Raw genomic sequence first — 72,089 nt, forward strand, 5'->3', positions numbered from 1 at the left:
ATTATTATTAAATTGTTTAACTAAGGTTTATACAGGCTAGTTTCCATGACAGAGTTCAAAATAAATCTTTTCATTACTACTGGAGCTGCCAGTTTGCTAGGTTTCAGTGGCCGAATTCACTCACTCGTTTTCATTCACTCCCTCAAGTGGGGTGATGTAGTAGGCAATAGTGAATGAGGGTATAAGGGGCGATTTTGAAACACAGCTTATAATAATTATAAGCAAAACACGCAGCAGCAGTAGCTTCGTCCTGCCAGTGAGTGGCGCTGTGACAAACATCCTCCTCTGGCACTGTCTCCTCTCACACACTCACATCCGCAACAAATATGGCAGACGAGTTGGATGTTGTTGACATCGAGGGAGATGAATGTGATGAAAGAGTCGGGTAGGAGTTTATTCTGTCTTACCCCGCCGTCTGGGCAATGTTATGGAGTCTGGGCGTTGATATATTTGTGTTCATGGATGAGCAGAATTGAGACTTATGATTGAAAAGCGACAGACAGGGTGAATGTGAGCTCCTCAAACGTTAGTTATATGTGAACACAGTTACTCTAACATTATTTTAACATGAGCAAGGAAACGAGTTTAATGTAGGCGTTGAGCTTTAATTGTCTGCTACCAAGATAGCACATACTATTGGCTCAGTATGTAACTTACTTGCATGATCTATTCAACGTTAGCTGGAATGGCACATCAGTGTGTTTGACACATCTAACAGGAATGAATGAGAATCAATACAATGTCAATGTTTTACAGGTTTCAATAAAAAAGAGATTATTAAAGAAAATTATTGAAACTCTTCCCTCAGTTTGTAAAAGCAAACACATATCACTTGTACAGTAATACACTTATAATGGAAGTCTGTTGGGGCAAGACTTTGCATTTAATAAACGTTAAACTTCAGTTTCAATTATATCACCACAACACAACACGTCTATATTATACTTGTTAACATACAACTAAGTTACTGTGATAAAATTATCTCTAAGAAAAGTTATATACAGTTTTTTAACTTTTAACTAATTTTGCGCATGCCAGAAACGGACTGTAAAAATCCACTTCAGGAATTACATATGTAAACATAGTTTAACCTCAAATATCACACATTTTTGCATAGAAAAAGAACGAATAGAATATAAGCCTTTAAACCCTCTGTAATGCCGTACTCCATAGAAGGCTTTTTTAAGTTTTTTAAAACACAGGACCAGTCCAGATTGGAGTTATGAGAGACAGGTATGTCATCAATTATGGGAGGGTAGGTACGTCATCGGGGTCATCAGGTGGGCACCCTTTTTCTCTGATGTTTCGTTGATGAGCTCACGACATCTTCAGGCGGCTCAATGATGATACCTGGCGTCCCAGGAACACCTCCATCAGCTCCAGACTCCATTTGGCCCTGAGGTTGATGTTGATCTTGCGTGATAGACTAAGCTTTCCACCTCTTTCCAAGCTGGAGGGTGAATATCCATTTGATGTTCTGGAGAATTGATTGGTGGGATGTCTGCTGGAACTGAGATTTGTTTGTGCCGTCTTGGGTCAGAGTGTATCGTCTTCAAGTGATCCTCCAGATATTTCTTTGTTACTTTCAGAGTTCCACTTTTCTCCCTTGTGAAGAGACTTGTCAGAAATTTGAAGGGATCATTAAAGAACTGAGTTCTTGTTTGTTCTTTGAAATAATTACTGTTTACACATTCTTAACAGCATTAACATCTTTTATTATTTGTGTGCTCTCTTTACAGTGACCTGAGCAGTGCTGAGGTTCTCCAGGATCAATACTTGCAGTCTGCATGGAAGACGAACAGCAGTGTACTGGTAAAGTAACCCCAAATGGAAAACTTTTTTGGCCCTATTTACACCTGGTATTAAGAAGTGTTTTCGTCAATCCGATCACAAGTGGATGACTCTAAAAATGGGTGTAAACGGGTCTAAAACGTTTTGAGCTTGTTAGATTTCGACCACTTCCAGAGGTAGTCGAAAACGCATCTGACCGGATTGCTTCCGTAGTGTAAACTCTCATGTGGTCGAATGTGTTGGAACAGCCACAACAAGAGACCGCCTACTCTCCGCCTACCTCCCCTATGAGTAAACGTTATGGGAAGCGCACTAGCCACACTAGACCCAAGTTTTGGTTTAAAGATGAAAAACGTACCAAGCGTTCTAACACGCTCTCACAGTGTTCGCGTGGTCGTGCGTCTGTCAGAGCAGAAACTAAAGCTGATGCTCTTTGTATGTTTTTCCGTAGTTTCCGGGCACGACCATATGTAAATTGCGCAAGCTTGTTTCGTTCATATGATCGAAAGATCTGAAAAAGCACATACATGTATTGTTGCAAAGTGGACAAAAGAACACCAGGTGTAAACAGGAATGTGTCTCTCATGTCTACTTGTGATCCGATCAACCAAAACACATCTTAATACCAGGTGTAAACAGGGCCTATGTGAAGAGAATCTGAAAATGGAAATGATGTGTTGTTGTTTTTGTGTGTGTTCAGCCGTGGACGCTGGACAGTTCCATCAGCGATGAGAACAGAGAGGCCATCGAGAGCATGTTGCTGGAGGAACAGTATCCTTCACACTTCTGAACATCACAACGATTCATTCTCATTTTCCTCATGTTTGGTTGTCATCATTTATTAAAAGCATGTGGTTGTTTTCTTAATAAAGAAAGGTATTATTTTGCCAGTAAGAAAGCACCAAAGGTAGCATGGACCAATGAGAAGACTAAAGTCAAAAAGTGAGCTCCCCTCTTTCATCTGTTTCATGAATATGTAAACACCCACTCTACCATTCAAAGGTTTGGGGTCAGTAAGACTTTTATTTATCAAGGATGCATTCAATTTAATTAAATTTAAAGACCTTTAAATTGTTATAAATATTTCTATGTCAAATAAATGCTGCTCTTTTAAACTTTGTATTCATCAGAGACTCCATGTTAGAGTATTATAATGATTTCTGTTTACAAAATATTCATATTTTAAATAAATGCGTTTTTAAACTTTTTATTTACTTTATATTCATCGAAAAATCCGGAAAAAGTATCACAGGTTAAAGAAAAATATTAAGCAGCACAACTGTTTCCAACACTGATAATAAATCATTATATTAGAATGATTTCTGAAGGATCATGTGACAATGAAGACTGGAGTAATGATGCTGAAAATTCAGCTTTGCGTCACAGAAATAAAATATATTTTAAAGTATATTACAGTTAAACCATTATTTTAAGTTGTAATAATATTTCACAATATTACTGTTTTTTTTCTGTATTTTTGATCAAATAAATGCAGGCTTGATGAGCATAAGGGACTTCTTTGAATGTTTTTGCAAGAAGTCTCTTATGCTATATTCATTCATTCATTCAGAATGTCTTTGTAGGTCATTGGTGAAAAGTTCTGGAGCACAAACTCGTTGGGCTGAAGAGGAGAAAGATCTCTTTGAGAAAGGACTGGTAAGTTTTCTGAACATATATGCTGTAATAAAATACAGAAAAGACAGAAGAAACAATGCTCTCTTATAAAAGGAAATAAATTGTATCGTTTTTATCGTTTCTAGGCTCAATTTGGCCAGAGATGGACCAAGATCGCCAAACTGATCGGCACTAGAACGGTTCTACAGGTGAAGAGCTATGCTAGACAGTACTTCAAAAATAAGGTATGACTTTAGCTTAATTCCACATTGGTTCAGATGGGTTTAGGGCTATTAAATGAATTCATATATATAGGATTAGTCCTATATATAAAGACAACAAACGTGATATTTTTTGTAAAATGATAAATGTCTTTACTGTCAGTTTTAATCAAATTAATGCATCCTTGCTGAAAATTCTTGCTTTTTTTTAATTGATTGAATAAAATGAGGCTAAAGATCAAGTCAAGTCATCTTCATTTATATAGCGCTTTTAACAATGGAGATTGTTTCAAAGCAGCTTTAGAGAGATAAACATACAATTTACAGATAAACATACAATTTACAAGATGTTCTTTTATCAGTGGTACTAGTAGTAATTTTATCCTTTGTGTTTCACCTCCAGCCTAAAACAGACACACCTGCCGAAGTGCCCTCCTCTAATGTGACTTCAGACACCACGTTGGTCCCCTCGATCCAGCCTCACGTCTCAGCCCTGACCAATGCTGTACGGATCGAGCGACTTTCTGATGATGAGGACGTTGACATCACCGATGACTTCAGTGATGATGGGTTTCAGTCTGAATTGAAGCCAGAGCCCTCAGGCTCCTTAGATTGTGACCACCAAGGAGAACTCAGTCCAATGACACCCCCATCAGACGTACTTTTAAACCCTCTCTCTGAATCAGGATCCAACGCTGCAGATGGAGACATTGATCCAGATACAAATGGAAACGCTGACATCCCTCATATTGCGATTGGTCCAGATCCGGAGGAGGAAAGTGTGGCCCTCATCTCTAAATCAGGCAGCCCAGGCAAACACAGCCTGTCTGGGGAGGAGAGCACTGAAGGAGCAGGTACCTTGGCATCACTAGCTTTCATTTAATCTAACCATAGCAATCCATCAGCATTTTCACAATTATGGGGAATGTATTCTTTTACTCCAGATAATATTGAATCAGGTCCTGAGGAGGAGGTGGAGGAAGACCAGGAGGAGGAGGAGCTCAGAGCTCCTGAACAGGAGGTCATATTGGACTTAAACACAATCACAGAAGAGGAGAGGCAAGCCATCCCAGAATTCTTTGAGGGGCGTCCATCAAAAACCCCAGAGAGATATCTAAAAATCCGCAATTTCATCCTGGACCAGTGGTGAGACTTTATTCTGTATGCTTCTGAGGAACTTTTTCTTGTGTATATCGTTGTCCTGCTAAACTTACTGAATATAATATTTGAGTTTTTGTAAGACAATGAAACAGTAAAAATGTAACATAATTCAGGGAACCGGTTGTTTTTTATAAAAAAGAAATTGGGGTTGGTAAGATTTTTTAAAATGCTTTAAAGAAGTCTCTTATGCAAGGCTGCATTTGTTTGTTTGAAATAGAACTATTATGAAATACTATTACAATAAAAAAAAAAAAGTTATTTTAAAGAGGACATTTTCAAATTTTCAATTTTCAAATTTTAAGTTTAATGTTGCTGTTTGAGCTATGGCTGTAACGATACACCAAACCCACGATTCGATTCGTATCACGATTTTTGACCCACGATTCGATTCGTATCGCGATTCTATCACGGGGGCGGGGCTTGAGGGGGCGGGGCTTGTGGTGAAAAAAAGAGATTTTGAGAGAAAAAAAAAATACCGGTATTTTTATTAAATAACATTAGGAAAAACCTGTATAATCTAAACACCAAAGAACAATAATAACTATGCAAATTATTAAACTATACTAGGCAGTGTAGGCTGCTGCTTTTGGGTTGTGTTCTGTACTCCAACTAAATTGATTTCGGGATGGTGCCGTAGGATATGCATCTGCATGTTGGACGTGTTGCCGGTCAATTGAGGATTAATTTAATGCACTTTCTGAGAACTTATATTTCAAGTTTTGGCTGCAAATTTCACGTCTATAATGCTGAAATTGCCAAATTTTAAATAATTTATCCTCAACTAGTTTTGTGGTGTAGGTCTACGTATTTTATAATGTTAACTTCAAATAATACTAATAGTAATTTAAAGATGTGGTAGTTCTCAGGGCCTGAATTTCGTTTTGGAAAATGGGGGGGAAATCCTCCCTTAGATGATTCTCATGGGGGGGATTTTTTTTGTTTGAGGGGGAGAAAGGGGGGGCATTTTTTCCAAACAAAATTATTACATTTATCTTGCCTAAATGTTTGCGCTCATTGCATTTTTGCAATGAGGTAATATTGTTGTCAAGAATTTACACATCACAAGGAAGCTTGATTTAAATTGTTTAATTAAATTGAAAAAGGTAGCACAAATAAATACAATAGAATAAAGATACAAATAAAGACAATTAAAGAGAAAAGTTTTTGAATAGGTCTAACACACTAGTATTCATATACAGATACTGAATAAAGTAATCAAATGGAAAATAACACTGGGTAGTATTTTAGTCCTGAATAAATTAAATACATAGGCTATTAATCCTGATTCCTTTAACTTAAAGCCATCTTTTGTTGTTTTGACAACAAAATTAATGACAGACACATATGGCTTCCGTCACTTTAAGAGCTAGTGCACGGATCCTGTGTTCATTATTCTGGCATGCGTTTTATGCTTATTAAAGACAAAAGCGACTATATTTAGAGTATAGCCTACTCACAAAGACCGAAATTGACAATTTTGCGTGTTAAAGCAATATAATCCGCGAAAAATAGTTACTGGCCAGCTGTTTTTGAGGCGGATTTTCTATGAATGTGCGCATAGAAAATAATCTCAGAGAGCGCGCGAGCACTGATTAGTTTAAAATCGCTTGAATGTTTAAACTGGTAAGACTTAAAAAGACTTCAGTCACGATGCACTGCTGGCCCGATTGTGCAAGTGAATATTCCGTCATGTCCCGACCTTACAGTCTATGGTCCCGACTCCTAAACGCGAGTGTGTATTATCGCCGCAGCGCTTGATGCTTGCCTTACACAACACATTATGAGAAGAGATAGAAGACGCGCGGCACCGCTGAACACTCACGCTGTTTGTGAAATTGCGTCTGGAAGATAGTTGTTAAAAGAATGATTTGCGGGAATGATTAGAATTATGCGCAATACCCGCGCCGAAATTCGAGCCCTGGTTCAGGACAGGAAGGATAACTCTGGGAGTTGGAAGGGGTTTGATCGCGATTCTGCCTTCCCACATCGCGATACAGGATCGTGGACCTGAGTATCGCGATTTCGATTTTATATCGCGTATCGTTACAGCCCTAGTTTGAGCATGAAAAAGGTTTGCAAAGTTGCAAAGCACAAAGTCACTCGAAAGGGAGTCATTCTCGATATCAGTAAAGCACTTTTTCTGAACTCCCTGAAATGCCTCCATTGTAGTCTTCAGTTTTCTTCTGGAAACAAACTATATTCCTCATTTAAATAATTCCCGCCCAAGGCATACGCTAAATAAAGGGGTGAGGCCTGGTTGAGTTGCATTAGTAGCGTCAGAGCCCGTCTACGGAGAGCCTGGCCACTCCGTATTAAAGGGATACTCCACCAGTTTTTCTTATTAAACTATGTTATTCCCTTAACTAAGACGAGTTGATACATACCTCTCTCGTCTCAGTGCGTGCACTATATCGCTCTGTATTGCCGCAAAACTATGTTAGCACTTAGCTTAGCCCATGCATTAAATATGGGCCAAGCAGAGAAGCGACCAAACACTTCCACGTTTTCCCTATGTAAACACAGTTACTCGAGTAGTGTAACTTGACCTGGGCTGGTGACACAAAATAAACCGTTGCGCTTTTCTAAGCGTTTAAAATTGATGACTATATTGTATGGCGGAATACCATAACAAGTGCTTTTGAGCACTTCGACTTGGCGCAATAATATCTTCACTCGTGAAAAGTCCTCTTACCGGTTCCCGCTTCCTCTCCCCCTCCCTCTGACATTTCCGTCAATACAACGTGACATGCGCCGGTAGTAGTAGTTCGAGCGGAGTTGACGAAGTAACAGGTTGTTGGAAGCTAGTTTGTGTACAATAATGGTTAAAGCGTGCATCGTAAAGGGTTGTGAAAATAAGGAGAATGTACATAGTGCTGTCATTTTTCACCGAATTCCAACACACCACATACAGCGGAGAGCTTGGTTAGCTGCTTTGAACAAGAATCCCAAAACACCATTGATGACTCTGAAGAAGTGGCGTGTTTGCTCCGAACATTTCACAAAGAAGGACTATACCTGCACAGGAACACGCCTAAAGGATGAGGCTACACCAACAATATTCAGATCACTTACAGAAAGCCCGTGGTCTTTCGCCAGCTCCGGTCTGTTCTGGATCATATCTTTCTTGCCTCTCACGGTCCACAAGAGCTAATTCCTCCTCCGTGTACTTGGGTTCAAACAGATATGGCTCTGGGTCTTCTAAAAGAAGTCATAATCATCTACAAAGTCGGCCATTGCAAATGATCTGCAGTTTGCTAATAGCACAGGTAGTAAAAGTCACGTTGGTAGTATTGACGGAAATGTCAGCAGCTGGATGCTATTGGAGGGAGGGGGAGAGGAAGCGGGAGCCGGTAATCTTTTCACGAGTGAAGATATTATTGCGCCAAGTCGAAGTGCTCAAAAGCACTTGTTATGGTATTCCGCCATACAATATAGTCATCAATTTTAAACGCTTAGAAAAGCGCAACGGTTTATTTTGTGTCACCAGCCCAGGTCAAGTTACACTACTCGAGTAACTGTGTTTACATAGGGAAAACGTGGAAGTGTTTGGTCGCTTCTCTGCTTGGCCCATATTTAATGCATGGGCTAAGCTAAGTGCTAACATAGTTTTGCGGCAATACAGAGCGATATAGTGCACGCACTGAGACGAGAGAGGTATGTATCAACTCGTCTTAGTTAAGGGAATAACATAGTTTAATAAGAAAAACTGGTGGAGTATCCCTTTAAGTCCTATTGTATTAAATTTTGGTTGTAGTTCCACCAGAGTTCCACTGGGTGCGATCGCCCATGAGTGCAAAATGAATGGAAGTCTATGGAGCTAGACGGCTAAATTTGTCTCTTTCACCCGATTGCCGTTGAGAAATCTCCGATTTGATTGTAGGTTTTGCGAGTTCAACATGGGTTATAGGTTGAAAGTTGAATGAACGAGTACTTATGTCCTTGCGATTTCTTACAGGTTGAGTTGTTGTTGCCCATAACACGCTAGCATTCTGCTAATGGACGCTGATTGGTCAGTGAAGGACTGATTACGACCAGAGACACCGCTTGATGGCATCGTGGCATCCGAAGCGGGACTAATGTTAAGAACTTTCGTTTTACAAAAACTCTTCTAGCACGTGTATTTACCTGTGTCAGCTGTCTCGAGAGAAAAGAAAGTGCAGTGCGCGAAAGCACCAAAGTAACTGAAGGATTGCCGTTAAGCAGTATCTCTGGTCGTACGATGTGTATGACGTCATTGACATTTTAAAAGACTTTTTAAAGCAAATAAGTGACTCTAAAAAATCTATCACCCAACAATGTGTAATTTCTTTACATCTCGTTTCGAATACAACATTCAAATTACTAGACAAAAAATGATATCCTGAGAAAAGTGGATTTTGAGGGGTATAGCTCCATAGACCTCCATTCATTCTGCACTCGTCCTGTGAGCGCCCTCATATGGAACCAGAGTGGAACTGCAACCAGTTCAGAAGCCGGAAGTTTACTGAGAGTGGGAGTTCTCCCCATATTAGACATTCTCTGCCGTTACTGACAGACTGGCAAGAGAGGTGCTGCAACAATGTCAAATATGTGAAACATAATGTGTGTTTTTTTCAACATTCAAGCATCAAAACCTATTCTAGTAGACTCCAAAACAAACTCAAGAAATAGGTCCTCTTTAGTATGTTTTGTAAATTTCATTATTTCTAAAATGTAGTTTATTCCTGTGATGCAAAGCTGAATTTTCAGCATTATTACTCCAGTCTGGAAAATGAACTTCTCTGATGTCTGTGCAGGGAGAGAAGTAAACCCAAGTACCTAAACAAGACATCAGTGCGTCCTGGCTTGAAGAATTGTGGGGATGTCAACTGCATCGGTCGGATACACACTTATCTGGAGCTCATTGGAGCTATTAACTTCAACTGCGGTAATGCTTATTGCTCAGTCAGTTTGCTCTTTTCTTTTTTTCTATGTCCTGCTTTCTTGAGTACATTTTCCCTCCCTAAACTCTCTTTCTTTCTTCCTCTGTAGATCAGGCGATATATAACCGTCCGCGGCTGGTTGACCGGTCTCGGCTAAAGGAAAGCAAAGACAGTCTGGAGGCGTATCATCTTGCCCAGAGACTGCAGTCTATGGTGAGAGCGAGTTACAGCTCAGTGTTACTGTTCTCATCATTATCCTTCTAATAAAGGGGTTCTGAACTCTGGCACTCGAGATCCACTTTACTGCAGAGTTTAGCTCCAGCCCTGATCAAACTCGCCTACCTTTAACTTTATAGAAATCCTGAAGACATTGATTAGTTTGTTCAGATGTGTTGGATTGAGGTTGGAGTTAAGAACCTCTGCTCTAATATATTTTGGTGTGTTATATTTTTTATTAAATTTTTTGCAGCGCACGAGGAAGCGTCGCATTCGGGACGTGTGGGGGAATTGGTGTGATGCTAAAGATCTGGAGGGTCAGACGTATGAGGTAAAAGAAATCAAAATCTGCAGTTCTTTTTAGATTTGAAATATACTCTGTAGAGAAGTGCTCCAAGATTCTGTTTATGGCCTGATATGATCAGGATCTATTTTTAAGATTGACATTGACAAAGGTTATTGTTTTATATGTTGTTTAAAGTGGCTTATAAAACATTGTTCTCAATTTTTTTTATTTAAAAAAAAAAACCCAAAACAATTACATTTAATACATTTTAGCAACTTTTTTTGGTAATTATTCATTTATTTATTTATTTATATGATTTGTTTTTGTTTTTTTTTAAGAAAATAATTTTTTATTTGTCCATCCTCATTATTGAGCCCTGATTATGTGTGTGTTTTTTGTCATCCAGCATCTGAGCGCAGAGGAGCTGGCCATCAGAAGAGAGGAGATGAAGAAGAAAGGACCAAAACCATCTAAACTACCCAAACAAAGAGGGTAAGCACACACTCCCTTACAAAACTGAATAGCTAATAGTTGGTTTAGTGATCTTGTTTTATGGGCTTTTTTACTATACAAGCTTTAGTGGGTTGGCATGACAAAACACCAAATTATACACTCACCTAAAGGATTATTAACAACACCTGTTCAATTTCTCATTAATGCAATTATCTAATCAACCAATCACATGGCAGTTGCTTCAATGCATTTAGGGATGTGGTCCTGGTCAAGACAATCTCCTGAACTCCAAACTGAATGTCAGAATGGGAAAGAAAGGTGATTTAAGCAATTTTGAGCGTGGCATGGTTGTTGGTGCCAGACGGGCCGGTCTGAGTATTTCACAATCTGCTCAGTTACTGGGATTTTCACGCACAACCATTTCTAGGGTTTACAAAGAATGGTGTGAAAATGGAAAAACATCCAGTATGCGGCAGTCCTGTGGGCGAAAATGCCTTATTGATGCTAGAGGTCAGAGGAGAATGGGCCGACTGATTCAAGCTGATAGAGGAGCAACTTTGACTGAAATAACCACTCGTTACAACCGAGGTATGCAGCAAAGCATTTGTGAAGCCACAACACGCACAACCTTGAGGCGGATGGGCTACAACAGCAGAAGACCCCACCGGGTACCACTCATCTCCACTACAAATAGGAAAAAGAGGCTACAATTTGCAAGAGCTCACCAAAATTGGACAGTTGAAGACTGGAAAAATGTTGCCTGGTCTGATGAGTCTCGATTTCTGTTGAGACATTCAGATGGTAGAGTCAGAATTTGGTGTAAACAGAATGAGGACATGGATCCACCATGCCTTGTTACCACTGTGCAGGCTGCTGGTGGTGGTGTAATGGTGTGGGGGATGTTTTCTTGGCACACTTTAGGCCCCTTAGTGCCAATTGGGCATCGTTTAAATGCCACGGCCTACCTGAGCATTGTTTCTGACCATGTCCATCCCTTTATGGCCACCATGTACCCATCCTCTGATGGCTACTTCCAGCAGGATAATGCACCATGTCACAAAGCTCGAATCATTTCAAATTGGTTTCTTGAACATGACAATGAGTTCACTGTACTAAAATGGCCCCCACAGTCACCAGATCTCAACCCAATAGAGCATCTTTGGGATGTGGTGGAACGGGAGCTTCGTGCCCTGGATGTGCATCCCACAAATCTCCATCAACTGCAAGATGCTATCCTATCAATATGGGCCAACATTTCTAAAGAATGCTTTCAGCACCTTGTTGAATCAATGCCACGTAGAATTAAGGCAGTTCTGAAGGCGAAAGGGGGTCAAACACAGTATTAGTATGGTGTTCCTAATAATCCTTTAGGTGAGTGTATAATGTCAATTCAACTCCACAGCCAAATGTACAATGAAAGAGCAAACAATAGTCAAACAAGCATATCAAATCTACTCTCCAACAATCCATGAATTACTCTCAAGTCTTTTGTTCTCAACTCCATGAATAATCAGATAAAGAGTAAACATTACATCTGGATTTTTTCCTTGCCTTTGTCCTCTGCAGCTCTTTTGATCCATTCCAGCTCATTCCCTGCAAAGCTTTTGGAGAGGAAAAACAGGTAATCATTACATTTGATCATATCTCTGTTCAGTCTTTTCATGCATAAAAACCAGGGTTATGATGGTAAACTAAAACTCAAAAAGGAAATGAATGTTAACTGAAATAAAACACAACATTATTTTTTTTAAAGGGATACTTCACCTCTGGAAAGATGAATGTGTATTTAAAATGGGTCATTTATGTAGAAGAAATGTGAAATTATTTTTGAATTTGGAGCTTTCTAGACTGAGAAAAGCCAGAAAATGTATTTTTGGCTTATGTGGATGAAAGACAACAACTCCCAGAATGCACTTGCTTCGCTGCCCTAGGAAGCCACGCCTACCGGTAACAGAGCGCAGTAGTTAAACAACAAGTCTAGGCTACTAGTGAGTCTCCGTGATGAGTCTGCCCGGGATTTCGAGATCGCCCAAAATGTCCGGGATTCGGCTTTTGCGTTCTACAGTCGCCATTCATCATGTTTACTGTGGCGAGCAGGACGAGGCTAGGGCCGCGGGAGAACAGCGCGAGGCCGGTGGCGTGATTACCAATGAGCGACACCTGTGAGACGCGTCGGTCTCGTATCTCTCACGGAGGAGCGGGAATTTTCTTAGCAATGTTAAAACGCACATCAACCGATCACTTGTTTAGCGTTCATGTAAACACTACATTCAGATTCACCAATCGGAATGAATTCAGTTAGATTGAAACAAAAGGTGTGCATGTAAACAATGAATGGCGACTGCAGAAAGCAAAAGCTGAATCCCGGACATCGACGGCCGGACATGTCAGGGAAAAAGAGGATGGTAACCCCTACTACTCAGCTTTCTCCACAGAACAAGAGCCTGCTAGCTTAGCTTCCAAAAAAAGATGTCTGACACTATGTGTACATTCTGTGAGTGAGATCCCACCCTCTATGGGCGGGTTGAGAACATGCGGGACAGCCCCTACTACTGGCTGTAGTCTTTAGCCTCTGGCCAAAAAATCCTCCGATGACGCAAAATGACGATTTTTGCGTCATCGGAGGATTTTTTCCAGACAAAAAATAAATAAATCTCTCGTCTCAGGGGGATATGAGGGTGGAAAGCACAGTAATTGTCACACAAATGTCTGTTGTGTCTTGCTGACTCAGGAACCATACAGAGTGATAGTTTGTGCCGAGGCTCTTGTTGTCATGGACATAGTAAGTTGGTTTCCAGATTTGATTAATCTCAGCTTTTTTTCTTTTTTTGCTCTCTTATTCATTCCTCAGTGTTGTATTATGTTGTACTAATAATCAAATCCTTACCCAGCATGCTCATGTGTCTATGGGAGAGGTGATTGGCCTTCTAGGAGGAACATATGAAGAGGAAGAGAAGGTGTTAAAGGTCAGTGAATTCATGGACTCATAATCAACTGTTTATTTCAATCAGTTACATTTACATTTATTCATTTAGCAGATGCTTTTATCCAGAGCGACTTACAAATGAGGAATACAACAAGTGATTCATCTTAAGTTTAAGTACGCTGTAATAAATGCATGATGTTTGTGTAGATCTGTGCAGCAGAACCATGTAACAGCCTGAGCACAGGTCTGCAGTGTGAGATGGACCCCGTCTCTCAGACTCAGGCCTCTGAGCTGCTCGGGGTCAAAGGTCACAGTGTGGTGGGTTGGTACCACTCTCATCCAGCCTTTGACCCCAACCCCTCCCTCAGAGACATTGACACTCAGGCCAAATACCAGGTAACAGATCTATGTGTTGCATTGTAGCATGACTAGGATGGTGTCTTTGTTTACATGTCACATTCTGGCTGTTTGTTTTTATTTCAGAGTTATTTCTCTCGAGGAGGCGCTCCATTTATCGGGGTGATTGTCAGCCCGTATAACCCCAGTAACCCCTCGCCCCTGTCTCAGACCACCTGTCTGCTGGTAGAGGAGGAGAGCGGACCCTTTGGATCTCTGAGTATGTCTCAGCGCATTCACTTACAAATCATTCACAGCAGCTTTAATACTTAAAGGAGTAGTTCACTTTTTAAAAAACTTTTGCTGATAATTTACTCACCCCCATGTCATCCAAGATGTCCATGTCTTTCTTTCTTCAGTCGAAAAGAAATTAAGGTTTTTGATGAAAACATTCTAGGATTTTTCTCCATATAATGGACTTCATTGGGACCCAAACGGTCCAAGGTCCAAATGACAGTTTCAGTGCAGCTTCAAATGGCTTTAAACGATACCAGACGATGAATAAGGGTCTTATCTTGCGAAACGATCGGCCATTTAAAAAATAAATAAAAAAGTTTAAGTTGTATAAGCACAAATGCTCGCCTTGCTCTGTTCTGTGATGCACGTTTGTGACTCTCCTGTTCGAACTCGTTCATCAAAATGAACAAATCTTTTTTCTCGAAAAAAGATTTGTTAATTTTGAACGAGTCTTTTTTCGAGTCATTTCGTTCATTCAACGAACGAAATGACTCAAAAAAAGATTTGTTCATTTTGAAAAAAAATTTCACAAGGCGAGCATTTGTGCTTATAAAACTTAAATTTATTTTTGAAATGACCGATCGTTTCGCAAGATAAGACCCTTATTCATCGTCTGGTATCGTTTAAAGCCATTTGAAGCTGCACTGAAACTGTCATTTGGACCTTGGACCGTTTGGGTCCCAATGAAGTCCATTATATGGAGAAAAATCCTAGAATGTTTTCATCAAAAACCTTAATTTCTTTTCGACTGAAGAAAGAAAGACATGGACATCTTGAATGACATGGGGGTGAGTAAATTATCAGCAAAAGTTTTTTAAAAAGTGAACTACTCCTTTAATATACTACTGTAGGTTATCAGTGTTCTGTAAATGTTTCATGGTCTTTCTGGTAAGCACTAGAGTCATGGCTGCTGTTAAAGAATAAAATAACCATGGTGTAAAGAATAAAATAAGCCCAGCAACAGCTCCAGCTGAATTTGAATCAGTCTGTGGTGTGTGAGTCAGCATTTGTTGTGCGAGTAATCGTGTTGTTTGTATTTTAGGGTTTCCATACCGGTTTAACATCCAGTACTCATCTGAGCTTCCTGATTGGTCTGAAGTGATGAGAAGAGCAGAATGGGTTGTGTTCAAGTACAGGCTGTGTCATGGGTGAGCTGCGTGTTTTATGAGGGAAACCTTGTCTTTGGCTGGAAGAGGGACGCAAGAATACATGAAAATATGAAATAAAGTTATAAATTAAAATAAAAAATGTTTATTAACTAGCTTCAAAAAATGTTTAGTATTCAGAGTATTTTAATGTATGTATTAGTATGTTTCCAACATTGTATATTAGTATTAGTAGTATTTGGCATTATTTCCAGCATTAGTAAAGCTTGCTACAATTTTGGGATATATCAAAAATATATACGTACATACTTTTTCTTTTATTAATACTTAATTTTTCCCCCAAAAAAGTTTTATTAATAAATATATATTCATATACATATCTCATTCTTCTTTCAGGAGTGTACCAATGGGCAGGCTTTTCCGCAGAGATTCTTCTCTGACTTGCCTGGAAAAGGTAATATGTCTCATATCTATCTCATATCTATAAGTGCATATTACACATGAAAATTGCAAGAGATTTTTGGACAAAATTGCTAACCTGATATCTTGACTACTGGCACACAAGGTCATATTTACAAGTTCCCTCGCTGCTGTCAGAAGCACTTCTGAGTACACTAGATGATGTCATGAACTACTGTACATGCAAATATTCTGCAAACATTTAATACTAATATTAATGGTTCACAGTGCATATTTAAATGAATTGTTTTGACATGCCAGTTGAATGAGTTTTGCTAAATAATAATTATAATATTTTTGTCCGTCCACAGATGCTGAGATCAATCCAGAAGACTTTGGAGCAGGTCTCAGAGGTTGACACGGAGACTTTCCTGGTACAGATAGAAACCTTGTTTCATACACATTTTCTCCCTGAGCCTGGCTCTTCCTCCTCTCATCTTCATGAAGCAGTAACACAGCCTCAGTTACTGTCATTCATCTCCTCTGAGCCATTCAACAGCAGCCATGCTACGAATGAGACGTGTGTTACTGATTCTGACAGCCAAGATGAATTGTACACTACAGGACCTGTCAACCATGTAAAAAGCTGTGATGAAGAAGGACAGAAACTGTGTAAATAACTATAAACCTAAGAGTGTGAATGGAAGAAGTTACCATAGAGAAACCTGCTACTGCAGAGGACAAAAGTGTCATTCACTTACATTGTATGTAACATTGCATTCTTGTAGATTTTTGTACTATAAAGTGTTATTTAGTTTTCATAAAAATGAGTTTAACCACACAGCTGTATTTAACATTTTTAATTAAAGTTTGATGAAATTTTGTAATTCAGTTTGATCACAATGTGCAAGAAAGTGTTTGCAGCACTTAAATAAAATTGTATTATGAAAAAGAGATTAATTGGAGTAACAATTTTAAAGAACGTTTTGACTGTCAAAAGGCCAATTTTTCTGGTTCATTTCAGCATTTTATAATATAAATTTAGATTTTAATCATGTAAGAGTAGTAAATGCTGTAAAAGTATTTTTCATTGTTAGTTCATGTTAACTAATGTAGTAAACTAATATTAACTGATGGAATCTTATTGTTAAGTGTAACATAAATTGCATGCATAACTCCTATACAATACATCGTTTTTAGTATTGGTACAAGACCCTGACTTGTAAAGATCTGAACAGAGTCGGACACAAAAGTGCTACTGAAATATAGCCAAATATAGATGTTTATTTATTGTTTATTTAGCCACCAGAAGACGATGGAAGGATTAATGAACCGTCATGTTAATTACTGTGACCTGTGATAGACGGGCGGAACCATGGCGAAGTGTTGCTGTTTGCGGGGGGAGTGTTTTAACTGTCGCAGTCAGACTCGGTGAAGTAAGAGGAGGTGAAGAGTTCAGAGGGCTTCTAAAAACAGATACGCGTTTTAAATAATTAATGCGTATGATTAAGCAGGTGTAGCAATACAAGTCTAGAAATACTGAACGTTTTAGCGGTCTACTTAGTTTAATACCGCTCAAACAACGCACCATGTGGACTTAACTGGACTTTTCTGCTTCCTATACAGTGTAATTGAAATTACGTTTGTGAATTTAACATGCATAATGAGCCCATAAACTGTCTCATTTGACCCGTATAATAATTAAGTAAACAATAGTAAAGATGAATATTCAGTGCATTTTATAATAATATTGGAGCAGATTTATATTCGCCTTGTCAAGCTCGACAATAATGTTGTCAATAAACCTGCTCCGGTTACACTCAGTGATAAGATGTTGTGGACAGAGAGACTTTCACTGCCGTCCATCACTCTTTGCCTCTGCTCGGACTCATCTGATGAGGACAAACTCATCTTCCTATCTGAAAGCAAGAGGATCTGTCACTGTTTCTCCTTCGTGTCTCTGTCTGAGGTCAAGATTGAGACTGAACAGCAGTATAACAGCGTTCAGACCTCCAGTTCATCGAGTGATCGTTCAGTCGACTCGTGAGTTTCACAGCTCAGGCAGACTGAGAGCTGTACCTGCACCCCTGGTATGGCTGGTACTGAAGCCTCTGCAGAAGATCATCGCCATCATACTAGGCAGGTGAGTGAGACTCTTAAATCCTTATGTAGTACTGTAAAAAGAAAAAAGAAAAAAAAGGAGTCCCTGATTAGGTCTTAAAAAACCTAAACCTATACTATAATTTTTGTCCAGAAAGCTTATACCATATATATATATATATATATATATTTACTTTTTTATATTAGTTTCTTTAAATTACTAGGTTTTATAAATAAATAATCTAATTTAAGCACATTCTTCACATTCTTTCAACTTAAATACAAAATGCTTAACTTAACCCTGTTAAATTAGCTCAACATACCTCACATTGGCTCTGCCGTCCTCTTGTGAAAAAAAAAAATATATATATAACATGATATTTCATATTTCATGATTTTCATGACTCTTGCCACTAGATGACTTTATAGCAAATGAACTGTTCCCCTGGGTTCGAAAGTCAGTTAGCACTACTTCCGTTTAGCATTAAAGTTTTAGCATTTTTACTTTTAATTTTGATAATTTCCTTTTTAGGGTTTTCTGTTTATTGAAGGGCCAGATATTGTAATAATTCTAGTTACTGTAGTAAGTAAGCAGATTTTTTTTAAAATTATATTTATTTTGAAAAGGCTGATTTTAATTCAGAAAATTGGTGTTATACTTTTACTTTTGCATTTTTGTGTGTTTGTGTGTGTGTGTGTGAGAGAGAGAGATACAAACATTGGCCAAGTTATATTACCCCCCATTAACTTTAATGGGAATTTTTATTTTTATTTTTTAAATGAGTTTCGGGTCAAAAAGACCTGAGGAGAGGATGAGGTACTTCATATAAACAACAACATATTATTTACCTCCTCGTTTACTAGAAATTGGCGAATCAGTGCACAGCTCCAGATAGAAATGCACCAATACTGTATTGTGGCAGATAGTGATACTCAGTACTTATTGCTAAGTTATGATATTATAACTGATGTGATGGCCAAAATGATAAATCTGTACTGTTTTTATATTATTATTATTTTAAAATGTAGGCCAATAACTGATATTATGACCAATAGTACTTAAATATTTTTAATTAATCTATAACATTTTTGGCAAATAACTACATCTAAATGTATTCCGTGTTGATGGATATTTTTGCAGATTATTATTTTATTATTATTTATGTCTGATTTTATTAATGTTATGGCCAGTAACTGATATAGTGGCTATTATTATAAATCCATACTGTTTTTACGCCTAATTATTGGCTGATGCTGCTGATATAATAAATAATAATTTTTTTTTTTTTTGTTACTAAATCTATTTTTAAACTGTATCGCACTAAATTAGCTATACTTGTACAGTGAAATAGTGTTTAATACATTATAATGTATAATAGTAGTAGAAGCATTTACACTCCAATTCGAATGTTAGTCCCTTCTGATCAACCAGGCTGCATTTATTTGATCAAAAATGCAGTAAAACAGTAATATTGTTTAATTAACTGTTTAATTAAAATAACTGTTTTCTATTGTATTATTTAAAATATAATTTATTCCTGTGATCAAATCTGAATTTTCAGCATCATTACTCCAGTCTTCAGTGTAACATGATCATTCAGAAATCGCTCTAATATGATGATTTGTTGCTCAAGAAACATTTCTGATTATTATCAATGTTGAAAGCAGTTGTGCTGCTTGATATTTTTGTGGAAGCCACAATGATACATTTTATTTTCAGGATTCTTTGATGACTAGAGTTTAAAAGAAATGCATTTGTAAGAAATATAAATCTTTTATAACAATGTTAAACTCTTTACTGTCACTTTTGATCCTTTTAATGCATCCTTGCTGAATAAAAGTATTAATTTATTTAAAACAATCTTTTGAACAGTTGTGAACATCACATACAGTGCCCATTCATACTTGTCTTTACTGTGGTTAGTATATGGGGAGTGTATGGCAGGTCATTGACACCAAAGTTCTTGGTTTTCAAGATAATATTTAATAAGAACTCTGATTTAGATTTCGGGTGTCTCTCTCGGCCTCTAGGAGCATCAGAAAATGGTGGATGGCCCTGCCGGACAATAAAAAGCAGCTGTTTCGTGAATGGACATGGCGTCGACGCTGGCACTTGTTGGGAGCTGTGTCGGGACTGCTGTTCTTCATCTCTCTCCTGTTTCTCACCCACCTGGATGAATCTCCTATTACAGGCAGGACCCGACTGCTGTTGTTCAGCAAGGAGGCCTTCATGGAACTGGCTCAGTCCACTGCGGAAGCGGTACGCCTGCTCAAGTCAGCACAACTTGTGTAGTCAGTTTACGTTTTGTATTCAATGCAGTTACTATGAATTTATGATCAACAGTAATACTTCCAGAGCAATATGTAAGTCTTATAATAGTGTTTGCAAATGCTTGGAGTTGGTCCAAAAATGTTTGATTTTATTATGCTATGGGATATTATGAAAATTAAACTTAGAATATCTCAAGTCATTTAATTTTATTGCTCCTCTTTCTCCTTTATTCTGTCTCTCAGTATATGGAGGAGTTTAAGGATTCTCTGATTGCTCCATCGGACCCCAGGCACCAGGCTGTGGAGCTACTGGTTCAGACTCTGGTAAAGAGGAACAAGGATATTGCTGAGATGTCCGCTGTCCCCTGGACCGTCCATGTGGTTGACGGCCCACCCATCAATGCATTTGTTTTGCCAGTGAGTCTGATAACATAATAACCAAATAGTTTGTCTAATAAATAAATCAACTCTATTCAATTTAAAGGGGTCAATGTTTTTTTGTTTTTTTTTCACTTATAACTTTTTCTTCTGCCAAAGCAACTCTGACTGCACCTAAAAACATCCATCTCAGAGTTTGCATATACTGTATGTGTCTGTCTATATAGGAACACACACGTATACATAATATATATATAAATGTAATATATACACATTTATATAAACTAAAACTTTTATGTTAGATGTGATTAAGGCACGATTAATTGATTTGACAGCACTAATAAATACACAAATAAATATATAAATTCGGTAGCACTTTATTTTACAGTCCTGTTCCCCATGTACATACTATGTACCTATTATAGTAATTGCAATAACTGGGTAATAACTAGGTACTAACTCTATGCTCATCACATAGAATTCACTCTTATTATGCAGCACGTTTGAGCTTCAGCAAGAACCAATGAGGTTCATTCTCGTGTTACGCAGCACGTTTGAGCTTCAGCAAGAACCAATGAGGTTCATTCTCGTGTTACGCAGCACGTTTGAGCTTCTGCAAGAACCAATGAGGTTCATTCTCGTGTTACGCAGCACGTTTGTGCTTCTGCAAGAACCAATGAGGTTCATTCTTGTTACGCAGCACGTTTGAGCTTCTGCAAGAACCAATGAGGTTCATTCTTGTGTTACGCAGCACATTTGAGCTTCTGCAAGAACCAATGAGGTTCATTCTTGTGTTACGCAGCACATTTGAGCTTCTGCAAGAACCAATGAGGTTCATTCTTGTTACGCAGCACGTTTGAGCTTCTGCAAGAACCAATGAGGTTCATTCTTGTGTTACGCAGCACATTTGAGCTTCTGCAAGAACCAATGAGGTTCATTCTTGTTACGCAGCACGTTTGTGCTTCTGCAAGAACCAATGAGGTTCATTCTTGTGTTACGCAGCACATTTGTGCTTCTGCAAGAACCAATGAGGTTCATTCTTGTTACGCAGCACGTTTGTGCTTCTGCAAGAACCAATGAGGTTCATTCTCGTGTTACGCAGCACGTTTGTGCTTCTGCAAGAACCAATGAGGTTCATTCTTGTGTTACGCAGCACGTTTGTGCTTCTGCAAGAACCAATGAGGTTCATTCTTGTGTTTCTCAGCACGTTTGAGCTTCTGCAAGAACCAATGAGGTTCATTCTCGTGTTACGCAGCACGTTTGTGCTTCTGCAAGAACCAATGAGGTTCATTCTCTTGTTACGCAGCACGTTTGAGCTTCTGCAAGAACCAATGAGGTTCATTCTCGTGTTACGCAGCACATTTGAGCTTCTGCAAGAACCAATGAGGTTCATTCTCGTGTTACGCAGCACGTTTGTGCTTCTGCAAGAACCAATGAGGTTCATTCTTGTGTTTCACAGCACATTTGAGCTTCTGCAAGAACCAATGAGGTTCATTCTTGTGTTACGCAGCACGTTTGAGCTTCTGCAAGAACCAATGAGGTTCATTCTCGTGTTACGCAGCACGTTTGTGCTTCTGCAAGAACCAATGAGGTTCATTCTTGTGTTTCACAGTACATTTGAGCTTCTGCAAGAACCAATGAGGTTCATTCTCGTGTTACGCAGCACGTTTGTGCTTCTGCAAGAACCAATGAGGTTCATTCTTGTGTTACGCAGTACATTTGAGCTTCTGCAAGAACCAATGTGGTTCATTCTTGTGTTATGCAGCACGTTTGAGCTTCTGCAAGAACCAATGAGGTTCATTCTTGTGTTACGCAGCACATTTGAGCTTCTGCAAGAACCAATGAGGTTCATTCTTGTGTTACGCAGCACGTTTGAGCTTCTGCAAGAACCAATGAGGTTCATTCTTGTGTTACGCAGCACATTTGAGCTTCTGCAAGAACCAATGAGGTTCATTCTCGTGTTACGCAGCACGTTTGAGCTTCTGCAAGAACCAATGAGGTTCATTCTTGTGTTACGCAGCACATTTGAGCTTCTGCAAGAACCAATGAGGTTCATTCTCGTGTTACGCAGCACGTTTGAGCTTCTGCAAGAACCAATGAGGTTCATTCTTGTGTTACGCAGCACATTTGAGCTTCTGCAAGAACCAATGAGGTTCATTCTTGTGTTACGCAGCACATTTGAGCTTCTGCAAGAACCAATGTGGTTCATTCTTGTGTTATGCAGCACGTTTGAGCTTCTGCAAGAACCAATGAGGTTCATTCTCGTGTTACGCAGCACGTTTGAGCTTCTGCAAGAACCAATGAGGTTCATTCTCGTGTTACGCAGCACGTTTGAGCTTCTGCAAGAACCAATGAGGTTCATTCTTGTGTTACGCAGCACATTTGAGCTTCTGCAAGAACCAATGAGGTTCATTCTTGTGTTACGCAGCACGTTTGAGCTTCTGCAAGAACCAATGAGGTTCATTCTTGTGTTACACAGCACATTTGAGCTTCTGCAAGAACCAATGAGGTTCATTCTCGTGTTACGCAGCACATTTGAGCTTCTGCAAGAACCAATGAGGTTCATTCTCGTTTTACGCAGCACGTTTGTGCTTCTGCAAGAACCAATGAGGTTCATTCTCGTGTTACGCAGCACGTTTGTGCTTCAGCAAGAACCAATGAGGTTCATTCTCGTGTTACGCAGCACGTTTGTGCTTCTGCAAGAACCAATGAGGTTCATTCTCGTGTTACGCAGCACGTTTGTGCTTCTGCAAGAACCAATGAGGTTCATTCTCGTGTTACGCAGCACGTTTGTGCTTCTGCAAGAACCAATGAGGTTCATTCTCGTGTTACGCAGCACATTTGAGCTTCTGCAAGAACCAATGAGGTTCATTCTCGTGTTACGCAGCACATTTGAGCTTCAGCAAGAACCAATGAGGTTCATTCTTGTGTTACGCAGCACATTTGAGCTTCTGCAAGAACCAATGAGGTTCATTCTCGTGTTACGCAGCACATTTGAGCTTCTGCAAGAACCAATGAGGTTCATTCTTGTGTTACGCAGCACGTTTGAGCTTCTGCAAGAACCAATGAGGTTCATTCTCGTGTTACGCAGCACATTTGAGCTTCTGCAAGAACCAATGAGGTTCATTCTCATGTTACGCAGCACATTTGAGCTTCTGCAAGAACCAATGAGGTTTATTCTTGTTACACAGCACATTTGAGCTTCTGCAAGAACCAATGAGGTTCATTCTTGTTACGCAGCACGTTCGAGCTTCTGCAAGAACCAATGAGGTTCATTCTCGTGTTATGCAGCACGTTTGAGCTTCTGCAAAAACCAATGAGGTTCATTCTCATGTTACGCAGCACATTTGAGCTTCTGCAAGAACCAATGAGGTTCATTCTTGTTACGCAGCACGTTTGAGCTTCAGCAAGAACCAATGAGGTTCATTCTCATGTTACGCAGCATGTTTGAGCTTCAGCAAGAACCAATGAGGTTCATTCTTGTGTTACACAGCACATTTGAGCTTCTGCAAGAACCATTGAGGTTCATTCTCATGTTACGCAGCACGTTTGAGCTTCAGCAAGAATCAATGATGTTCATTCTCGTGTTACGTAGCACGTTTGAGCTTCAGCAAGAACCAATGAGGTTCATTCTCATGTTACGCAGCACATTTGAGCTTCTGCAAGAACCAATGAGGTTCATTCTCATGTTACGCAGCACATTTGAGCTTCTGCAAGAACCAATGAGGTTCATTCTTGTTACGCAGCACGTTTGAGCTTCTGCAAGAACCAATGAGGTTCATTCTCGTGTTATGCGGTACGTTTGAGCTTCAGCAAGAACCAATGAGGTTCATTCTCGTGTTATGCGGTACGTTTGAGCTTCAGCAAGAACCAATGAGGTTCATTCTTGTGTTACACAGCACGTTTGAGCTTCTGCAAGAACCAATGAGGTTCATTCTCATGTTACGCAGCACATTTGAGCTTCTGCAAGAACCAATGAGGTTAATTCTCGTTACGCAGCACGTTTGAGCTTCTGCAAGAACCAATGAGGTTCATTCTCGTTACGCAGCACGTTTGAGCTTCAGCAAGAACCAATGAGGTTCATTCTTGTTACGCAGCACGTTTGAGCTTCTGCAAGAACCAATGAGGTTCATTCTTGTTACGCAGCACGTTTGAGCTTCTGCAAGAACCAATGAGGTTCATTCTTGTTACGCAGCACGTTTGAGCTTCTGCAAGAACCAATGAGGTTCATTCTTGTTACGCAGCACGTTTGAGCTTCTGCAAGAACCAATGAGGTTCATTCTTGTTACGCAGCACGTTTGAGCTTCAGCAAGAACCAATGAGGTTCATTCTTGTGTTACGCAGCACATTTGAGCTTCTGCAAGAACCAATGAGGTTCATTCTCGTGTTACGCAGCACATTTGAGCTTCTGCAAGAACCAATGAGGTTCATTCTCGTGTTACGCAGCACGTTTGAGCTTCAGCAAGAACCAATGAGGTTCATTCTCGTGTTACGCAGCACGTTTGAGCTTCTGCAAGAACCAATGAGGTTCATTCTCGTTACGCAGCACGTTTGAGCTTCTGCAAGAACCAGTGAGGTTCATTCTCGTGTTACACAGCACATTTGAGCTTCTGCAAGAACCAATGAGGTTCATTCTTTTTACGGAGCACGTTTGAGCTTCAGCAAGAACCAATGAGGTTCATTCTTGTGTTACGCAGCACGTTTGAGCTTCTGCAAGAACCAATGAGGTTCATTCTCGTGTTACGCAGCACGTTTGAGCTTCTGCAAGAACCAATGAGGTTCATTCTCGTGTTACGCAGCACATTTGAGCTTCTGCAAGAACCAATGAGGTTCATTCTTGTTACGCAGAACGTTTGAGCTTTAGCAAGAACCAATGAGGTTCATTCTCGTGTTACGCAGCACGTTTGGGCTTCAGCAAGAACCAATGAGGTTCATTCTCGTGTTACGCAGCACATTTGAGCTTCTGCAAGAACCAATGAGGTTCATTCTTGTTACGCAGCACGTTCGAGCTTCTGAAAGAAACATTGAGGTTCATTCTCATGTTACGCAGCACGTTTGAGCTTCAGCAAGAACCAATGAGGTTCATTCTTGTTACGCAGCACATTTGAGCTTCTGCAAGAACCAATGAGGTTCATTCTTGTGTTATGCGGTACGTTTGAGCTTCAGCAAGAACCAATGAGGTTCATTCTTGTTACGCAGCACGTTTGAGTTTCTGCAAGAACCAATGAGGTTCATTCTTGTGTTACACAGCACGTATGAGCTTCTGCAAGAACCAATGAGGTTCATTCTCGTGTTACTCAGCACGTTTGAGCTTCTGCAAGAACCAATGAGATTCATTCTCGTTACGCAGCACGTTTGAGCTTCTGCAAGAACCAATGAGGTTCATTCTCGTGTTACGCAGCACGTTTGAGCTTCAGCAAGAACCAATGAGGTTCATTCTTGTGTTACTCAGCACTTTTGAGCTTCTGCAAGAACCAATGACGTTCATTCTTGTTACGAAGCACGTTTGAGCTTCTGCAAGAACCAATGAGGTTCATTCTTTTGTTACGCAGCACGTTTGAGCTTCAGCAAGAACCAGTGAGGTTCATTCTCATGTTACGCAGCACATTTGAGCTTCAGCAAGAACCATTGAGGTTCATTCTCATGTTACGCAGCACGTTTGAGCTTCAGCAAGAACCATTGAGGTTCATTCTCATGTTACGCAGCACGTTTGAGCTTCAGCAAGAACCATTGAGGTTCATTCTCATGTTACGCAGCACGTTTGAGCTTCAGCAAGAATCAATGATGTTCATTCTCGTGTTACGTAGCACGTTTGAGCTTCAGCAAGAACCAATGAGGTTCATTCTCATGTTACGCAGCACATTTGAGCTTCTGCAAGAACCAATGAGGTTCATTCTCATGTTACGCAGCACATTTGAGCTTCTGCAAGAACCAATGAGGTTCATTCTTTTGTTACGCAGCATGTTTGAGCTTCAGCAAGAACCAATGAGGTTCATTCTCATGTTACGCAGCACATTTGAGCTTCTGCAAGAACCAATGAGGTTCATTCTTGTTACGCAGCACGTTCGAGCTTCTGCAAGAACCAATGAGGTTCATTCTCGTGTTACGCAGCACGTTTGAGCTTCTGCAAGAACCAATGAGGTTCATTCTCGTGTTATGCGGTACGTTTGAGCTTCAGCAAGAACCAATGAGGTTCATTCTTGTTACGCAGCACGTTTGAGCTTCAGCAAGAACCAATGAGGTTCATTCTTGTGTTACACAGCACGTTTGAGCTTCTGCAAGAACCAATGAGGTTCATTCTCATGTTACGCAGCACATTTGAGCTTCTGCAAGAACCAATGAGGTTCATTCTCGTTACGCAGCACGTTTGAGCTTCTGCAAGAACCAATGAGGTTCATTCTCGTTACGCAGCACGTTTGAGCTTCAGCAAGAACCAATGAGGTTCATTCTTGTTACGCAGCACGTTTGAGCTTCTGCAAGAACCAATGAGGTTCATTCTTGTTACGCAGCACGTTTGAGCTTCTGCAAGAACCAATGAGGTTCATTCTTGTTACGCAGCACGTTTGAGCTTCAGCAAGAACCAATGAGGTTCATTCTTGTTACGCAGCACGTTTGAGCTTCTGCAAGAACCAATGAGGTTCATTCTTGTTACGCAGCACGTTTGAGCTTCTGCAAGAACCAATGAGGTTCATTCTTGTTACGCAGCACGTTTGAGCTTCTGCAAGAACCAATGAGGTTCATTCTTGTTACGCAGCACGTTTGAGCTTCTGCAAGAACCAATGAGGTTCATTCTTGTTACGCAGCACGTTTGAGCTTCAGCAAGAACCAATGAGGTTCATTCTCGTGTTACGCAGCACGTTTGAGCTTCAGCAAGAACCAATGAGGTTCATTCTTGTTACACAGCACATTTGAGCTTCTGCAAGAACCAATGAGGTTCATTCTTGTTACGCAGCACGTTTGAGCTTCAGCAAGAACCAATGAGGTTCATTCTTGTGTTACGCAGCACATTTGAGCTTCAGCAAGAACCAATGAGGTTCATTCTCGTGTTACGCAGCACATTTGAGCTTCTGCAAGAACCAATGAGGTTCATTCTCGTGTTACGCAGCACGTTTGAGCTTCAGCAAGAACCAATGAGGTTCATTCTCGTGTTACGCAGCACGTTTGAGCTTCTGCAAGAACCAATGAGGTTCATTCTCGTTACGCAGCACATTTGAGCTTCTGCAAGAACCAATGAGATTCATTCTCGTGTTACGCAGCACGTTTGAGCTTCAGCAAGAACCAATGAGGTTCATTCTCGTGTTACGCAGCACGTTTGAGCTTCTGCAAGAACCAGTGAGGTTCATTCTCGTGTTACACAGCACATTTGAGCTTCTGCAAGAACCAATGAGGTTCATTCTTTTTACGCAGCACGTTTGAGCTTCAGCAAGAACCAATGAGGTTCATTCTTGTGTTACGCAGCACGTTTGAGCTTCTGCAAGAACCAATGAGGTTCATTCTCGTGTTACGCAGCACGTTTGAGCTTCTGCAAGAACCAATGAGGTTCATTCTTGTGTTACGCAGCACGTTTGAGCTTCTGCAAGAACCAATGAGGTTCATTCTCGTGTTACGCAGCACATTTGAGCTTCTGCAAGAACCAATGAGGTTCATTCTTGTTACGCAGAACGTTTGAGCTTCAGCAAGAACCAATGAGGTTCATTCTCGTGTTACGCAGCACGTTTGGGCTTCAGCAAGAACCAATGAGGTTCATTCTCGTGTTAAACGTTCATTCTCGTGTTACGCAGCACATTTGAGCTTCTGCAAGAACCAATGAGGTTCATTCTTGTTACGCAGCACGTTCGAGCTTCTGCAAGAACCATTGAGGTTCATTCTCATGTTACGCAGCACGTTTGAGCTTCAGCAAGAACCAATGAGGTTCATTCTTGTTATGCAGCACATTTGAGCTTCTGCAAGAACCAATGAGGTTCATTCTTGTGTTATGCGGTACGTTTGAGCTTCAGCAAGAACCAATGAGGTTCATTCTTGTTACGCAGCACGTTTGAGTTTCTGCAAGAACCAATGAGGTTCATTCTTGTGTTACACAGCACGTTTGAGCTTCTGCAAGAACCAATGAGGTTCATTCTCGTGTTACTCAGCACGTTTGAGCTTCTGCAAGAACCAATGAGATTCATTCTCGTTACGCAGCACGTTTGAGCTTCTGCAAGAACCAATGAGGTTCGTTCTCGTTACGCAGCACATTTGAGCTTGTGCAAGAACCAATGAGGTTCATTCTCGTTACGCAGCACGTTTGAGCTTCTGCAAGAACCAATGAGGTTCACTCTTGTGTTACACAGCACGTTTGAGCTTCAGCAAGAACCAATGAGGTTCTTTCTTGTGTTACGCAGCACGTTTGAGCTTCAGCAAGAACCAATTAGGTTCATTCTTGTGTTACGCAGCACGAACCAATGAGGTTCATTCTTGTGTTACGCAGCACGTTTGAGCTTCAGCAAGAACCAATGAGGTTCATTCTCGTGTTACGCAGCACGTTTGAGCTTCAGCAAGAATCAATGAGGTTCATTCTCATGTTACGCAGCACGTTTGAGCTTCAGCAAGAACCAATGAGGTTCATTCTCGTGTTACGCAGCACGTTTGAGCTTCAGCAAGAATCAATGAGGTTCATTCTCATGTTACGCAGCACGTTTGAGCTTCTGCAAGAACCAATGAGGTTCATTCTTTTGTTACGCAGCACGTTTGAGCTTCAGCAAGAACCAATGAGGTTCATTCTTGTTACGCAGCACGTTTGAGCTTCAGCAAGAACCAATGAGGTTCATTCTCATGTTACGCAGCACATTTGAGTTTCAGCAAGAACCAATGAGGTTCATTCTCGTGTTACGCAGCACGTTTGAGCTTCAGCAAGAACCAATGAGGTTCATTCTCATGTTACGCAGCACGTTTGAGCTTCTGCAAGAACCAATGAGGTTCTTTCTTGTGTTACACAGCACATTTGAGGTTCTGCAAGAACCAATGAGGTTCATTCTTGTTACGCAGCACGTTCGAGCTTCTGCAATAACCAATGAGGTTCATTCTCGTGTTACGCAGCATGTTTGAGCTTCAGCAAGAACCAATGAGGTTCATTCTCATGTTACGCAGCACATTTGAGCTTCAGCAAGAATCAATGAGGTTTATTATCGTGTTACGTAGCACGTTTGAGCTTCTGCAAGAACCAATGAGGTTCATTCTTGTTACGCAGCACGTTTGAGCTTCAGCAAGAACCAATGAGGTTCATTCTCGTGTTACGCAGCACGTTTGAGCTTCAGCAAGAACCAATGAGGTTCATTCTTGTGTTACTCAGCACGTTTGAGCTTCTGCAAGAACCAATGAGGTTCATTCTTGTTACGAAGCACGTTTGATTTTCTGCAAGAACCAATGAGGTTCATTCTCGTGTTACGCAGCACGTTTGAGCTTCTGCAAGAACCAATGAGGTTCATTCTCGTGTTATGCGGTACGTTTGAGCTTCAGCAAGAACCAATGAGGTTCATTCTTGTTACGCCGCACGTTTGAGCTTCAGCAAGAACCAATGAGGTTCATTCTTGTGTTACAGAGCACGTTTGAGCTTCTGCAAGAACCAATGAGGTTCATTCTCATGTTACGCAGCACATTTGAGCTTCTGCAAGAACCAATGAGGTTCATTCTCGTGTTACGCAGCACGTTTGAGCTTCAGCAAGAACCAATGAGGTTCATTCTCGTTACGCAGTACGTTTGAGCTTCTGCAAGAACCAATGAGGTTCATTCTTGTTACGCAGCACATTTGAGCTTCTGCAAGAACCAATGAGGTTCATTCTCGTTACGCAGCACGTTTGAGCTTCTGCAAGAACCAGTGAGGTTCATTCTCGTTACGCAGTACGTTTGAGCTTCAGCAAGAACCAATGAGGTTCATTCTTGTTACGCAGCACATTTGAGCTTCTGCAAGAACCAATGAGGTTCATTCTCGTGTTACGCAGCACGTTTGAGCTTCAGCAAGAACCAATGAGGTTCATTCTCGTGTTACGCAGCACGTTTGAGCTTCTGCAAGAACCAATGAGGTTCATTCTTGTGTTACGCAGCACATTTGAGCTTCTGCAAGAACCAATGAGGTTCATTCTCGTGTTACGCAGCACGTTTGAGCTTCTGCAAAAACCAATGAGGTTCATTCTTGTGTTACGCAGCACATTTGAGCTTCTGCAAGAACCAATGAGGTTCATTCTTGTGTTACGCAGCACGTTTGAGCTTCAGCAAGAACCAATGAGGTTCATTCTCGTGTTACGCAGCACGTTTGAGCTTCTGCAAGAACCAATGAGGTTCATTCTCGTTTTGCAGCACGTTTGAGCTTCAGAAAGAACCAATTAGGTTCATTCTCGTGTTACGCAGCATGTTTGAGCTTCAGCAAGAACCAATGAGGTTCATTCTTGTTACACAGCACATTTGAGCTTCTGCAAGAACCAATGAGGTTCATTCTTGTTACGCAGCACGTTTGAGCTTCTGCAAGAACCAATGAGGTTCATTCTTGTTACGCAGCACGTTTGAGCTTCAGCAAGAACCAATGAGGTTCATTCTTGTGTTACACAGCACATTTGAGCTTCTGCAAGAACCAATGAGGTTCATTCTTGTGTTACGCAGCACATTTGAGCTTATGCAAGAACCAATGAGGTTCATTCTTGTGTTACGCAGCACATTTGAGCTTCAGCAAGAACCAATGAGGTTCATTCTCGTGTTACGCAGCACGTTTGAGCTTCAGCAAGAACCATTGAAGTTCATTCTCGTGTTACGCAGCACGTTTGAGCTTCTGCAAGAACCAATGAGGTTCATTCTCGTTACGCAGCGCGTTTGAGCTTCTGCAAGAACCAGTGAGGTTCATTCTCGTGTTACGCAGCACGTTTGAGCTTCAGCAAGAACTAATGAGGTTCATTCTTGTGTTACACAGCACATTTGAGCTTCTGCAAGAACCAATGAGGCTCATTCTTGTTAAGCAGCACGTTTGAGTTTCTGCAAGGACCAATGAGGTTCATTCTTGTGTTACACAGCACGTTTGAGCTTCTGCAAGAACCAATGAGGTTCATTCTCGTGTTACTCAGCACGTTTGAGCTTCTGCAAGAACCAATGAGATTCATTCTCGTTACGCAGCACGTTTGAGCTTCTGCAAGAACCAATGAGGTTCGTTCTCGTTACGCAGCACGTTTGAGCTTCAGCAAGAACCCATGAGGTTCATTCTCGTGTTAAACGTTCATTCTCGTGTTACGCAGCACATTTGAGCTTCTGCAAGAACCAATGAGGTTCATTCTTGTTACGCAGCACGTTCGAGCTTCTGCAAGAACCATTGAGGTTCATTCTCATGTTACGCCGCACGTTTGAGCTTCAGCAAGAACCAATGAGGTTCATTCTTGTTACGCAGCACATTTGAGCTTCTGCAAGAACCAATGAGGTTCATTCTTGTTACGCAGCACATTTGAGCTTCTGCAAGAACCAATGAGGTTCATTCTTGTTACGCAGCACGTTTGAGCTTCTGCAAGAACCAATGAGGTTCATTCTCGTTACGCAGCACGTTTGAGCTTCTGCAAGAACCAATGAGGTTCATTCTTGTCTTACGCAGCACGTTTGAGCTTCTGCAAGAACCAATGAGGTTCATTCTTGTGTTACGCAGCACGTTCGAGCTTCTGCAAGAACCATTGAGGTTCATTCTCATGTTACGCCGCACGTTTGAGCTTAAGCAAGAACCAATGAGGTTCATTCTTGTTACGCAGCACATTTGAGCTTCAGCAAGAAACAATGAGGTTCATTCTTGTTACGCAGCACATTTGAGCTTCTGCAAGAACCAATGAGGTTCATTCTTGTTACGCAGCACGTTTGAGCTTCTGCAAGAACCAATGAGGTTCATTCTCGTTACGCAGCACGTTTGAGCTTCTGCAAGAACCAATGAGGTTCATTCTTGTGTTACGCAGCACGTTTGAGCTTCAGCAAGAACCAATGAGGTTCATTCTTGTTACGCAGCACGAACCAATGAGGTTCATTCTTGTGTTACGCCGCACGTTTGAGCTTCAGCAAGAACCAATGAGGTTCATTCTCGTGTTACGCAGCACGTTTGAGCTTCAGCAAGAACCAATGAGGTTCATTCTTGTTACGCAGCACGAACCAATGTGGTTCATTCTTGTGTTACGCAGCACGTTTGAGCTTCAGCAAGAACCAATGAGGTTCATTCTTGTTATGCAGCACGAACCAATGAGGTTCATTCTTGTGTTACGCAGCACGTTTGAGCTTCAGCAAGAACCAATGAGGTTCATTCTCGTTACGCAGCACGTTTGAGCTTCAGCAAGAACCAATGAGGTTCATTGTCGTGTTACGCAGCACGTTTGAGCTTCAGCAAGAACCAATGAGGTTAATTCTTGTTACGCAGCACGTTTGAGCTTCAGCAAGAACCAATGAGGTTCATTGTCGTGTTACGCAGCACGTTTGAGCTTCAGCAAGAACCAATGAGGTTCATTCTCGTTACGCAGCACGTTTGAGCTTCAGCAAGAACCAATGAGGTTCATTGTCGTGTTACGCAGCACGTTTGAGCTTCAGCAAGAACCAATGATGTTAATTCTTGTTACGCAGCACGTTTGAGCTTCAGCAAGAACCAATGAGGTTCATTGTCGTGTTACGCAGCACGTTTGAGCTTCTGCAAGAACCAATGAGGTTCATTCTTGTGTTACACAGCACGTTTGAGCTTCAGCAAGAACCAATGAGGTTCATTGTCGTGTTACGCAGCACGTTTGAGCTTCAGCAAGAACCAATGAGGTTAATTCTTGTTACGCAGCACGTTTGAGCTTCTGCAAGAACCAATGAGGTTCATTCTTGTGTTACACAGCACGTTTGAGCTTCAGCAAGAACCAATGAGGTTCATTCTTGTTACGCAGCACGTTTGAGCTTCAGCAAGAACCAATGAGGTTCATTCTCGTGTTACGCAGCACATTTGAGCTTCAGCAAGAACCAATGAGGTTCATTCTCGTGTTACGCAGCACATTTGAGCTTCTGCAAGAACCAATGAGCTTCATTCTTGTTACGCAGCACGTTTGAGCTTCAGCAAGAACCAATGAGGTTCATTCTCGTGTTACGCAGCACGTTTGAGCTTCAGCAAGAACCAATGAGGTTCATTCTTGTTACGCAGCACGTTTGAGCTTCTGCAAGAACCAATGAGGTTCATTCTCGTTACGCAGCACGTTTGAGCTTCAGCAAGAACCAATGAGCTTCATTCTCGTGTTACGCAGCACATTTGAGCTTCTGCAAGAACCAATGAGGTTCATTCTCGTGTTACGCAGCACATTTGAGCTTCTGCAAGAACCAATGAGCTTCATTCTTGTTACGCAGCACGTTTGAGCTTCAGCAAGAACCAATGAGGTTCATTCTTGTTACGCAGCACGTTTGAGCTTCTGCAAGAACCAATGAGGTTCATTCTCGTTACGCAGCACGTTTGAGCTTCAGCAAGAACCAATGAGCTTCATTCTTGTGTTACGCAGCACATTTGAGCTTCTGCAAGAACCAATGAGGTTCATTCTCGTGTTACGCAGCACATTTGAGCTTCTGCAAGAACCAATGAGCTTCATTCTTGTTACGCAGCACGTTTGAGCTTCAGCAAGAACCAATGAGGTTCATTCTCGTTACGCAGCACGTTTGAGCTTCAGCAAGAACCAATGAGCTTCATTCTCGTGTTACGCAGCACATTTGAGCTTCTGCAAGAACCAATGAGGTTCATTCTCGTGTTACGCAGCACATTTGAGCTTCTGCAAGAACCAATGAGCTTCATTCTTGTTACGCAGCACGTTCGAGCTTCTGCAAGAACCAATGAGGTTCATTCTCATGTTACGCAGCACGTTTGAGCTTCAGCAAGAACCAATGAGGTTCATTCTTGTTACGCAGCACATTTGAGCTTCTGCAAGAACCAATGAGGTTCATTCTTGTTACGCAGCACGTTTGAGCTTCTGCAAGAGCCAATGAGGTTCATTCTCGTGTTATGCGGTACGTTTGAGCTTCAGCAAGAACCAATGAGGTTCATTCTTGTGTTACACAGCACGTTTGAGCTTCAGCAAGAACCAATGAGGTTCATTCTCGTTACGCAGCACGTTTGAGCTTCAGCAAAAATCAATGAGTTTCATTCTCGTGTTACGCCGCACGTTTGAGCTTCAGCAAGAAGCAATGAGGTTCATTCTTGTGTTACGCATCACGTTTGAGCTTCTGCAAGAACCAATGAGTCTCTTCAGAAAATTTGGACTAAACCGCTCATTTCAAATAGATTAGTTTTACGAACTCTTTATGAACTTTTAGAAGCATCGAAGTGGTCCTTGCGTAGCTGTCTATAGAGGGCTCTCAGATTTAATCAAAAATATCTTAATTTGTGTTCCAAAGATGAATGAAAGTCTTACGGGTTTGGAACGACATGAGGGAAGTAATTAATGATATAATTTTCATTTGTGGGTGAACTAACCTTTTAATTCACTATACATGATTAAAGGAAATCTTGAGACTGATTACTAGAGGTGAAAATTACTCTGATTTCACAGCTGGAATGATTGTGTGTGTGCATGTGTTTCAGAATGGAGAGATCTTCGTCTTCACGGGAATGCTGCAGGCTGTAGCAGACATTCATCAGCTGGTCTTTATACTGGGACATGAGATGGCTCACGCTCTGATTGGTCATGCAGTAAGTCCCGGCCACACTGTCAGACCCCTGCACACAAACACCCGACTGGATTTATTTATTTTTTGTCATTTTATCAGAAACCATTTGAATTCAGTAATTAATTATGCTTAAACTAACCAAGAGTGTAATATTAATATCTGTAAGTAATCTCTCTCTTAGGGTCATTTCGATTTCAATTTAAATGTATGTGAGTATTACATGGTCTCGGACTGCCTCTGGCCTTTATAGTTTGGATCAAACTAAATTTGTACTTCCTTTGCTGTGTCTCTCAGCTTTTTTCTGGAAGTAAAACACCCTTCATTAGATTCAAGTGCTTGCTTTATCTCTCTTTTGCGTGCGTCATGTTTGACTTTCATCTCTTCACTTGGTTTAAATGAAGAGAAGTAGGCGTCCTGTCTCAGAGGCACTAAGCACTGTTAAGGGTTCGGTTTAAAGAGATGTTTTAGTTTCAGAGCTGTTGCATCACTGCATGCTTATGGGTCTGGTTAAAGTGAAGGAGCTTAGCACTCCTATGAGGGCTAACATGGTATGGCTGAGAAAAACTAAATTGATTCAGCACATTTTTCTGTGACACTGAACATTCCCTTTAAAGTCAAGCTCACTTTATTAGACTCAAGTGTCTCCTTAGTTATTTTAAATCAGCAACAAGCTGACACTCTTATGAGACTCCTTCTGACTTGTTGCAGATACTACAAACCTGCATACACACTGTAATCAACGATTATTATTTTATTCTGGGATCGTAGCTACAGTTGAGTGGACAAACAATCTCAGTATAATTGATGCACATGCTTTCTTTCATATTCTTTCTGGTCAGCAAAGGATACTTAAATTGTATCACTGTTTCCACAAAAAAAGCAGCACAACCATTTTCAACATGATTAGAAATATTTCTTGAGCAGCAAATCATCATATTAGAATGATTTTTTAAGGATCATGTGACACTGAAGACTGGAGTAATGATGCTGAAATGAATTGTACTTAGACTTCCTTTATTAATCCCCAAGGGGAAATTAAGGTGTTACAGCAGGACAACATGCATAACAGAAATAGACAAAAAAATCAATCAATCAATCTCAATAATCTGAGTATCCATCAATTACAAAATACCATACAACGACCTACTTAACATAACAAATTCAAAAACACCTCCAATTCCCACATACACCCTCAATACTCTCACATTACATATTGTACCAAACAATGCCACTCAACCCCTAGTCCAAGCAAAAACAATCAAGATATTTAAAACAAGTTATTACGGAATGTGGACTGAAATATTAAAATAGTAAATATACTAAATAACTTCCATTCATGCATCTACGTAAGTACATATACACAAATACGCTCACCATACAGACCCGTATACACTCACCTAAAGGATTATTAGGAACACCATACTAATACTGTGTTTCCCTTTCGCCTTCAGAACTGCCTTAATTCTACGTGGCATTGATTCAACAAGGTGCTGAAAGCATTCTTTAGAAATGTTGGCCCATATTGATAGGATAGCATCTTGCAGTTGATGCACATCCAGGGCACGAAGCTCCTGTTCCACCACATCCCAAGGATGCTCTATTTCAGGGGTGGGGAACGTTGATCCTGGAGGGCCATTGTCCTGCAGAGTTTAGCTCCAACCCTGAAAAAAACACTCACCTGCCTGTAACTTTAGGAATCCTGAAGACCTTGATTAGCTTCAGGTGTGTTTAATTAGGGTTGGAGCTAAACTCTGCAGGACAATGGCCCTCCAGGATCAACGTTCCCCACCCCTGCTCTATTGGGTTGAGATCTGGTGACTGTGGGGGCCAGTTTAGTACAGGAAACTCATTGCTCAATGCTCAGGTAGGCCGTGGCATTTAAACAATGGCCAATTGGCACTAAGGGGCCTAAAGTGTGCCAAGAAAACATCCCCCACACCATTACACCACCACCACCAGCCTGCACAGTGGTAACAAGGCATGATGGATCCATGTTCTCATTCTGTTTACGCCAAATTCTCTACCATCTGAATGTCTCAACAGAAATCGAGACTCATCAGACCAGGGGAGCTCCTGCAAATTGTAGCCTCTTTTTCATATTTGTAGAGGAGATGAGTGGTACCCGGTGGGGTCTTCTGCTGTTGTAGCCCGTCCGCCTTAAGTTTGTGCGTGTTGTGGCTTCACAAATGCTTTGCTGCATACCTCGGTTGTAACGAGTGGTTATTTCAGTCAAAGTTGCTCTTCTATCAGCTTGAATCAGTCGGCCCATTCTCCTCTGACCTCTAGCATCAACAAGGCATTTTCGCCCACAGGACTGCCGCATACTGGATGTTTTTCCCTTTTCACACCATTCTTTGTAAACCCTAGAAATGGTTGTGCGTGAAAATCCCAGTAACTGAGCAGATTGTGAAATACTCAGACCGGCCCGTCTGGCACCAACAACCATGCCACGCTCAAAATTGCTTAAATCACCTTTCTTTCCCATTCTGACATTCAGTTTGGAGTTCAGGAGATTGTCTTGACCAGGACCACACCCCTAAATGCATTGAAGCAACTGCCATGTGATTGGTTGATTAGATAATTGCATTAATGAGAAATTGAACAGGTGTTCCTAATAATCCTTTAGGTGAGTGTACATCCCTATGCATACGTACATACCAATAAATATACCCGTATACCTATACATGCACGCAAATACACACATGCACACTTCTATCCATATAAATGCATATACATATACATACCCTCACTATTCTGCACATACTTCAAATCAGGGTGTGGTTGTACAGCCCAATCGCAGCAGGAATAAAATACCTAAAATATCTCTCCTTCTTACACCGAGGAGGAATCAACTAAACACATCTACTAAATGTATTCTCCTGTGCACCAACGATACCATTTAAAGGGTGAGCAGTTACACACAAAATGACAGAGTTTAGCCAGAATTGTCCTCTCCATCACCACCTCCAGCGGGTCAAGGGTAGTACCCAACACAGAGCTGGCTTTCTTTATCAGTTTATTCAGTCTGTTTGCATCGCTGATCCTGATTCCACTTCCCCAGCATACGACAGCATAGAAAAGTACTGTCGCCACAACCGACTCATAAAAGGAACGGAGCATTTCTCCTGGAACTCCATAAGATCTCATTCTCCTCAAGAAATAGAGACGACTCTGTCCTTTTTTGTATGTCATCTCAATGTTAGTGGTCAGCTTTGTCGTCCAAGTGCACTCCCAGATATTTATAAGAAGTGACAGTCTGAATCTCTTCACCATTCATTCTGATGGGAGACACTGCATGTTTAGATCTCCTAAAATCAATCACCATCTCCTTAGTTTGGTTTGTGTTAAGCTGGAGATTGTTTTGCTTGCACCAGTTTACAAAACTTTCCACCAGGCTCCTATACTCCTCTTCCTTTCCTTCACTTATACATCCCATGACCACAGAGTCGTCTGAAAATTTCTGGAGATGGCATGCCCTAGTATCATACTTAAAGTCAGAGGTGTAAAAAAGTGCCAAAACAGTCCCCTGTGGCACACCCACAATACTAACTGTCAGTTCTGACCTACAGTTTTGTAGGCGCACATACTGTGGTCTTTCCGTCAGATAGTCCATGATCCATGTTACAGTGGGGACGTCCACGTGAGAGTAAGCCTGGCTGAATGGAATTAAAAGCACTCTTACTGTCTAAAATGTCTTAAAATTACATTTTAAAATAAGTTAAATTAAGTTACTTTAAACTGCAATGATATTTCACAATAGAATATTACTGTATTTTTGATTAAATAAATGCAATCTTGGTGAGCATAAGAGACTTTCAAAAACATTTGAAAAAATCTTACTGACTGCAAACTTATTAATGGTTGTGTATGGGGAACACAAAAGATGTTTAGCAAAATGTCCAAGCTGCTATTTTCCTCATAGAAGTAGATGGCTAACAGTGACAGTAAAGTGGCTCCAAAAAGTTGTAAAAAATTAAAAAATATCTCATATTTGTGAGGACCAAACCGAGATTTAAGTGTCATAGTCATTAAAATTTTTATCTAAAAGAGCAGCATAAACATTTAATAAAAATAAACCTGTTATGTTTAAAGGGGGGGTGAAACACATTGACATTTCAGTCAATCTCATGTCAATCTTGAGTACCTATAGAGTAATATTGCATCCATCATATCTCCAAAAAGTCTTTAGTTTTATTATATTTATAAAAGAAAGATAGGCTGTACCGAGTCTTTCCGGAAAAAGCCGAGCGGGTCGAGGCGTGCCATGTGGGCGGAGCTAAATAATCACGAGCGTGCGAAGTTTTAGAACATTTGTGTGTGGTCTCTACTCGTGGTTTATGAAGACATGATTTGGTTTTACAATAAACAAACAGACACCTACAGTAGCCACCTAAACACATGTATTTAAACAAACACACAACATACATCGCATGCTCCATAGATACATTAACTATTCGTGATCATGTTGTTTAGCCTACTTGCTGTGCTTAAGTTACACGCCGATAGACACACAGATATTTGAAGCAGTTCTACTCACCGCCTGCGGTTCCAATGCAAGACCGTTAACCTTTAGTGTTCTGCTCCATCCTTGAGAACTAAACGATTAGCAAATCCGGCTTCGAACTGGGCCTTTATAAAAAATCATCCTCGAAATGCATGGAACAAACAAGAACACTTGCACAACTGTGTTGATGTTCTGGAAAAACAAACTCCATCCACTGGTCCCTTAACGCTTGATTCTTTGGGAATCTGTGCAGTGTTGTCTTGCCTTGGCAACCGAAAACACACTTCTTTGGTGACATATTGAGCGCAGCCGATGCACAGCGCTTTGATAGGCATAGTTTACGGCTATCGCTCTACAGCTGCCCGCGCGCCCTTCAGAGAGAAGTGCCCTTAGGACCGTATAAGGAAATTCCGGCGCATCTGACGTCATACGCGCCCATACTCGAAAAAAACTTTCCGAAACTTGTGACAACCAGGAAGGAGTATTTTGAGAACAGAAATACTCAATCAAACGTACAACTTAATTTTTGAAACTTTGTCCATGTTTAGCATGGGAATCCAACTCTTTAACAGTGTAAAAAACTCACTATGCATGAAATAGCATTTCACCCCCCCCCCCCCCTTTAAAAGAATAATAATGGGGAAAAAACACACACATATGGGTTTAAGGGTGAAGAAAGTGAAAACCATACATTTTCATGCAAGGAAGCTATATTACTATGTTAAAAAGGTATACGACTTTATGCCCGTGCACGGCGTGCAGATGACATAATTACATAACAAATCTGCTTTGCAGCATGTACCTGGCCACTTTTAGACATGTTTTGCCATATCTGTTGCCCTTATTTCAGTAGAATGGGTATTGTAATTACAATTCAGTGTGATTTATTATGTCTCTCGTCGTTAAATTGCTTGTTTCTTTTTCTTTGTTTTTCTACATTGTTCCTAATTGGGCATGCTGTCAGAGAATGGGCTGCTAAGCAAGAGTAAAAATGGTTCTTAACACCAAAATACAAACAAATTAGCATAGCAGATAAACGACGAAATCAACAAAGACAGAAAAGCCTGTAATGAATTTCTTTCTCTTTCTCAGGCAGAGCAGGCCAGTTTGTCTCACGTGGTGGACCTGCTGTCTGTCGTCCTGCTAACGGCGATCTGGGCCATATGTCCCCGGGACAGTTTAGCTCTGCTGGGCCAGTGGATTCAGGGCAAACTAGTGCAGGTGACCTTGTGATCTCTGTTTTACCCTTTTTCAATCGATTCCTTATCTGCCTTCATTCCACATGTTTTCACTGAAGTTAAGCTGGTCTTGAACCAGAGATGTTCACAGCTAATCAAAACACTTCATTTTGCCAGTCTGATTGAAAAAATAAAAATAAATTCCCCTCTGTTGAACACAAAAGAAGATATTTTGAAGAATATGGGTAACTGAACCGTTTTTGGTCCCCATTGACTTCCATAGTAGGAATAAAAAAAGTAGGAATAAAAAACAGTTGTGGTGCCCCACAACTGTTTGGTTAAGGACATTCTTCAAAATATCTTCTTTTGTGTTCAACAGACGAAAGAAATTGGTTGAGTAAATGATGAATTTTCATTTTAGGGTGAACTATCCGTGAACTATCCCTTTAAGACATCGATGGGACTCTGTTTACTTTGGGTTTGTCCATTAACGATGCAAACACTCCTTAAATATTGATTCTAAAATCCCTAAAAGACCCTTTAAACAAGAATTATACTCCTCCACTCGAGCTCAAAGTAACCTTCTCAAGTACTCTCTCACCACCATTATAAAACAATAACAATATCTCAGAGGAGATCTTATTTGGGTTTCTAAGGACTTCAATTTAAGGTTAGTTTAAATTCAGCTACATTTATTTGTCTTCTAAATGGATATTGAATTAGCATTTTCTGAATCACTTTGCGGCATAAAACAAAGGCCCGCTTTCAATTTAATTGTACTTCAGGTTTTTTTATGGTGTTTTTCTTCTAAGATACCATGTACTCTCCTACTCCTCTTTTTATGTGAGAATTTTCATCCCATTCTTTCCTTGTTTTTCATCTTCTTTGCCTATTATATTTAAAATAAATTACATTTTAATGGGTGGTCTTTTTTTATCTCCTAGTCATTTTGTTCTCCAAATATGGTTCACTTTATTCTGTCCATCTTCCTCTGTTTACCCAATATAACTCATGTGTGCGCTGTTAGAATAGCTCATTTAACTGCATATTCTCTCTCATTCCCTCTTGTCTGTGTTGTAGTTCTTATTTGACCGGCCCTTCAGTCGTAAGCTGGAGGCAGAGGCGGACCAGGTTGGCCTACAGCTGGCTGCCAAGGTAATGCAGATATGATCAGATTCTGTACAGTCTTCTTGTAGCAACACCAAGCTTTTGGTTCAATTCCAAGGGAACGCATACTGATCAAATGTCTACCTAAAATGCACTATAAGTTCTGTTTCACAGTGTAAGCAGCTTATGTGTTTATTCAGGTTTCAGATTGTACAGTGCGTGCATAAGCAGCGCAGTGCTGTGTAGCAGAAGTGCAGCTGCAAGTAGACTTTCGGTGTTAAGCCTATTTTTGCACCTTGTAACTGAATTTGTTTGAAAAAAAAAAACTGTCTGTCAGGCTTAGGCAAAATTCCACGAATTGACACAGACAACACTTTCTGTTCATTAAATCAAGATGATTCATGCAGTTTATAGCTCAGTGTTGTTTTAGTCATCTTTATATACGTTATAGTATTTATAAATATTTTGAATTAGCTTTTTCAATTTTTAATTAATTTAAATGTGTTTAGTTTTTGTTTTCTATATAGCTTGAATTTTTATTTCAGTTTTAGTAACTTCAGTACTTTAAATTAAACGTATTCATTAATTAAGTTTAGGTTTTCCATCTAATATAGTTTATTTTATTTTAGCTCTAATTCAATTTCTGAAAACTATTTTTAATAGTTTGTTTTAGTTAACAATAACCACACTGTTATATCTATGCTTTGGCATTAGGTTTAGTTTAATGTAGAGCATGTAAATTAACTGGCATTTAAAGCATAAAAAAAAGAAAAGATTTTCCTCCCCTCATAAATTTGATTGCATGGTGATTATGTTTGTTGCAGTTAAATCTGATTCATTCAAAAACTGTTGTGTGTGTGGTGTGAAACAGGCCTAAGCCGCATTGGCGCCTGACAAATGTAAAAAATATTAATGTGATAACTGATCTGTAAGATTCTTTGTTATACATGTTTTTTTCTTTATCCTTTATTTATCTTTATTTTTCTAGCTCAACTGTCACAGACTGGAAAGCACAGGATTACACATTTGACCAGATTGCTTTTGTTGTGTAGCTTTCATGTGCTCGAATGTATTCGAACGGCCACAAAAGACCACCTGACCTAATGCGTAAACATTATGGGGAGCGCGCTACCCAGACAGGATTTAAACTTTGTCGGCTGAGGACCTAAGTTTGGTTTGAAGTCAAATAACGTACTGTACCAAGCACAATGTTCTCTCACCATTCCTGATTTCTAACCCTTGGTCTTGCGTCTGTCAGAGCAGAAACGAAAGCTGCTGCTTTCTGTACGTTTTTCCATCGTCTCCGGGCGCGTTCATATGTAAATTGCAAAAACGCATCTTAATACCAGATGTAAACAGGGCCTTATACAGTATTACATGCTTGACTTAAATTGCAAATAAAGTAACTTTTGAAGTCATTCTTAGGAATTAAACACTTCAACTCTACGCCACTCTGAATAAAAGCTGTATAACTGTTAACGTATGATGACTAGAAAACTGGATCAATTAAAACCCTGAGACACAATTCAGGGGAACCTACTGTATATCAGTCGTTTATAGCTGTAGTATCCTACATGACCTCTAGGTGGCACTGTTTCTTTACAAACTGCTTCATGGAAGCGTTTCACTGCATGTGGCAATGGTGTGATTCACGGTGTAGTGCTCTTCCTGTCAGCATGTCTCCTGATCCCATGCTTGGCATCATTATGGAGAAACAGTCAATTCCCTTCTATCTCTTATAGTAGTAATAACGGGCCGCCTGCTGCTCGTAAATGGGCCCAGATCTGGCCTGCTACAGCCGGCTCGGTGGAGGACACAGGCACGTTGTATGGCTAGCTCGACCCTGTCATGATTCATGCTGTCCGTGAGCCAGCCTGCTCTCGGCTTTAGCTCCAGCTAATGACGTTGCCCAGAGCTCCGAGCGCCCCGTCGGGTCATGTGCGTGTCATCTCCCTGTTTGCTTCCTTTGACGATGGCAGGGCTTTAACATGCCAGAAAAGCATCTCTTTATGTGTATTTGAGATTTGTGTGCGTTTCTGACAGGCGTGTGCTGATGTGAGGGCGGCCACAGTGTTTTGGCAGCAGATGGAGATCTATGATCAGTTGAGTGGCCAACCAACCATCCCCGAATGGCTGTCCACACACCCTTCCCACCAAAACCGTGTCAGACAGTTGGACCGCCTCGTTCCTGAGGTAAAGCACACACAAGCAAATACATGCATCATTAGACATCAGTATACAGGTTTATATGAGTGAAACCTTTCCACACAAATGCTAAACATGTACATCAGAATTAAATTCATGGTGGAATTTGAATTGATCTAAAAATAAAGAACCGTTAAAGCCATGGCCTAGCAAACTTATTAAGCTTTGGCACCCATGCATCATTTCCCAGTTGCATTCTCAATCCCATTTCCCTGTCCTTCTTCGTAATTTCCAGTTTTCTCTAAAACAAAGTGGCAAACATATGGACTGTGGAGGACTAAAAGTACCAGTTAAAGTACCACATAAAAGGAAAAATCAATTATCAGTGTATTGATCAGAAAATGTAAATAATAATAGGGCTGTGAATAGATAAAAAATTTTATGCTTAATTTTACAATCAATAGCACACTTAACGTTAAATTAAGCATACACCGTTTATCTTCATAACATTCATTTTGTCATAATTTTGCTATATCCAGAAAAGTAAACCATCAGATTTCAGGATGATTTTCACAAAACGGTGTTTTCCGCAAGCTTTTTTTCTAAGTAAATTTAGGTTTCTTTCCAAAAAAAGGACACCAAATAACCAAATGATATGTTACTCGCGGTAAATCAAGGAAACAAAGAATTCAATCAATAAGACTAACAATGTTGAGCTATATATAACAATGATTCGCTTTCTGTAGATAAAAGTATCCAAACAGTTGCTCACCTGTCTAAATAAAACACATAATATATTGAAGCGTCTTTGGTGTTTTCATGGTTTCTACGGAAGTAAAACTGGAAATCGAGGGTAACGCGAATATGACGACGCAATGACACTGGTTAAATGACTGATTTCTATGGATTTAAATGTGTACTTGCATTATCCCAAAAGCTTACAACAAGTCAACAAAATATATAACATTGTTTTAGTGTTTTTTGAATAATTTAATCCAAAAATCTTACATATTGTGTTAAGTGTTATGTACAATTTCAGCACTTGAGCTGCATGAACTCCTCAAATTTGTGCATAACCTGATGATCATGTTCTCCATCCTGATTTGAGATGATCCAAAGAGCCATCTTGAGCTTTAATGGAAAGGAAATAGCTATGGAAAGCTCTAAGAAAGACTATTGTTTAGTTATGTGATAAGATCGTTCATATGACTGGTGTTTTCAATACTACTAACGCACAAGTGGAGTGCTGTTTGGAATATGTCCTGGGTACTCTGTTCTCTTGATTTAAAGAGTACCCATCAGAAACACGCACCGTAGGGCTCGCAGACACGTCTGAAATCCAGACTCCACCATAGCTAACAAGACGTCTGGAGACCCCTCTGCTCTGGAGCGAACTCCACCTTCTACACACATGCCTTAGACCACGTTCATTGTGGAAATGAACAAATAAATGCTCTACTGCTGGAGGAGAAAACCAAACACAAAGGCCTGGAGGATCCATGAAACTCAACATTCATATGGTGGAATCCTTAGATCAGTACCAGCAGCCACAGAAGAGAGCCTTCATAAGAGATTGAGGCTAAATAATTCATGCGAGCTGTTATGCGGTACATCAAGATATACAGTGCAATGCATGACAGTGATTTGTTGGAGCGTGAATTGAACTCCATCAAGATCTTATGCTTGATTCTGAACAACTGCAATTTCCTCTCGTAAAAAAAAATGGCAACATTCATGGCGGCAGTCAAATAATCATCCTAATGCAAAAACTGGATTGAGGAAGTGTTTGGTCCAGGTGTCACCCAGCCCGGGGCCGGATCTAGGCATTGGAATATACAAGCCCCCCCAAAACTTTGCCTTGCCAACCCAATCAGGTTTTAGTGTTAATCTGTTTTTTTTTTGCGATTTGTACATTGATTACAAACAATCTGAGGCAGTTGTGCAGTGTGTTGAGCGGTTTGATCAAGGGCTGTAGAATGCCCCAGCCAATCAAAAAATAACATCAGAAAATTAAAGTATTTTTCTTTTGTAAGCTGAAAGTAGGCGCAGCGTGTCGTACACTCACGAGGCACTTCAGTCTGTTGTGGAAAAGCAGAGGCTGATAATCACACGAGCCAAAACGGGCAGAAATATTTGCAAGCTATCAAGGTGCGAATTACAGGGATATCTTAATGAATATCTTCATATTTACTTGTAAATCTGAATATACATTTCTATAGCTCCGACTCATTTGGCCGAAGATGGGTCTTACAATTTTAATACCTGAGCAGTTCGCTGTAAACATCGCTTATTTAAGAATGTCCATTTATTGCATGGATGGAGCAAGAATATAATGTAGTGTATAAAATGCATTTGCATAGTTCTGTTGAAACCTTGTCCTCTTTGGCTTGCTGTTAACTGAATGTATGATGTAAATGGGCTATATGCACGCATAACTTCCGTGTTTGACGCAAGGATGCTCGTGTGTTTCCGGTTGGGGAGATTTAAAGCGGAGGAAAACCGAGGAAAACGGGATTATGGCAGAGTCTTCAAAATTTACTGTCCTCTCGTCTTTGAAACGAAACTTTAATACTTTTAGATGTAATTTTATATATAGTTATGTTTATTTAATATAATAAACACAGAAGCATAAACAAAATGAGGAGTGTCTGTTTTGTCTGTTTTTGTGACTAACGTTTCTTTAGTGTAGCAATAGAGTATAAAAACCAATATAAATTCTCGGTATAGCATTGGACTCTACGACCGGCGGAAGTAATCCAGCATCCTTAGACCTTCATCGGAAATACCGCCGTGCATAGAGCCCATTATCTGCTTAAATAATAAATAAGAATGTGCTGCTTATCTGCCTATCTTAGTTAGCAGAATAGTTTTTTTGCGGTTAAAAACTCAAGACAAAGGTCAATGAAGCGAAAATAAATGCAAGGTCTAGAGACACTCTTTAAAAAAAAAGGTTTAAATGCCAAGTTCTGTCATGAAACTCTAGATGGCGCAGGCTGATGAACCAAACTGATGATATTCACAGCGTTTACTACTTGACACAAGCTGATTGGTTCATGACGCATCTGCAGCCAATGAGCTTGCAGTTTGCAGCGCACTTTCAGAGTTCCTCCAAAACTCTCCACCTTCCCCAGCTCCACCTGTATAGATCTAGTATGGGTTAATATATATATCCCCGCTATTTGTGCAGCAGCAGTATGTCTTACACACTCACAGCAGCACATCGGCGTATGTATTGGCAGTAGCAAGTTCCTGTACTTGCTCTTCAGCAGCAGCAATAATCAACAACAGCAATAATCAACAGAAGCAGCGTGGCAGATCTATTCCGCCAAGGCCAAGTACATTAACATTGTCATATCCATTACCATGCTAAAAATCTGCCAAGAGTTCTCATGATAGGACTTATTTTAATTTGAGAGGCATGTTTTTAGAAAGCCACGTCATGCCATGACGCTGCAAAAGTATGGAACTGTGTTAAAGTTGCATTCATTATTCTGTCTGTCTGTCTGTCTGTCTGTCTGTTCTTTCGTTCCTGAAAGCACAAAATTATCCTGCTTTTGTTGCTGTGCTACAGTTGCAGGCCTGAGGTTTTTGCTTGATTGCTTGGTCCAAATCCATGATCAATTCCACTCCCTTGCCTAAAGTGTCTTTTTCATAATGTGTTTTTTGGCTTTGACATCTGTTTGTGTCAGTGCCCCTTAGTACTAGCGCTGCAGCAGCTAACTCAGGAGGAGAAGATATATATATATATATATATATATATATATATATATATATATATATATATATATATTAGGGCTGGGTAAAAAATATCGATTTCTTGATATTAATGGATTCTCATTTTTACGAACCGATATCGATTCTTAAAACTCAAGAATCGATTAGTCATCCTGTTTTCATTTGATGAATGAATGGAACATTGTAGCGCGCATCCCATCCAATAAATCGCAATAATCTTTGTGCTTTGTTACTATTGATACTAAATAAAGTCTCAAATTTCAAATTACGTCCATTTTCTTACGAAATTCAAAAACATAAATACCGTTTTGGCGCTGTGGCGTGAGATCGCTCTGGCTCAGCTCAAGAGAAGCAGGAGCGCACATGATCTCCTCTTCTGCCTTAATAATGCCAGTTACAGCGCGAAATAAACATGAATGAGCATCTGAAAGTGTGTTAAAAGATAGAGTACAACTTATCGAAATCCGTATCATGTCACATGGAATCGCTCAATCAGTGTTTCAACCGTGGAAAGACGTCAGTAAAACAACTTGTAAACAATGTCATGTAACGTCACATTTACCTCAGCAAAACCATATGTGACCATAAACTCGTTAGTCAGCTAGAAAAATTAACTCTAAAGAGGAGCATTTTGCTAAATATATGCACCATATTACATATTCATTATAATTTTTAATGTTCTTCGATATTTAATGCATGTTTGAATAAATCTGGCAAGTTTTTATGACAGCCACCATTTAAATGTTTATATTTCATATAACTGTATTATTACAAAAATAAATAAGTGTAATTTGAGTGTTTGTATAGCTACAAATCAGTTAATTTTTACCTTCAATATTATAGTAGGCTAATGAGGCCTAGTAGGCTACAACTGACTCCCATAGTTTACAGCATTAGTTAAGAGATTTGTTTTCCTTGAGAAAATTTGCCATGTATTCTACCTGATATCCAAAATCGGAATCAGAATCGAATCGAATTGCAAGCTTGTGAATCGAAATTGAATCGAATTTTGAAATTTGTGTCAATACCCAGCCCTGATATATATATATATATATATAATATATATATATATTTGTAAATTTTTTTTTTTTTGGTTGTAGTATAATGATCATTTAGTTTTTTTTTTGTATCGAAAAGCAGAAATAAATCAACAATTACAAATCGGATTTACAAATTATTAGGGTGGATATTGAGACACATTTCATGATTCGATTCGATTTCGATTCACAAGCTTGCGATTCGATTTTGATTCGATATTTAATATATAGATGTATCGATTATTTTGGATATATATCAGGTACAGTTACTTAGCTATGTGGCAAATTTTATCTGGGGAAAAAATCTCTCAACTAATGTTGTAAACATGGTCAAAATTAACTGACTTGTATACAAACACTGAAAGTACACTCAAGGAAGTTTTTATAATAATAAAGTTGTTATACTAGTAGCTTTACAAATACATAATTATTTCTACTCCAATTCGTTTTTTGAAATATTTATAAAAGTTTGCACATTGCTTGTGTGATATCCACTGGCTCGCCTTCATGGTTTAAAATGTAAATATTTCCAATATTGTGTGAAAATTTCCTTTATCATCAATTGCTCACAAAATGATGGACAGAGATTTAGATTTTGCACATGTCATTCCCCTTGATAAAATCAAGAAAATTAATAAATAAATGAGTAAATAAACAAGTACGCTAAATCAGAAGATGTGATGAGAAGCTGAAGTCCGCGGTGATCTGTGATCCATTATAGCGGAAGTGAGGGACTGTAAGTTTTGAAAGCTTATATCTCCTAAATGAGAATTTTGTCATTGTGTTGGAACACACCAGCTTATTCATAACCTTAAGGCTAACATATTCATACTAAAAAATTAAAAATTTACATTTTGAATTCAGGGGGGATTTAAGAATCGATATCGGTTCGTAACAATTAGAATCAATTAAAATCGAGCAATCAATATATTTTTTTTACCCAGCCCTACAAATTACAATTACAAATGCATATTAATTATCTACATCATTTTTAAAAAGTAACCTGTGTGATATCAATTGGTCTTAAAAATATTTTTGTGGATTATGTGTATGTATGTTCCTCTGTTCTGTAGCGGATACGTGTAGTGTGTAGTATCTGATGTTAGGCAGCAGATGGAAAATTATAAATCACTTTCACACTTTTAAGAGTCTTAAAAAAAAAAATCAAAAAATCTGGCACTGAGACACCTACTATAAAAGGATGAAATTTTTGCAATTTGCAATATGTTGCTTGCAAAAACATCCCCTCACAATTCACAGCTACGGCCGACGAGAAAGGCAGATGGCGTAGTTACAGCATCCACCAGCAGGGGCAAAATGGATGAAGCCAACCCTTAACCACTTGCTTTAAACAAAGAGCTCAGGTTAACATACTGTTCATCGACTAAACTGTATACTGTAGAACAGCATGGACAGTCATCTACAGGAGCATGCTCTCTCCCCGTCACACACCAGCTGCGGCAGAAGGTTGCGTGTCAATGTGTGAATTTTAGTGGCATGCAGGGGCCTTACTTGACCTTGAGCTTGAACTCTTAACAGTTCTGCCTGCATACTCTCACACTCCAAACACATAAGCAACAGATGGCCAGGACACTAATTGTCCATCAACTGTAATGCGTGTGTGTTTCTGTTGTTGAGTGGAAGTTATTACTCCTTCGGGAAGTTATTTTAAAACGCCCTCCATCTCTCTCTATTCTCACCCTCTTTAACCTGAGCCGATGGAGAGTCGTCCTCCGTGTTCTCGCTAATGAGAATTACTGTGTGTGTGTGTGTGTGTGTGTGTGAGAGAGAGAGACGGAGTCTGTCTTCTGGTGCCTGTTACTAGTGAATTTTGAAGACGTCACCTTTATAAGAGTGACTGTTTGAGAGTAACTTGTCTGACTTGTCAAGGAAGTTCAGATTTCCATAGGCAGGTTGACGTGTATATTGCTGTGGACAAGACCTGCTTAAATTCCTTTACGAACAACAAAAAAAAAAAAAAAATAATAATAATTTCTGAAAACATTCTGAAAACGGTTTAGTGACTTAGCACCAAGTAAACTAGATGTACATTAACAGAAATCTTTTTCTTCTTTGTTTTATTCTGTAAAATAGTCTGTACTTGTTACTTTTAAAGAATGCATCTGCTTTTTAAAACTTAAAGTGTTCTGTGTCACTTTGGTCGCAAGTATGCTACTGATGTGTCCCTCTTGGGTAATTGTTTTCAAGCTTTATTCCAGCCACTCTTTCATCGAGTGTCATTTGTTTTGTAGTTTCCCTAATGGCCTGGTTCTCAAACATTGCAGTGTTGCTTAAAACTGCCTGTCTTCCTGGATTGAGTGTGTATTTAGCAGCTCAGTTTGATATGTTCTCCCTTGGGCAGATGGTTCGGAAATTGAATAATAATTTAACTAGAAAATTCTTTACGTTAAGTGTCCTTTGTGCTGGTGCTGGTTGTTTATGTTTCAAGAGGCATTATTGATCTAGTGTTATGAGGGTTGTTTCTTCATCACCCCTAATAGAGGTCAAAGGTTATAGTTCAGGGGTCACCAGACAGAAAACAAATCAGTCTTTGTAAACGCATGTGGATGTCTTTAATGTAGGAGATCCTTGTCAATGTTCATCCATCCATCCAATAACTACTTCAAACCATCCATCCGGATTTTATATCACTATTTCCATCATTCCATCAATCCATTTCTTCGAATAACTATTCCAATCCAAATTTGATGTCACTATTTCAATCCATCCATCTATCTATTTTTTTAAATAACTTTTCCAATCAATCCATCTAGATTTAATATCCATCCATCCATCCATCGAGATTTGTTTAAAACTCTTTCCCATCCATCCATATGTCTTATCACTACACTGTCCGTCCGTCCCGTTCCCTGGGTGGAGATGAGGAGATGGTAGGTGTTGTAGGTCAAAGCTCAAATCCATCTGTATTAATCTGTGTCATTCTCTGTGTTGTTATAGGCTCTGGAGCTCCGTGCACGCTGTGACTGTCCCGCCCTCCCCGAAGTTGACCCCCGTGTTGTTTTTTACAAGAGCGTTCAATTGCTTCTAGGCAAAATTGAAAAACAAGAGCTGATGGAAAAAGAGGAAAAGATTGAGAAAGAGAGAGCTGGAGTCATGTTGCCAGTGCCACTCCCCCAAACCCATCCCGTCCCGGCTCAGGGGTCTCAGCCTCAGCTGGGGGGAGTGCTGGCCACATCCGCTCTGCCACAAACTCTGCTTAGTAAATGAGACTTGATGAAATGTGACTGACAGGGACAAATTCAAGCTTTCCTTTTCACTTCTCTTTTTCAAGTCCATTGGCTCTGAACAAGGCCTGAGAGGACCGTCAGATAGATTTTTATTTTTGAATCCATTACATTAGTTGTCACTTTAATACACATTTGATACCTACGTCAACTGCTGCGATAATAGTCTAAGTGAGATTATTTGGAATAGGCATGTGTACATCATTTGTGTGTGATGCTTGAGTTTATGCCCTAAATTCAAGTATCCGCTGCAGTGCGTTCGTGTTAATAATGGAGCAATTCTAAATGGGCTTTTAATTGGATTTAATGATGTCATTAGCATAAGACCCCTGTGAAGTTGAATGCATTATGATGTATAGTACATTATTCATCAAACATCTGCCTTTGCTTTAATGTCCTCTATAGGTTCTATCCTGTGATATAACTCTGCTGTATAGCAGCTAATGTCACTGATTTTAAAGCTGCATGGAGCTGTGGACACACTTCATTATTGAAAGGATTTATCAATGGCCAGCTGACGCCAAATGAGCCCAACGCTTGCGTTCTTGGCAAGTGTTGATTTTATTTTTTTAAATGCACTGTGAATATGTGACTGAAATTACACTCAAGATAAATGAATTTCACTCAGCAATGGTACATTTTTCAGCACCTTACAAAGTGTTTCGAGTGAATGATATTTGCTTTAATAAGTATACGTTGTTATATAATATGGGAATTCAGGAATTGATTGGCCCAAATCTGAAGAGGTTTGCAGTGAATTATAGAGGGCTACTTCCCACATGAAATACCACCGGCATCCACTTTTGGAGAGGTTTTTGGATCCAGAACTGGAGGTGAGTTCACCCCCAAGAGCATCTCATTGTATTCTTGTGGTAATGTTTCCTTTTCAATTCTGTGTTATTTACGGTCTTTTCCATATTTGTTAAATTAAGATTATCAAATATGAAATTACTGTTTTTGCTGCTGGCAATGTTTTAGAAAGACTGCATTACTTAAACAACTGTGTAAAAATTTGCGTTGAGCACTGATTTTGAGGGTGTGTTGCATTTCTACCTGATTTGCATGATTCCTTTAGTGAATAAGGTGCAAAAAACGCGATCCGTGTGTGCAAATCAACAGCATTATCAGCAGGGGCCATCCGTTCTCAGTAAATTCCCCCGTGTTTGTTTGCTTTAATCATATTCAGTCATCTTTATCTGATTTTACAGGAAGGATTCAAACTATTTATTTAATTTGTACTTGCATTCAAAGGCAGGCCATAAAACATCTAAGCAAGCAGACATAAAGCCAGCCAATCTGCTGCTGCTGCTTCCTTCCCTAGAGGCCACTTTTTATAGAGTGATGTACCCGTAAAGTGCAACATGTTTCTGTCTGTCAGACAAATGTGACACTGCACTCTGGGCCTCTAACGAGGGAAAATGTGGGAGGACAAAAGCACCATATCGAAGAAAAAAAAGAATGATGCATTTGCTCTTACTGGGCAGATTTTTGAGCAGATGGCTATATTTGTCCTCTCACCAGCCCATTAGCTATTTCCATACAGACTGAGGAAGACCTCTCACTAAGAGATGCCACGTTGGTGTTGATTTTATCTCTGCATGTCTACATTTTATCAATTTTTGCGCTGGTTATAGTTCTTTGCCACAGCAGAAGAGCCACTGATGCTATACATAGAGTTTGTCAGGAGAAATGGACCAAGTGTGGTATCCCAAAATGTTCTTAACTTTTCACAGGTAACTTAACCCTATTGGAAATTCTAGCTAAAACCGTAATCCTGTAGAAGGTTTTTGGAACATTGCATTTGGTTTCTAGCCCATCAATGGTGGTTTAGGTAGTTGATCAGCTGGACTTCGAGCTGGTAGGGACCTGGTTGCATTGGTAGACGATCTTAGTCCATTTTAAGATTCTTGACCACCAACAAACAAGCTATTATATTCCATAAAACAGCTTGAACACCTTAAACTGGTGTCCTGGTTCTTCCACCCGAACCCTCGACCAAAATAGACTACAAAAGGTTGGTAGTCCATTCTAGTCAAGTCAACAAGAGCTTCTCCACCACTGTGGACCAAAACAAACGAGCCATCAGAGTGTATAAAGAATCCTGAACACCTTAAGCTGGTGTGACCAGGTTTTTTTCAATAGGCCCCTTGAGCATCCAGTTGGTAGCAATTGGAAGCAATTATGAGCATCTCAACCACCATGGACCAGCAAAAAACGGTCTTCCACCTTAAGCTGGTCTGATCTGACTTTTCCAGAAGGACTTCTGACCTTGACCAAGATGGTGTAGTACCTCACCCAGTTGGTAGACTATCTTGGTCAAGGTGGTAAGAGATTTTCAATCACCAACAAGCCAGCTACAATGTTCCATAAAACAGCTTGACCACCTTAAGCTAGTATGAGTGGGATTTCCAGCAGGACTAGGTCTAGTAATATACCTCCGCTAGTTGACTGACCATCCTGGACAAGCAATTATTCCCAACCAAAATGAACGAACAATAAACTAGCTGACACTTAAGCTGGTCTGACCTGGCTTTTCCAGAAGGACCCTTAGATTGCTTTTCAACAAACCAGCTACCTTTTACTATACATAAAACAGCTTGACCAACTTAAGCTAGGATGACTGGGTTTCTCAAGCAGTACCGTTGACCCTGCAAAGGTCTACTACTTTAGCCTGGACCCCACAAGCTGATAGTTTAGCTGGTCAACCATCTAAACCAACTTTGACCAGCTAGAAACCTAGAATCTTGTCCTAAAAGCATGCGTCCACCATTTTCCAAAATTTTGGTATACCACTGCGCTACCACTCCCACACAACTGCTGTTGATCTAAAAGTTCAATCCTCCATCTGTGGAAAAAGTAGAAAACATGTTTTGATCAAAAACACAATACAAAACTGCAATCCACGACCCATATTGCATGTGGTTGACAATTATCTACAACTCTGTGCCTCCCTCCAGGCCCACTTCATGCTTAAGCATGCTCCTTTCTGTTTTTAAGTAGGACACATCTGTAGTTTTGCTGCTGTTTTGGAAGTAATTATCTCTTGTTCTTAGCACACTTTATCCTGTTTTTCTCTTTGACTTTTCTTGTCTTTGCTTTGCTTAATATTGCATTATGAATGAATGTGCTAAACTGTGTTCTTCAATGGCAAAACAACACATAGAGCGTCTGCTCAGCTGGTTTTGGTGCAGTGGCATCTGTTTGTGTTACCTGTATAAGCAAATGTCTCACCATGGCCTTTGGGGCAGAATTCTTCTGACCCACTTAGTAAAAGTACATCTTTTAAAAACTCTCCCTTGACGGAGGAGGCCTTTGAAGGTGTGAGTAGAAAGTGTGCCTGTTTAAATTCGGCAGCTGTTGCCATGGTTTTGTGATCTAAACACGCAGCCTATGTTTAAATTATATGCAAGCTCAACGGGATGCCGGACAAGTGATTAAACCCTCAAAACAAACACAGGAAGTGAACTTTAGGGAAATGTGCTGCCTTAAACCTCATTTGCACTGCTCTGTGTAATATTTTACTTGCTCTCACCACTTAGTTGCACTGTCTAAAGGTATTTTGTTCTCTGTGTGAGTGTCACTAGACTAACCCAAGCATAAATCAAATCAAACACTGGCCAGGTAAACTAGACTTGGTTTACACCTAGGATTAAGATGCGTTTAGTTCGATCAGATCACAAGTGGACGACGCTAAATACAGGTGTAAACGGGGTCTAAAACGTTTTGAGCTTTTTTTTGGACACTTCCAGAGGTAGTCGAAAACACATTTGACTGGATTGCTTAGACTGGATTGTTCAAACACATTCATGTGCTCGAATGTGTTTGAACAACCACCAAAAAAATAAAACACCTATTCTTCGCCTACTGACCTAATGCGTAAACATTATGGGAAGCACGCAAGCCAGAAGGAATAAAAATTTTGGAAATGTTTCTGTCATCTCCGGTCACGTTCATATGTAAATTGCATGAGCTTATTTCATCCATTAAATCGAAAGATCTGAAAATGCCCATACATTTACCCGCCCATAGACACTCCCCTCGAAGAAATCAATACAGAAGTGGCTGGAAAGTGGACAAAAGAGATCAATTAAAAAAAAACAGGTGTAAATAGGATCCTATATGATTCACTGTGTAATATTATTAGTTTAACCTCCAGGGGGCACAGTTTTGACCTCCAGTTGCTGACATGGTCTTTGAGACAAGAATCTTCAAATATGAATTTTCCATTTTTGCAGCATATTATACATGTCCGTCTATAATATGTCTTATCAGACTCCAAAACTGCACAGTTTCCATTATCCGTTTAAAAAAAAAAAAGATATCTACTTATCTGATGAGCACATTCACACTCTCACATTCCCCATACTATTACAGATAAGAGAGAGAAATGTAAGTGTGTTTAGCCATTGTTCTGAGATTAATAGCGCTATGCCAGTTTTCACCATTTTTTTTTTATCTGTGAGGTTTTTCATAATGCAAAGTGGAAATCCCGTTACTAATTATGTAAAAACATGCTTTTCTTCGCATGGGCAGAGGAAGAGCTCTCTGTGGTGTTTTAAAATACAGAAATGCTGGTTTGATCTTGAAATATTTATATTTTCTGTACCCATGTTGTATCAAGATGACCACATAAAAGTGACCACGTTTCATTATTTAATATGAAAACTGTGTATCATAAGCTTCAAAATGAGAAAAAACTTGAACAAATAGTTGTTCATCTGTCTCAGACAGATAAGTACTTGACCGAGGTCATGACAAATTAGTTTACACAAAATAATGTGAATTTAATTTCAATTAAGAGTCGAATTTATCAAGATTGCTTAGGTTTTGCTTTGAATTGAAATCTGAAATGAACAGTTTAGGACTTTGTGATGTTAAGAAGGGTATTTAATGTTAAATGACTGTATCAGATTGAAAAGAAACGGTATCCATCCCAAAAATACAGTTACAAATATAAAGTTCATTCCAAAGACTATGTTTTTTAAACTGGAGAGATGTTGATAAGCGAAAGATAAGGCAGGAGAGGTCAAATATGGAGTGGAACACCACTGGACAGTCTATTTTCTTTCATATTCTGTTTGTGTGACTTTCCATCTGTGTTCAGCAGAGCGGTGATGCGGTGCAGCAAACTTCAGAGCGTACTGGTCCTACAGGGCAATGTTATGAAGGGCATCTGAGAACACACAAACACTGACCATCACAGACAGACACAGGTCACTGGTGCATGTTTACAGCCCAGAACACCTCATTTCTCCTGCAGCCATCATACCGAGAACAGCCAGCAGAGTTAGAGCACTGAAAGCTCCTCAGATTAAACCCGCTTTCTTATGCTGCATGTTAGAGACCCCATCAAATCAAACTCTAATTTTATCCATGTCTATTAGCATGCTAGTGTATTACAAAAGGTTGGCAAAATATGCTTTGTTCAGTGAAATCAAAATAAGTCCAATGTCTGTTAGCTTTGAGGCCATGTGATGTCAACCCGATCACACTAAATGCGTCTCTATAGCACGCAGTGTGTTTATCGTGTAATTTAAACGCGAGAATGAGTTTTTACGTGCATAGGATACGCATGGTTGGTTAGGGTAGGTTTAGTAGTGGTGTGGGGTGCGTGTGTATTATACGTTTGGGTAGAATTAGTGGTGTGGGGTGCGTGTCTATTAAACGCAAATGAACTGCGTATCAAATGCACGCGAAAACTGCGCATGATATGCACGTAAAAACTCATTTTCGCGTATAAATTGCACGATAATACACAATGCGTGCAATAGAGACGCATTTACGTGAGAACAGGATATGTACACCTAAAAGTTGAGAACATTTTCCATCTTTTCCACGTAAATGGACCACAATGGCGCCATCATCTTTTAATTCATTATTATTTATCTTGTATGGCATATTTATAACCACCAGACCTCAAAATTTGGCTTTTAGTTCATGTCTGCTAGCCTTGGGGCTATTAAAATGCTAGTTCACTAAATATATACACATTTACAGTCCGTCTTTTCCAGGTAAATGGACCAAATGATGACATAATGTTTTGCTTTCTCTTATATTTAAGACCCGCTGAAATCCAAATCTCTGTTTTAGTCCATGTCTGTTACATTTGAGGCCTCTGATATGTGTGCCTAAAAGTTGACAAAATATATAAAAATGTAAAATGTCTTTCTCTTTCAAGTCAATGAACCAAAATGATGTTACTTTCTTATTATTTATCTATGACTTAAGATGAAGTGAAATGAAAATGACTTTTAGCCCATGTCTGTTAGCTTTGAGTGCACTAAAGTAAACCTAAAAGTTGACAAAATATAAACCATATTTTCAATTTACATACTTTTCTCTTCCAGGAATATAGACCAAAATTATGTTTTTCTCTAATTACATCTCTTATAAGGCATATTTAAGACCCAGTGAAATCAAAATCTTGCCAGTCCATATCTGTTAGCTTTGAGGCTATCGAAATGCTATGTACTCCTAAAGGTTGACAAAATATATACAAATTTATAATCTACAGTCTTTCTCTTCCAGGTTAATGGACCAACGTGATGACATCATCATCCGCTAAGGTGTGTGAATACAAAAGTGTGTCCAATAAAATAATTAGATTTCCTTCCTTCTGCTGGTAAATTTCTGGAAGCTCCTGCTCCAACCAAGGAACTGCCATTGCGATGAATGGGAATGCTAACGGATGGCTCTTCAGGTATTATAAACCTTTCAACAGGTGCCTGCTATTGGCTAGCAATCATGGTTTAATGGTACGTCTTAGGTCCAGTCACATTTACCATTGTTTGGCGAATTTTGTGGGCGAAATCCAGTTATTTTCATAGGAATCCATAAGATCTGGGATTTCGCATGAGGCTGAAAGATTTCCCTAAGCAACGGTTCAAGTTTTTCACAGATTCTCCTCGTTGGCCAACAGGAAACTGCTTGGTGTGAAAGTGACTTCTGTGTGAGCTGTGCTTCATAAATTTCTACTCTGGACCTTTTTTGCTAATGTAACTGCACATTTAAGCTAACCTATTTTTATGTCCCACCTCAACAACATGAAAGAAAATTGTGTTCGTCAGACCATTTCATGGGGTCTTCAAATGTGAGAAACATGGTGTGAGCTAAGCCTCGTCCTGGATCTTTTTTCTTTTTATCTTTTCAGATCACTTCCCTCTCCCTCTCTATGGGACAGTTTCTTTTTGAAACACGCTCTGCGTATGGATTTTATACCCACTCACTTCATCAAAGTGCTGTCTGCCCCCTCTGTATCGAATAATAATCATTCTCCAGTCATGCCTCCATTCAGGGCTCAGTAATCACCTCCTGCTTTCATTTGCTCACTTTGCTTAGTTCTCCCTCCCTTTTTCTGTGTTCCACGCTTGAAAACGTCCCTGAACTGAAGAAATAAAGGCCGATAAAGTGTGGCGGCATTTGGGGGGCTCGAGGGGCACCAAACTCCTTACCGTCAATGGCACCGGGACGAGGGATTTACATATGAATACATTTGAATAATTTCACATTAACCTTCCGAACGCTCGCGCTTTTGTTGTTTCCGAACACATATTCTAATGGTGACATTACAATTCAAAGCCTTGTAGAACAACCACGGCGAGCGGTAATGTCAAATCACGCGGTTGTCGGGCTTTACCGTACAGATGTCATCGACTTCATGTGTCGGTCTGATAAAAAGTTTTTCACTTTAGTTCAGAGCAAAGCCGACCTGGCTGTATGTGTCTGTTACGTGGTTTCTTCTTGGCTCTGACCACAGGAGGGGAAATGTACATCTCTGCATTCGTTTCATCTTTAATTGCAGCGTAAAGCTTTGCTCATTAATCCACAATGAGAGCAGGAGACTTTTCTCGCGCTGCTTGACTGCTTCAGAAATCCCTGCTCTGTGTCTAATTACCACACGCTACACACACACACACACACACACACACACACACACACACACACACACACACACACACACACACACACACACACACACACACACACACACACCACAAAGAACTGGGCCAGCCATACACACACTCAGCAGTGACCATGATTCCTCCTCATCACCCTGGAGTTTAGAAAACAGCTCGTTTAACAAATTATTGATCTTATTTCCCCCAGATCAATCAGAAATCATTTGTTTATCAGTATCATTAGGCCCTAAAATGGCTCATAGCTAGGTATGCTAGTGGATCAATTAGTTCCCAGAGCCATCAGAAATCCATATGCGAGTGATGAGGGAGGAAACCGCTGTCTCAGGGCCTGTTTGTGGCTTATGGCAGGTTTAATGAGTTGATTGGTTGTTTCTCGTTTAACTGGATTTTGGTCTTGTGGTCCACCTCGGCAATTGTATTTAAAGGCATAGTTCATCCAATTCTGTGATCTTTTACTCTCCACTTTTTAAAATTGTCATGAAATGGAAATTGCGATAGTTTTTTCTTCCATATTGTGATTTATCTCCGAGAAAAATGGCTTCTCGGACAAGAAAAGAAAAAGTAAGGCAGGACTTGGTTTTGTCCATGGGGAATCGATTGGATTGGTTGTGGTTTGCTATTGCTGTGATGTGAGTGACGGGTTGTCCCGCCCTCACGTCAGTAAACATGTCATCAGAGAAGAGATGGCGCTGCAAGAGGGAGGATGCTTTTTCAATTAAAGATTATAAGGACATATTTTTTTATATTATTTCATTTTTTTTTTTTTACAATTGTGTGTGGATAAGTAGTCTATAATAAATACTGCAATATTCCATACAAAACAAAACAAGAATGGTTCCTATAAGGTTCTTGTTTACTTGAATATTCACTTCATGTATTGTTACAAAACATGAGAAAAAATGCCATCTTGCATCACTGACTTCAAATCTATCTGATCATGACCTGAAGTGCCATATTTGAATATATATGCAAGTGCAAATGTGATTTAAAACCTTCTAATGGCTTGAATATAGTGCAAACATGGTATGGTAGGGGTGTGCGATATTATATCATAATAGTTGTTTTAACGACGTGCACGCATTGTTGAGTATGTGCCAGTTACTTTGTCCCTTAGTATGTTGCTTTTTTAAGATTTGATGTACACTAAGTGCATGTTCAATATAATCAAGCATACTTTTTTCATTCCTTGCGCCAAACTATCAAGGAATGAACTGATCGTAACTAAGAAACATTGCCAGTAGCTGTTATGTTTGGGTTGAATTTGATAAAGAGTATCATGGATATCTTTACATTCTCTTATCAGGCATCTTTGCATTCCCTAAAGCTCCGATTTTACCATTGCCATTCAATCAGTATGAACGATCTGTTAGTAGGCTACTGCAGTCAGATCTAGCATGATTCCCTTTCATTCTTAATGTGAACCGTGTGGTTGATAAGTCCATCTTTACATCTTATCTGTTTCTGAAATGCATTTAGTAGGCACCCAGTGATGTGCATGGATGAGTTATAAGCAGATATGTGTGCTGTCCCCCCGCCACCCGTGTTGCAGTACCTGGTCCCGTTGCCATAGTTTCCATCATGCACAATGTGTTTGTGATGTGAAGGACAAAGCAATGATAAGTGCTGTTAGGAGCTCTCGTTTTCTCTCTCGCTGTCCTCCACCCACTCCTCATCTCGGAAATGTCAGTAAAACCACAGAAAGTGGCCCAGAATTGGACAGACGCTACAGAAGAAAGGTCTTCTTCAAGAGTTATGACTGCAGATCCCTGTGCTGTTTATGTCTGCATGTTCATGTTGGGGAAGTTTTACTGGGATAGTTCACAGAATTTTGTAATTATGTCATTCGAAACCCATATGACTTTCTTCTATAGAGCACAAGAAAAGGATTTTTAAAGATGGACACTATTACAGACACAGTTTTCAAATAACGAATGTGAATTGGGACGGGTGCTGTCAAGCTAAAAATTGACAAAAAAGCAGTATAAATGTGGTCGATGCGACTACTGCAATATATTCTAAGTCTTCCAAAGCTATTCAATAATTTTGTGTTAAAAAAATATCCCCCTCGACTGTAGCTCTTAAAGGAATAGTTCACCTAAAAATCATGTGATCATTTACACACCATCATGTCATTCCAAATCTGCTCTTTCTTCCGTGTTGTTTTCGACCCCACTGGCTTGGATTGTATCTTTCTAAAACATTTTCTTTCATGTCTCATAAAAAGTCATACAGGTTTAGAATCACATGAGGGTGAGTAAATGATGACAGAATATTCATTTTTAGTTGAACTGTATCTTTAAGGGACCGTTCACACGACTTTTTATACGTTTTGGCCGTTCATTTCCACGACTACAGCTTGAAAACTTGATTCAAATATTTTGAAAATGGTGCCGTTATCGTCTCTGTGTAAACTACAAAAATGTGAGCTTGTGAAAATGGTGACGTCATGTGCAAGGATATTACGTGTTCAAAGTGACGTTTCTTTACAAAGTGACGACTACTGGCTATTTACATGACGCCGTTTTCAAATAAAAATGGAAAACATGTTCTGTTCTGGCCGTTCAATTACACAACAATGGCGTTTTGGAAACTTTTGAAAATGGATTCAAAGTGCAAAGTTTTTGAAAACGATAGCGTTATTGCCTCTGTGTAAACTACAAAAACGTAGATTTGTGAAAACAGTGACATCATGCGCAAGTATATTATGTGTTCAGATGCGTGTTTCTTTACAAAGTGGCGTCGCCAACTACTGGCCTGGCAGCAGAATACAGTCGTTTTTGCAGATCCATGTGAACAGGGATCGTTTTGACAATGACAATGACAATGTAAAAACTTTTCTGTTTTTAGCACATTGTTGTCGTGTAAACGAACTTTTCTATAATCAAAATAAACTCAAAATTACACTTCAAGCTATCTGGAAACAAAAACACTTGAAACAGAACCACACCTATTATGAGACGAAAATGAGCACTATATATACCGAGAGAAGCACAAGGGACTAAACAGGTTTACAAGACAAAGGTGAGACACGTGCAGGCAAATCAGAAACCATGGCAACAGAAGATCATGAACAAAGAAAACACACGAAACTGAGCTGAGAACAGTGCAAAACTAACTCAGTCCAACTGAAGCAAAACACAAACACAGATCAAACGTGACGATACATTTATAATGCTTTTTTAAATCATCTTAGAACTTGACAGCCCCCATTCACTTTCATTATATAGAAAAGAGGGAACGCAACATTTGTTTTATTGTGATTTGTCAGAAGATGCCATATGGATTTGGAGAGTGACATTTTCATTTCAGGGTGAACTGTCCCTTTAATAAAGAAGAGCCACAGGACCTAAAAGCAGATTTTGTGAACTTTCAGACTGTAAAGATGTAGAGAGAGAACATAAAGCAGTGTGTGGCGTCATAGTGCGTGTCAGAGAGAAGCTGACTCAGATTGCTGGCTCTGTGGCGGTTCACAGTGGGGTGTGTGTGAGCTGAATGATGTCCTAGTCAGCACCCCGAGGTCATTAGATCACACACACACACACACACACACACACACACACACACACACACACACACACACACACACACACACACACACACACACACACACACACACACACACACAAACAATCTGATACTGTAGAATTCATCCAAAGTTTTTCTAGGTCACTTCCTGCAGTGCTGGCACACCTGCTTTATCAGTCTGGTTATACACACATGCAGACACATATAATCTTTTTTTTTTTTTTTTAAATTTATGTTTACTATCTACAATATGCCCAGATCCACGTGTCATCCATATAAGGCCTGTCTATTTGACAGGTCACAGATCTCATCCAGCATCATTCTCCATCAGCTTTTCTCTCCTAACTTGTTTCCTCCAAATAACCTTATTCTAGGCCGCCCTGTTTCCAAATAGTTTGCCCCTGTCCTGTGAAAGTGCTGTGTCTGTGTGTTGGAAGTGAAGGGGTGTAATGAGTATGCTCCTCGAAACATTGATTCAGCCTGATTGTCTGCCTCAGGCTCATCCAGGGCCCATCATGGAGGGACAATTGTTTTTCATTACCACGAGTCCGAGAGGAGCAGGGGTCAGTAACCTGGACTGACCTTGGAGCGTCGCCAGTGGGATGTACTATTACAGCGCTGCAAGGGGGAAGGGGGATGCTGAGATGGAGGTAAAGGGGATTTCAGACATTTAACATATTATCTTGCATATTTTAACTGATCCCATCAGGCTTGGAACCAGCAAGATTTGCTCGCTTTCATCAGGAAATCATTATAGTTGTAGATTTGCTGGTCAGTAGCATTGCTATGTTGCTTTACCAGCACTAACAAGCATAAACCAGCTTGGAAATGCATTTCAGCAGGTTTAACAAGCACATAAAAACCCCGCTATTAATGGCAAATCCAAACAGAAACGCAAATGGGCCTAAAAATCCATTCATCCCGTTGAAACCCCTTCTTAATGAGAGGAAGGAGACTTCAATCCTGTCAATAACATTGAAGTACTGTATAAGCAGACAGTATGGATTAGTGTTTTATATCATTGTGAAAACGATGCAAAGTTGCATGTTGGATAAATACATCCACATTCTGTGACTTCTTGCCTGATACTGCAGGTAAAAGCTTCCACCGCAGAGTAGATAAAAGATCATAGCCGCTTTTGTTTCTTGTAAATGCGACTATTCTAATTGTGACTTTATTATCTTGCAATTGCAACTGTATTTCTAGTATGTGAGGCATTATTTCACATAATTGGAATTTTTTTTTTTTTTTTTAATCTCAAAATGAAACTCCAATTCGCAATTAGATACAAAGTCACATTGTGCTAAATATATAGTCACATTGCGAAACAAAATCACAATAATGAAATGGTCACATTTTATGATATGAAGTCACATTATGATATAAAAATTTGCAATTGTGAGAAATAATGTCACAATTATGGGAAACGTACATAGTAATTGCAACTTTATATCTCATGATGTGACCATATCTCACAGTTACTTTACAACTGTTTACCATAATTGTGACATTGTTTCACACAATTATGTGTGAAATATATGCTATACTGTATATCATAATCTGACTTCATACCTCAAAATATGACTGTATTTTGCAATTGTGATTGTTTCTAGCAATTGCAACTTTATATGGCCATATAGCTATATCTCTGTATTTCTCATATTTCACACAATTGCAACTTTATATACCATAGCGTGATTTGATATCTGAAAATGTGACTTTCACGCAATTATGATTTTGTTTTTTTCTAGTAATTGTGACTTTGTGCAATGTCACTATTTGCAAATGCAACTTTATTTCTTGTAATTAACTTTATATTTCTCAATTGCAATTTTATCTCACAATGTTTGACTTTATTTCTTCTTATTTTATACTTCAACTCAAAATCACTTTTTTTTTACTCTGAGATGGAAGCAGGCTTTCATACATTAATGTACCGTTGTACTGGTGCAGATAAAAGCATCACCTCCACACTTGATCAGTCCAAAAATGGCTGATATTGAAAATCTCGACAAGAGGGCAAGATCACAATCATGGAGCTCAGGATTCTTGTGCGCTCTCTCACAGGCTAGGTTAACACACACAAAAAAACCTCTGTTATCCCTCTTTCATTGTGAAGCTGTTGCTGCTATAAAGTGCTCTTGTTTGGCTGGTTCATATGTGGCTTTATTCACTCCTCTGCAGTGGTCTGCTGTTGTGTAGGTCAGTCAAAACCACATCAGTGATGATCTACAGTAGTAGTCATTCTCCTCTTCGTGTCTCTGCTTTTATCTGATCAATAAACAGGGCTTCAGCCTCTCTCTCTCTCTCTCTCTCTCTGCTGATGTTCTGAGGGATTTCTTTTGTTAAGAGACCTCGTGTTTCCAATATTCTCTCTCTCTTTCTCTCTGCTCTATTGGTTCATTAACTGTTCTTTCCAGATGAGGTAAGTGTTATTCAGTGCAAGTGAGTGTGTTGTGAGAGAAGCTCATGTGTTTTTCTTTATTCTGGTCGGCGTTGATTGAACTGAATGATGCTGGGTAATTCTGCACTTTTCCTCATTTTTCACCATTCACTCTGGAGAAGAACAGATAAGAGGAACCTTGGACCGGTTCGGCAAGAAGAATACTGGTGAATCCAGACGTCGTAGTTTTATGTATACCATTATATGGAAATTTTCTATGAATATATGGCATTTCATTTAGACAGACAATCCAGATATTTTTATGCTAGAAATAAGAAAAGGTTATCTGCTGTCTCCTGAAAAAAAATCCAGCTAAAACCAGTGTCTTAAGGGTGTTATAGGATGCGCTATTGTCTTCTATTAGAAGTGTAGATAGTTATGGCCAAGTTTGACCTGATAGACATCTTGGTCATCATGTTTAAACATGTTCAAAATCACAGCTTGTACTGGTTAAACATCATAACCCTTAAGTGCTGTTATTTTAAGGTGAACGTTCTTGTTAAAGGGTCAAATTGACCTTACACAACAAATCACAGCTCAAGAGTCATCATTTGCACATTTTTCTCTCAGAAATTAATCTTCTTTCTATACTCAACCTATTACTAATTCACAGCTGTGATATCCAGGGTTCCCACGGACATGAAAATCCTGGAAATATCAGGATATTTTCAAAATTTTTGTTTTCTAGGCCTTGAAAAGTTATAGAAATTAATAAAAACAAAATCATAAAAAAACGCCTTGAAAATGATTTAAAACTCATTTAAAAAGTCATGAGACGACGTTAATAAAAATCAATCACTCTGTTGTTTTGGATGAAGCAGATACGAAATTTCACAAATATATTATATGATGAGCATGAAGCTTTAATTTTCTTTTTTGACACAAATCCAGACAATCGGTCCAATGAAAAGCATATTTACACTTTCTGATTAATTTACTATCATATATATTGCACTATACCACACACAAAAAAAAAAAATCATTAAAATGAATTGGTCAAAAAGTGTGGGGATCCTGAATATATTAATATACATATTAGTGTAACATATACTGAGTAAAAATGATCCTCAACAACACGGGAGATGGTTTAACTGGTATGACTTGATTTTTCCAGGACAGCCATCTTTGTTTTGCACGGGATGAAGGAGTGTTTAGAGAAACAGCAAAAGTCATGACCCACTTGGTTCCTGCAAGCAAACATCTCTGAATCTTTATGTTCCACCTTTGACCTTTCATTACACACAACCAGAGCAATGACCTCTTGTCCTCTGTCAGGTAAACCTTTCTCTTAACCCCAGGGTGAGAACACAATTGTATGTTATTGGTATAGCAGAGCTTTCTCACATGTCAGTGTTTGTACAAGGTCCAAAGTTACTGTAGCTTTACAACACCAGCCAGTGGCGGGAGAATTAAGATAATTTACCAAACACAAATATTCATTACATTACACAATTTGTATAATTGAATTAAATTAGTTTTCTGGACAAACCGTGCAGGCAAGTATCACACATTAGAAAGCCACAAATAATATTTTAGATTTTATTCAGGGTGAGACTATCATTCAAATCGATTTAAAGCATGTATTATGTTGAAATTCCTAATAAAGTTACCAGCGAACTAGTGAGTAACTCTTTTATTTACACACCAAAACATGATTTTACTTGCATTTGGCGCTTGCCATTTTGAACCCTGTGTGTATAATATTTATATTCTATAATAGGACCACATCTAATTCCCTCAGCATATCTACATACATATAACTACATATAAATCTCAGCCACTCCAAAGTTGGGAATTACAGGGAGCAGTGGTTAGGGGAATGGATGTCACGGCTCCTCGATAAGGCTGCTAGTTTGAATAGCGCAAATGGGATTTGGTGCATACTCTATATTCGGCATTTATCTCATTGGATTGTCCTTGCTTCAGTGGCCTGCTGTTCACACTATTAGGAATTAGTGTGAAACCCCACAACTGGACTTATCTGACGTCCTCACAGAACCCACAGCTAGATGCATCAGTTCCGGGATTTATCCTCTTTCGTTTTCTCTTTTTCTATACTTCACTATCTCGCTATCCCTGCTTACTCTCTATTCAGGCCTTTTCTTTCTCTCTCTCTCTCTTCCTTCCCAGTGTTAATCCATGACCACAGCGCAGTCGAGGCCCAATCCTTTATGTCATGTTGAGTCTCATTGTGAGGTTCTTACCGGGACTCCTCAACTTTTAATAACAGTAGCTTAATATCTCGCAAAGATTGCTTTGGTTGGTGTTGCAGTTTCTACAGAACCCCATTTATTCTGAGCTCTGCTCTTTTTCATGTTCTTTCTCTCTGTCACATGTAAACAGAAGCGCCATGCCTCTTCAGAGTGTCCTCAGATTGTTGAGGCAAATGGATATTTAATGCAACTTCCAGAAAAAAATGATTTGTATTTTAATAAAAAGAAGTTGCATGTGAGAAACACATTCGCATGTATGCATTCGGTCAGTCCATTCAAGTTGGACAAGTTGGAAAGAAACCCCTGCTTACAGTCCTTCTTTCTTACTTTCTTCTCTTTTTCAATGCTGAATTGTCTCTGTACAGAAAAAAAAAAAAAACTCATTAGCTTCTGACAGGTGGCTTCATCATGACGCCGAGTGTTTTCATAATGTCACGGAGTTGGCGCGTAATGACACAGACTCATCAGAAGGTACTGAAATCGCCTAGAAGATAATTTCACAAATGCTATAAAGCCTGTCTCATATAAATGAACTTACTGTCTCTCATTTTGTTTAGACTTCTATTCCAGTGTGCATCACTGACACTCAGGATGCACACAAAGGAAATTGTCTTGTAGGCCGGCTGTGATAAGGGACAACAGCTCGGTGGAAGTGTGTCTGTATCGAGTTAAGGCTTCAGGAGTGTTGTGTACTTATCAGCTATCCAGTTCTGTCAGGTTTCAGTTAAACTGGAGTGGAGTGGAGTGTAGAGTTTAATTTTTAAAGCCGAACAGACTTTCCCGAATGAAGAGACCAGCATAATGTTGTGTTTTAGACGGACATGGGATGCTGTTTAAGTCAGGGGATCTTTTTAATGTATGCTGTATAGTAAAGTTTATATGTATATTTTAGATATGATTGTAGCAAATACATTTGAAGTACTTTGAGTTACCATGGTTATAGTTGACAAAGGATAACTTAATGTAAACAAATTATGACTGAATGTTCCATTGTTTGTTGTTCGTATATTCTTTAAAAAAAAAGAAAATTCAATAAAAGTTAAAGTTAAGTGAGTACATATCAAATGATCTGTAACAAACAAAGGAGTAGTGACACATGGTAAAAACATTGTTTCTCACACTTGTGTGTTGCGACATGACTGTTATAAGTCGGCACTGTATCTTTTTATTGTCAGTCTGAATGGTGTCTTGTTTAAAAACGAATCTGCAGTAAAACGACGCGATCTAGAACCTTGTTGATATTAAAGTTCATCCACGCTTTCTTAATGTTAGGATTATAAGGAAGGCCTGTTTTCTCCACCAACGATCACTGTAAAACTCTTGTAATCCTCAAAGACATGATCCTGTGTTTGCGTCTCTCAGTACATGACATGCGTGAATCGGTGGGTGGGGCTAAAGAGACAATGATGTAGAAGTAGGTGTTGGTTTTCTTCTGCACTATACGTCATACTGAGACAAAATCCGAAACGAGTTGCTTTGGGAGTTTGGTTTCGATAAAAGCTGTTTTTGAACTAACGAGGAAGTTTTGAGTTGAAGAAAAGAGAGCTCAGAAAAAGAAGAGCCAAAGAAGCAACAGTTACAGCCTTTTTTTTTTTTATCAATTCCTTGACCATGTGACTGAAACCCATATGTGAGACATTCAAACTGACCAATCAGAAGATTACAACTTTCCCCAAAGGTGTGACATTTAGTAGACCACCGATGGCCTACAGGCCTTGATCGCTAGGGCTGGGTATTGACACAAATTTCACATTTCGATTCGATTCCGATTCTGATTCGATTCAATATTGATTATTTTGGATATCAGGTACAATACATGGCAAATTTTCTCAAGGAAAACAGTTGTAGCCTACTACTTGTCAGTTGTAGCCTACTAGGCCTCATTAGCCTACTATAATATTGAAGGTAAAAATTAACTAATTTGTAGCTATACAAACACTCAAATTACACTTATTTATTTTTATAATAATAATGTTATATGAAATATAAACATTTAAATGGTGGCTGTCATAAAAACTTGCCAGATTTATTCGAACATGCATTAAATATCGAAGAACATTAAAAATTATAATGAATATGTAATATGGTGCATATATTTAGCAAAATGCTCCTCTTTAGAGTTAATTTTTCTAGCTGACTAACGAGTTTATGGTCACATATGGTTTTTCTGAGGTAAATGTGACGTTACATGACATTGTTTACAAGTTGTTTTACTGACGTCTTTCCACGGTTGAAACACTGATTGAGCGATTCCATGTGACATGATACGGATTTCGATAAGTTGTACTCTATCTTTTAACACACTTTCAGATGCTCATTCATGTTTATTTCGCGCTGTAACTGGCATTATTAAGGCAGAAGAGCTCATGTGCGCTCCTGCTTCTCTTTAGCTGAGCTGAGCGATCTCACGCCACAGCGCCAAAACGGTATTTATGTTTTTGAATTTCGTAAGAAAATGGACGTAATTTGAAATTTGAGACTTTATTTAGTATCAATAGTAACAAAGCACAAAGATTATTGCGATTTATTGGATGGGATGTTCCATTCATGAAATGAAATGAAAATAGAATGACTAATCGATTCTTGAGATTTAAGAATCGATATCGGTTCGTAAAAATGAGAATCGATTAATATCGAATTTTTTACCCAGTCCTATTGATCGCTATCAGCACCTCTTTGCCTTTAGGAATTCCAAATGGTCATTGGATGGGGTTGAAACAGGAAAGCAAAAGTCTTTGTTGATTTGAATCCTTACATGACCCCTTTAAGGGTAGAATTAGATTCATATGGGAACAACTGCAGAGTTCAGTTTTATAGTGCATGCTGAAAATGCAACTGCTCCGTCGCCCTGAAAAAGGTTTAAGACTCTCGGTCTAATCTGGGTGGCACTAGCAGCTTTTTTTTTGTGAGAGGATTGTTCATCTATGAATGTTGGTAGTGGCAGTGATTCCCAACCAGGGCTACACGTGCAGGAATGTAGGAATCTTTCTGTCCGGCACTATCGTTCCATCTTTGTCCCATAGTGGCATGAAGACAGTACGAGAAAAGTTTCATATGCAAGCCATAATTCTGTCAGAAGTGTTTTGGCCTTCCGTGCGTGAGCAGTTGTACTTCCCCCCCGTCTCTTTGGCCTACTTAGATGCGGTGTAAGTAGCACAGTGCTCTCTCTGCCGCTCTCAGTAGAGCAGGGTTGAATAATTGACTGAGTGCGGGCTGGTTGGTAAAATCCTTGTGGACATCTTGCCTGTCTGCTCTTTGTAATGACACTCATTATTCCCGCTCTTAGGGACAGGGCATGCCACGATGGGAGAGAGGGGAGAGAAAGGGAGAGCCTATATGGAGGAAATAAAAACACAGAGACTATCTGCTCAGATTCTCCACCAGAAGTCTCAGTTCATGACACATCTCCTACGCAGGGACTCAAGTTCGGACTTGTCTGACAAAGATCCCTATTATAGTCGGCTATGTACTGGTGTGTGTGTGTGTGAGAGAGACCGAGATAGAGAGACAGAGCAGTGTGGGTGACAGTAAGCCTCACATGGGCTGCAGACTTTCATATGCAGTGTGATATGCTTGAATGTCGGCCAGCAGCAATGACTGAGGATTTTATATTATCGCTATCATGTTTTAGTTTTTTTTTTTTATATATAGGAATGACTTAGAAATGACTTGATCACTCAGTAATGACTTGACGTATACAGCTAGATTTTGGATCCTAGATACGGCTCAGGTGTTTTCTCTCAAGTCTTATCGCTTAGAAAAGTAATACACCTTTCCTTATCAAGCCGATAAATTTTATAATAATTATTATAATTTTCTGTAAAATCCAATTTATTCAAATGTATTATAAAATGAATTAATAGTATATATAAAGTTCAATTTAACTGTACTATTAAAGTGATTAGAAAAAAGATAAAT

The 72,089-nt window shown here is 39.6% G+C and overlaps 2 protein-coding genes across 2 annotated transcripts; both read left to right on the forward strand.

Moving 5' to 3' along the window:
* Positions 1 to 308: 308 nt before the first annotated feature.
* On the forward strand, positions 309 to 16,663 carry mysm1 (Myb-like, SWIRM and MPN domains 1). Its single transcript, XM_056262788.1, has 20 exons — positions 309 to 385; positions 1,740 to 1,812; positions 2,492 to 2,562; positions 2,668 to 2,733; positions 3,375 to 3,447; positions 3,552 to 3,650; positions 4,030 to 4,480; positions 4,571 to 4,772; positions 9,563 to 9,693; positions 9,798 to 9,901; positions 10,158 to 10,235; positions 10,597 to 10,682; positions 12,210 to 12,264; positions 13,375 to 13,425; positions 13,535 to 13,609; positions 13,777 to 13,965; positions 14,053 to 14,185; positions 15,245 to 15,350; positions 15,705 to 15,762; positions 16,079 to 16,663. Exons 1-20 carry the CDS (start codon positions 327 to 329, stop codon positions 16,385 to 16,387), a joined length of 2,469 nt encoding a protein of 822 aa, XP_056118763.1. The 5' UTR covers positions 309 to 326; the 3' UTR covers positions 16,388 to 16,663.
* Positions 16,664 to 17,178: 515 nt separating this feature from the next.
* oma1 (OMA1 zinc metallopeptidase) lies at positions 17,179 to 52,698 on the forward strand. Its single transcript, XM_056262790.1, has 8 exons — positions 17,179 to 17,850; positions 19,839 to 20,067; positions 20,322 to 20,495; positions 35,035 to 35,142; positions 40,717 to 40,845; positions 41,883 to 41,957; positions 43,953 to 44,102; positions 51,785 to 52,698. Exons 1-8 carry the CDS (start codon positions 17,498 to 17,500, stop codon positions 52,052 to 52,054), a joined length of 1,488 nt encoding a protein of 495 aa, XP_056118765.1. The 5' UTR covers positions 17,179 to 17,497; the 3' UTR covers positions 52,055 to 52,698.
* Positions 52,699 to 72,089: the final 19,391 nt, after the last annotated feature.

The sequence above is a fragment of the Rhinichthys klamathensis genome, unplaced genomic scaffold (genome assembly GCF_029890125.1).
Source record: "Rhinichthys klamathensis goyatoka isolate OS25496 unplaced genomic scaffold, OSU_Roscu_1.1 h1tg000196l_1, whole genome shotgun sequence".
NCBI lineage: Eukaryota > Metazoa > Chordata > Actinopteri > Cypriniformes > Leuciscidae > Rhinichthys > Rhinichthys klamathensis.

Excerpts from the sequence above, each read along its gene's own strand:
- oma1 (XM_056262790.1), top strand. The coding sequence starts at position 17,498 with ATGTTGTCAATAAACCTGCTCCGGTTACACTCAGTGATAAGATGTTGT. Across the intron at positions 20,496-35,034 it reads TCAATGCATTTGTTTTGCCA|AATGGAGAGATCTTCGTCTT; the intron begins GTGAGTCTGATA and ends CATGTGTTTCAG. Across the intron at positions 35,143-40,716 it reads ACGCTCTGATTGGTCATGCA|GCAGAGCAGGCCAGTTTGTC; the intron begins GTAAGTCCCGGC and ends TCTCTTTCTCAG.
- mysm1 (XM_056262788.1), top strand. The coding sequence starts at position 327 with ATGGCAGACGAGTTGGATGTTGTTGACATCGAGGGAGATGAATGTGAT. Across the intron at positions 2,734-3,374 it reads GAGAAGACTAAAGTCAAAAA|GTCATTGGTGAAAAGTTCTG; the intron begins GTGAGCTCCCCT and ends ATGTCTTTGTAG. Across the intron at positions 9,902-10,157 it reads CCCAGAGACTGCAGTCTATG|CGCACGAGGAAGCGTCGCAT; the intron begins GTGAGAGCGAGT and ends AATTTTTTGCAG.